This window comes from Mercenaria mercenaria, chromosome 11, assembly GCF_021730395.1.
Source record: "Mercenaria mercenaria strain notata chromosome 11, MADL_Memer_1, whole genome shotgun sequence".
Lineage (NCBI taxonomy): Eukaryota > Metazoa > Mollusca > Bivalvia > Venerida > Veneridae > Mercenaria > Mercenaria mercenaria.
Window position 1 is genome coordinate 30,311,304 of NC_069371.1, and position 72,089 is coordinate 30,383,392.

Consider the following 72,089-nt stretch of genomic DNA (forward strand, 5'->3'; position numbering starts at 1 on the left):
CCGATAAAGCGTACGTGACTTTTTGTACAGGCAAATTTAAGATTAGTTATTGGTCATATCAAATTTTATATGTAATTGATCCTATCGATCCCTCGACGGTACATGCGATATACCGAATGAGACATATACTATCGAATTAAAAATGCGTATTTCCGGCACGTGCACAGAGCGTCTGACTTTGGAGTTTTTCGAAAAATACGCTTTTTCCTTGTGCCTAATAAGCGTCCATATAACATGTCCGAAGCGCAACGTCTTTCACATCAGTACAAATATGGATATATGGTATATACACGTAGTGTGCAGTTGTAAATAAAAGCACCTAGTGAGCACAGTTCATGAAATTAAATACCTCTCTCCGGAGATAGCGCCTTTCCCTGTAATAAAATACATTATGGGCAGTGTCCTTGTGTAAGTATTCATCTGGACTTTAAATATAATATTTAAAATAACTAGCTCATAGCATGATAGTTTAAAGAAAAACTTCCGAAATCAAAATAAAACATAAAAATAATTTTTAAAAAATCATGTGATGAATCAAATGTTAAAGATGGATAACTTTTTAGCACCTAAGAATTCTTACTTTTAGTATTTTATTCGTTAGGAAAATGTGTACACGGACTTTTTATTTCATTATAGAAAATCAAACCACTATCGGAATATTCTTTGGAATGATTATTTATAATGACCAACAACTGTCAGAAGGACATCGCGCGATGCTCGACTATTTGAAAATGTTAAATCTAGTTTTGTTTTATGCAAGGGATCTGAAAAAGCGTGATTTAAAATTGTGTTTAGATGTGGGTAATTGAGTTTATTGACTTACTTTTGGTGTCCTGGAGCTGATAAAGCCATGGCCAGTGTGAGTCTGTGTATTAAAATCGTCGAAGCGTAGCTGGAATAAACATATATCTGATACAAAATAAAACATGTACCAACTGAAATCATCCGATTTTCAACAAAATGTCTTTGATATGCAGGTGTTTGCATTGATTGTTACATCTTTTTGTATTTTTAAATCGTTTTGATCATGAAAGATAACCGAGTAAAAAGGCGAACATGTCACGTAGTTCCTTATTTGGAAGTGCCTTTTGATATATTCATTTAAATGTATTGACTTATCTGATAAAGAAGCAATAATGGTACAATTTGAAGCTAATGAATATCGTATATTTTAAACTGATTGAATATATCGTGAATGTTATCTGTACTATAAATAGATAATTCAAGATAACATGAAAGAATCAGATATGAATTGAACGATAATACGGCTTTCTACAGGACTCCATCCGACGAAAACATTTTTACATTCTTTATTACTGTTATTTATTCTTTACGAAATGTAGCCTCATTGGATCAGTTTGATATTGTTCACTGCTTCCTTATAGGCGCTTTAAATATAATCATTGAAATTTTGGAATATTTGCGCCTTTGTAAGTAATATTTTTTGTTATTTTGTTTTATTTTCACAATTGTTTTCATTGTAATTTTATACATCATATCATTTATTTTGATATACATTTCATCGCTCTTTAAGACACCATGACTGAAAATAAAAAATTGATACAGCAAACGAATTAGTGAACAATATCCACTTTAATTATTTGAACACACATGAAAGTTTATGCTTTGCTAAAATACAGGAAAAACGTATTCAAAAATGAACTCTCAAGCTTTAATACTATGCCCCGGATAATCAGAGAGTTTTGTTATTAGCGAAAATGTCAGTGTTGTATAAAAACGCAAACATTTGGATTTTCCGGGCATAAATAGCTGCAATAATCTGAATTTCAAGTATTGGTACTCAAACCGACATACTTGAAAGAGTTTATATAATTAACCATTAGCCCGCTGGCGGCAAGTGATTCTGTTTTTGCGACCATGGTCTGCACTGGTCGCTAGTCAATCTGTAAATTTGCATTGAATACACCTTCAGATAACATATGGTACTACCTAAATTGAATGAAAGACCAGTCCATTTTAGAAATTTAGCAGGGTAAAGGTTAATAGCCACCACAAGCATGATGAATCATTTCCCAATAAGTTAGTTCAATAAACATTGCTGTGAGTTTACTCTGTTTACAGAATGACCCAATAGCACAACTTTGTGGTCTTTCCAGCGATGTCAAAGACAACTCCTTTCATCAGATTTATTCTCTTCATTCTACAGGTATGCCAACATTACACTTAAAAATTCTAACTGGTTATTTTTAAGTTTTAAATATATATTTTAGATCATACATTTTTCAATACAATTTCCATCGTAATTTGTTTAAAATCAGTTATTACTGAGAAAAACTTAGCAAGTTACTAAACTATTGGAGCATTTTGAAATGCTAAATTTTGAAATTACCTACCGTTTACATAAAGTAAGTTTGAAATTTCAGTTGATGTACCACAAAAACTGCATGTGAAGTAATGTTTATCTATGCTGAAAGTGCTCTATTAACTAGTGAGAAAACTATTGTTTAATGTTGTAAACAGATCAATTTTATAGCTGTTGATATGCATTTTAAAATTAGGGATGTCAGTGTTGGGGCATTTGTTATTAAATTACTAGTTGTGTATTAAATCTTCTAAACTGTTAACCGAATAAATTGTGCTGTATCCGGATGACTATTTTACCTCGACAACGCTAATACTGAGTATTCGGACCTCGTTATTACTCAGGCTGTCTGCCGTTCTTATCGTACCTGACATTTTTAATATAGGTTCAAAACATTTTATTTTAATTTCTTTTACTCCTGCACAGTATTTCAAGAAGACTGACGAATAGGAAGGAGTACTGAAAACTTGAAATATTTGTTGATTAATAGGAGAGCTTATTAATTTCAATATATTTACAAAGCTTGTTTTAGTGAGAATTGAAAACGGTATTCGTTTTATTATTTATATTGCATATTGCCGTGACAAAAGTGTTTAATGTAACTAACATATTTACGAAATTGTTTAATTTATCAGAAATAAACGCGATCGTCCGAAAATATAAAATGACATCTTTTTAAAATTTTAGATCATTTACCTCCTGCAAATTACTCTAAATGCATTCAAAGCATCTGTCGTTTTGTAATTAACATGAATATAGAATGTTAAATTTGGTAAAGTTCTTTTCCGCTCGGTAACGGTATTTCAAGACGGATCAAACGAATATATTTCTAATGTGTCATATTCTATTTAATTACCACTTGAAATATATAAATTGCAAAAGCTTACACACAACTGAAAGTGTGCATGCATGTATAAAGTAAAATATTTCGTACGCAACTGGCCCGTCTCTGTATCTTTAACTTACATTTTCTCTTGTCATAATGTTATTTTGGGGACGTTTTAAAAAGCAATCCCCATGTGAGTAAATCAATTAGAAATTTTGCAAAGTGTATATTATGCGAATGTAGTGAATATATTGAAGGGACATGCGTCACAATGTATCTCAAACTATTCAACTATTATATATATTTTAGAAGGTACTTTGTGAATGATAGAAAACATTATAACTAATGCACAGTGTGGTTTTGGGAGTTCCAGGAATTATTAGAACTTGTCTATGTGTAGTTTGTGATATGTGGAAAAACTTCTCTAGTGAATGTAGCTGTGGTGAACTAAAACTGTCCAATTAAGGGATACGATAACATGCATCATAAACAAATACATACGTTGCTATTTGTTCTTAAAATCAAATTATGATGAGACAGACTCCTTCAGTTCTAAGCACAAATAAGTCAATTTTCCGCATTGAAAATGCTATTTCTAACATCTTTATTTCATTGCATCTTTAAGTTTTCAGTTGAATTGTCAGGAATATGAAAGAACCAACAGTCATCATGCATTTTATCAAAATGGCTTTGTAAATAAGCACACTAGAGACATTCTCTTGAGATTTTATCTCTTCTTTTGTTGGCAGGTATATTTGACGATTGTCCAATCTGTAAAGAGAAATAACACCGAAGAAATTAACGAAATTAGCAACAGCGTGTGTCGAGATCGTCTAGGTTATTTTAACACAAAAGATTTCAAACTATCGACTTGCTCTTTGTGTTATTTTTACCTCGTGGTGGAGAATCCAGAGTTTGTACTAAACAGAGAGATTTCAGTGAAACAATTTCACACTGAGCCGTTTCTGCTTCTTAGAAATACTTCGAACACCGAAAGAAATCTTGAAATTCACCCTGCGTTTGACAATCAGACATCAATTAACATTGTTTGTGATACACTTGATGACGTCACATGTAACGGCTGGGTCACTTGCTGTAGAGGAGCATGGGATTGCTGTCAGAAACAGATAAACCGGAAACTACCAACAGATGACGGACAATACTGTCCTCAGACATTTGACGGCTGGGACTGTTGGGATGGTACTCCTTCAAACCAAACTGTTACACAGTCATGTCCAACATTCTTGTCTCCAGCGGAAGGTATTTCTTACGTTAATAGTTATATAAGATCGTTTTATTCAAACTTGTATCTGTCGAGTACTCACAAATATTCGAAGAGAAAACAATGCACGTTTTATTCACTAAACTTCCTGTTCTGTCTTGTTTGACGTTTCCTGACTGAGCCAGTTTGATACTTGATGTAAATGGAAACAAGAGCACCGCCTTGCGGGTGCTGACGCTCATCTGATTTTTTTTTGTGTAATAGAAATATTGGCCTACCCATGATTTTCTAAGTCTAAAAAGGGCCATCATTCTTGCAAAAAGCAGGATAGAGTTATGTTTCTTGATGTTCAGTGTCCACTTATGATGGTGAAAAACTGTTGCAAGTTTTAAAGCAATAGCTTTGATAGTTTATGAGAAAAGTTGACTTAAACATAATACTCAACCAAGAAAATGATTTTCTAAGTCCAAAAGGGTAATAATTATTGCAAAAAGCAGGATGGAGTTATGTTGCTTGCTGTACAATGTCAGCTTATGATGGTGAACAAGTGTTGCAAGTTTCAAAGCAATAGCTTTGATAGTTTAAGAGAAAAAGTTGACCTAAACATAAAACTTAACCAAGAAATCTGATATTTTCTAAGTCCAAAAAGGGCCATAAATCTTGCAAAAAGCAGGATGGAGTTATGTCTCTTGCTGTACAGGGTCTGCTTATGATGGTGAACAAGTGTTGCAAGTTTTAAAGCAATAGCTTTGACAGTTTAGGAGAAAAGCTGACCTAAACATAAAACTTAACCAAGAAAACTGATTTTCTAAGTCCAAAAGGGGCAATAATTCTTGCAAAAAGCAAGATGGAGTTATGTTTCTTGATGTACAGGGTCTGCTTATGATGGTGAACAAGTATTCCAAGTTTCAAAGCAATAGCTTTGATAGTTTAGGAGAAAAGTTGACCTAAACATAAAACTTAACCAAGAAATCTGATATTTTCTAAGTACAAAAGGGGCCATAAATCTTGCAAAAATCAAGATGGAGTTATGTTTCTTGCTATACAGGGTCAGCTTATGATGGTGAACAAGTATTCCAAGTTTCAAAGCAATAGCTTTGATAGTTTAGGAGAAAAGCTGACCTAAACATAAAACTTAACCAGGCAACGCCGACGCCGACGCCGACGCCGACGCCGACAACCGCTCAAGTGATGACAATAACTCATCATTTTTTTTTCAAAAAATCAGATGAGCTAAAAACAAACAAAGTTTCATATATCTATCTATTATTCGTTACTTTTGCACCCGTCTTTCGCGCGTTATTGAAAGGGATGTTTGCCATGATAAGTGAACGGAAAATATCAAGACACTACTGGGAAAGTTCCTAGTAGATAGTGAGGACGTGAAGTAAAAGCAGATAAGATGTTAAATGTAAAATAAAGTAGAAATAAGAGAAACTGAAGGCGTTTAAACATCCCGTACTGACCTAAATTTTAATTCTGAAGACAGACAGTTCGAAAGAGTCAAGCTATCATAACATAAAATTAATCTAATTTGTCAAAACACAAAAAAAAACATTGGCAAACTGTAAAGTTTAATTTAATAGATGTTTATGTATTTTGTGTCAATTTATTCAAATGATTAAAAATAATTTATAGTAAATTTATTAATGAAAGACGGTAATGTTTGCAATTTCAGGGGCCAGGAGTTCGAAAACGTGTGGTGTCAATGGCAAGTGGCAGACGGATTCCAACACTGACCTAGAATATACTGTGTATGACGACTGTTCCAGCAGGGACAAGAAACAGGTGCCTTTGGTCTTCCGAAGGGAATGACATAATTGACAAACTAAGAGTGTTTCAGATCACATTGTATACACACTAATGCACACGCATGACACTGAAACACCTATATTACTTAGGCGTTTCTTCGCATGGAAATTTACCAGAAATCAGCGACAATATGTTGAATCTTTCTTACTTGGATATAAACGAAAATCTACGAGAAATCTCCTTTGAAACTGAAGGAAACATAGAATATCGTATTATTCCTTTTGTATTTCAGGTTTTCAGAGTGCCAATTATTGTCGGTATGGTGCTTAACGTAGCAGGGATGGTACTGCTCATCCCATCTATAACAATATTTCTAATTTACAGGTGAGGATTAATTGTTTGCTTGTTGATGTGGCTTTTTGTACGTTTTTTGTCACAGATATTTAATTGTACAGACATATTTAGTGTCACTATTGTTTTATCACTATTTCAACATTTGCAACAGACAAGGGGCCTCCGAAAATTTGTTTTCTAACTAAACACTGGAGTAGGAAACAATGATCACCTACGTTACTCACACAAAGTATAGCTTTTTGTACTGTCTTTGTTTAAACTAAAAAACAACAGAACTTATTATCGTGTTATATAACATTTAAAAATGTCAAGCTAAATTTTAAACATTTATGCTCGACTCTTTTGTATTTGTTACCTTTATTAGATGAATTGTCGAATTCCTCAAAAATCTTCCTAGTCAGAACTTTGTCAGCACTCATCCTGACGTCTCTTTACAGGAACCTCCGCAGACAGCATCGTATTAAAATCCATTTGAACTTTTTTCTGTCTATTCTCTTGGCAAGTGTTTTCTGTTTGATATGGGATGTTGTTGTCCGTCTGGACAGGCTGGCAAATGAAAGGGAAGAATCATTTCTTCTTAAACAACAGGTAAGAATGCGATTTGTTCCTTATGGTAGTTCTATACTTCTCTTTCCAACTTAAGTTATTTTACGAAAAAATGCAATGTTAAGCTACGAATGATAAAACTGAATTAGAACTTCGTTGTTGTCATGATGTCATTTCTATTCGTGGACGTTTGTTTAAATACATGTATGCTATTGTAAAAATAGTCCTACAAAAAGTATTTCGTTTCTTTGTTCTATAATTTATAAAATACGGTGTGCAAGAAAAATATTCTACCACTGGTAGTAGATACAGATGGGAATATCCAGCTCTCGGGCAGAGCCTCGTTACCACCAGAACAGTTACCCGAGAGCCGGATATTTCCATCTTCATCTACAACCAATGACAGATCACTATAATCAACATACAACACATATATCAACTGGAATACAAAGTACGGGTTTCGTTTATGATTTTACCTTATTTCAGTTGTGCTTGATTGTTGAATGACGTCAAGACATCTTTTTAATAGTAATATTCTTGCAACTTGTCGTCATTATAAAATTAATAAAAATGTATAGACGTTCCGTCAGAATTGAAACCTTTACTCTGTCTTTTTTTGTACAGAGCCTGTGTAAATGTCTGCACGTGTTACACAGATTTGCTCGCGCCAGCATATTTTTCTGGATGTCTTGTGAAGGGTTCTTCCTACATAGACTTCTTGTCAACGCGTTTTCACCACCGAAACACTTTTTGGGGTACCTAATATACGCATGGGGTAACATTATACTTTCTCTATTTAATAGACTTTTAAATTGTACATACAGTTTTAAAATTACGCCGGGGTAAATAATGAAAATGAGTGTTAGTATAAAATAAAAAAATGGTACCAAATGAACGGTTAGGCAAAAAGTGTTATAGTGATCAGGGGGAGGCAAAATTGAACTGCCGAAGCAGGCCGGTTGCGTTACTAGCAATTATTTCAGAACCTCAAACTAATTTCAACATAAAGTTTTATTGATGATATATAATCTTTAGATACTTATGCAATACAGGAAAAAAAGATACACGTGTTTGGTGTTTGCCCGCTATTAACTTATATGCGATGTTTTTTTGAAATATGTATGTATAAATTTGGTTAGAACTTCTGCTATAATGTTCTGAATTTTGACACCCCAACGCTCTATTGTAAATATGGTAAAATACTTAACATAGCCTACGAGGTTTGGTAGAAGTCTCAAAAATATCTTCTTTTTTTCTGATAATCAAAACAAACATTTACGCTTTAGTATATCAATATAGCATATGGTACACAGTAACGGTCACAGTACATATATACGTTAAATCTACTTCAAAGTTTCAGATGCAATATCACAAAAATGTGCCATGATATTTATTTTTTGTGTTTCATTTCCACACCAAAATGTTTATGTTAGAATAAGTTCAACCCCAAAAGCTTAACTGCCCAGCCTTAAGGAGTTTCTAGTGAAAGACTTTTCCACTGTTCTGTAGATATGGAGAATAATGAGTGCATGTATTTGTAATAGTAAGTGGTCGAAGGGATTAGTATAAAGGACAGTCTGTTGTAACTGCGGGGCTCCTTAGTTTTGAGGTGCATAGGGAAACAAACTTCATTTGGGAGACCAATAGTAACCAGTTCATTTGCGATTTAATAGATTAGGAATATATGCGCTGAAGATTTGCTCTTGTATATTATTTATATAATACTAGATGTGCGGTGAAAGTCAGAGATAGTCCCGATCATTCTTATACTGAATTTATAACACCCTTTTCATGATAAACACGTTCAGATGTGCTTTATATATAAACTAAGCCACTCACGGGAGGGAAATTCATACTCTACCACATCAGATACAGAGCGATCTGACCAGATGGACAGAGCGATATAAAGCCTAAATAATAGTGAGAGAGAAATTTTATGTACAGGCGTGTCCGGCTCTCTATGATTTGACAGTCTGGTCCTTAAACGTGCTCAATGTAACACTTAGGTACACGCAAAGTCATCTTTCCTTGGAAGAACCAGTACTGGCCTGGTATTTGATCCATTTGGCTTTTGTTATTATTGGGAATAAACTTCGGAGCCATATTCCAGCTGGGGTCTGACCAGGGTTTGGAAAGCCACGGACTTAAGGAATGTTGCGTTAACATTTATGTTTCTACGAATGAATGTAAATTATGAAAGTGGCTATATTTCGTTTCGAATGATGAAACTGACTATAGTTTATTGTATATTATGAAAAGACTATATGTCAATATAAAGAACGAAAAGAACTATAAAACAATGTAAATAATGAACAGTAGCGTATTTACATCACTTTTCTTATCAACAAGAATCTGCTTTAGTGTTTTTGTTTATTTAGTCACATGTAATGCAAAATTAATACATTTTATCTTATTACAGTATAATAACAAATAATTACGAATATATGATTAAAGGTGTTCCGATTATTCTGTGCTGCGTGTATGCTGTAATAAGGAAACAGATAGCCGACGACAGGTTTGTTTCCTATTATAAATAAGTTCAAAGGACAGCTTGCATTGGAAGAAGTATGTATATTCCTTATAAATTCAAACACAAAAGCTAGTTTTTTAAAAGCGCCGAGAAACCTTACTGAAGTATAAACATTGAATGAAACAAACATTATAGATTTCCCTTTGAACCTCTTTACTGTTGTATCTTGTTATTCCAGAATACTTCTTACATTTAGACAATTATATAGTCAAATTGGTGGTAGGATGGGGGACTTGCGTGGCCGAGTGGTTAAGGTCACTGACTTCAAATCACATGCCCCTCACCGATGTGGGTTCGAGCCTCACTCAATTTGGAAGGTCGATTGTTTTACCCAGGTGACCCCCCGCGATGAAATAGTGCATGGAGAGGCACCTGTTGTCTTCCTCCACCATAAAAGCTGGAAAGTCGCCATATGACCAAAATTATGTCGGTGCGACGTTAAACACAACAAAAATATATATTACTAGTAAAACAATATAGTAAAATAAAATAATATCATCATTTAAATGTGTTTGAATACAGAAATTATAACACAGGTCGCTAGTTACGCATAACAATGCATATTCTTTAAATATGTTACCCGAATAACAACCATTATTCATGTTAAATTTTACCAAAAGCTGTCTGCAGCAGACAACAAATCTCGCCGCAAAAGATGAATATGTAACAAAAGCACATTCTTAATGAAAAGATGGCGGATGGTGGTTCTTGGTAAGAAGCAATACCAAGAACCCAATAAAGTGAAATTAAAATACAGATATACTGGGGGTGTCGTGTGGGGATGGATATGGTAGGAGGCGTAATTTGGGCGGAGGATGCTGGGTTGTTATACCCGTTTAACTTTATGTTTTATGTATATCTTTTTTGTCAAACATAGTCGGTTTAAAGCTCAAAAGAGCTTATGTTGTATTGTTATGTGTCTTACCAATTTCAAATGAAACAAGTGTTATTTTGTATACCGTCATTTTACTAACAACGTCAATATGTGTAGGCGAGCTAGGTACAAGAATTTCACGTTTGTAATGTGATTTGTAGGTTTGATAAGTTGATGTCAATTTTCTGAGGGCAAACTGGCCCATTATGAACACGTTGAAACAATTATCAAATTTTATATGATAGTTATGTATTGTGCTTTCAGTTTATGTTGGATTTTGCCTTTGGAAGGTGAAAAAATAGCATTAGACTGGATCCTAGTATATACACCGACAATCGCTTGTATTTCGGTAAGTTCTACTTTTATTTACTTGTCGATCGGCCTCTAATCCATTTTCTCATGCAGACATGTAAATAAAACCGCTGCCCCACAATCCGATTCATGTTAGCCCTGTTCAATCCACCATACGGTGGTTCTGTTTGGCCAAACAGAGATCAATGATATCTTGAATACTTTAGTTTTAATTACTTATTTCAGATAAACGTTCTATTCTTATTCAACATTTTGAAACTGCTGGTGAGAAAAGCAACCAAGCACCCCAACGAGCCAAGCAATTTCAGGTAAATATCGCAAACATCTGAACAAATATGTGTTTATCAAAAAAGGATTACTTATCTTTGTAAGTATACTTTAAATGAAAACAACAATATGTCATAATCGGATGTAAAATGATTTAACTAAGTAGAATATTTTCCATTTTAATTAATATAAATATGGATATTTTAAAAAGACGAAAGTCAAACCGGAAAAGCCACATTCAAAGAACGCAGCCGCCCAAAAAAATACTTCACGTAGAAAAAAGGTACGTATAAATGTATACAAGTGCACAGCGGTAGAGCATATGCATTCGTAAAAACATATGAAAGTATCGAACGTACATGAATAAGGGACACAGCAGAGCACTGCCTTGGAATTGTATGGCAAAACCACCACTGGTGATCATGTTCCTATATTATCGGACAGTGTAAGTAAAATTACTGCTTGCCCAGGTGGATCTGTTACACACGTAACGTTTCGTTTACCACAAAAACACATATTTGATCACAAATATGCTCATGTAAATATATGAAACTCGGTAAACATTTGTAATGAATGATTGTGCAGAAGCCAGAGCACCAAAAGAAACAAAGAAGCAGAACAGGGGACATTTATCAAACCAATTAATCACTTGGGGGTGCATTTAAAAGTTAATTATCATGGTGTCTCCCACCTGTCGAGACATCGCAAAATCCAGGAGGAAAACGTAATGACCAACTCTAAAAGAGCTGAACACTTAACATGCAGTGTGTCTCAGAACAATATGGTCGTAACCTCAAAGTTTGAAAATTATTGATGAATGAGCATAGTACGATGAGAAAATGTTTTACTGTAAAGGTACCTTCAGTCATCGTTTGCCGCTTAATTAATTCATTGCTACTTGTCTGTTTCTTTCAGAAAGATTTTAAAAGCAACATTTATTTTGGTACCTCTGTTTGGTATACACCAGTTCTGTCTTATATATAGACCCAGCCCCGATGCAGGTGTTGGGTATGATGTCTATGAAATCGTCAGTGCAATTTTCCTTAACTCTCAGGTAAAGTGTTCTATATTGCGGTACCTTTCATCTACCAGTAAAGACCATCTACAACTCTAGTGTTTCATTATTCATAAACCACAATGGAACTTCTTGCAAATCAATGAATCACGCTGGCGAGCAATTCTTGGATAATTTGCAAGAAGTCCCAATGCGGATTATACCCGTATTAACGCACAAAAATAACATTCAGTTCTTATATATACATTTTAACAGTAGCTTGCTACAAAATGAAGTGGTTTGCTTTCCATGAGTACCAGAAAATCAAAAAATATAGAAGGTCGATCTTTTCAGTATCTAAATATTACAGCCAAAAGACCCGCTTACGTTCAATTGTAATTCTTCTTCCGATTAAGATATAGTTCCTGGTTTATAATTGAAAATAAAAACCATATAATCGAGTCAATTCTTTTTTGTATCGTGAGAAAAAAATGGTCTAGCTAATCGTTTTGAAATTTTGGTGTCAAATTCTGAACGAATTTATCGAACAACGCTATTTTGCTCACGTTTTTCTCGCGGAAAGAACAGTCATGTATATCGTAACACCAATTTTCTGTATAGGAAAATGAACGCTTTTATCTTTCCATAAGAAATATATAGTGAATATTAATATCAACGATTGTGTTTTCCATTCTTCAAGACATTTACCAACCATTTAACTTTCTTTAAGCACATTTAGTCTTTCTATAGTTCAGTAGCATAGTTTTTACTGTGACATTATTAGATACATTTCACTGTTATATATTTCAATAATTTAAACATGGTTTTCTATCATTTCAGGGTATTGTAGTCAGCCTTTTGTTCTGTTATTTCAATAAAGAGGTGGGTTAAAGATTTGTGTGAAAATGTAATATATTCTGTTCGGACGTGCTCCGAATAGAATAAGCAAAACACCTTCATAGTTAGATGCATAATGACTAGCAAGTCGTCGTCTTCTTACAGAACGTTCTTTTGACAGAATCCATTTATAATTATAACAACTTCAAAACACAATCTTTTGTCAGCTCAAAAATACAATGATCTGATTCAGCTACAACACTAACTTTAGTTAACCCTTCTTAATCAATCTCAGTCAAATACTACTTCTGTTAAAGTCATGAACAGCGAAATGTTTGAAACTTTTGCGTTATCCTTTGTATTAAAAGTGTAAACCAGAGTTAAAATCAATTTTAACCGACTTGTAAATGTACTAAATCATACAATTGTAATAATAAACATATATCGTTTGCAGGTGCAGTCTAGTGTGAAGATCAGTTTTAAAAGGTTGGGCAGAAGGTACTCGCACAGACGGTCAAGCGACGGACGAAAACTCTCAATGTCTGTATCTAATACTTCCCGTCGAACATCGGTGTCAAGCATACAAACTGGTGGAATAGCAACACTGTACGGACATGGGAGCGCCAAAAATAAACCGTTTAATGAAAATGGCATAAAGTTGTATGGAAAAGAAAACGCAAAAGAAGCAGAGTTAAATTCATCCGAAGATAATTCAAAGGTCAGGGACAGTGACAACAAATGTCAACCCGGGGTAACACACATTGCATTATACAGCAATGGTTACACTAATGGAGGTTATTTACCGGAAGAAACATTTCAAGAATCTGTCAGGCTTTAATTCAAGCATCTCTCAAAGCCTTTGTAATGTATACATTTACAGTGGCTTGGTAGCATACATGTATCAGTGTATGAATACATTCTTTTCAAATTCCACGATGTATTTTTTTTATATCTTCTGTAAACAGTAAAATATATTATACAACGGTCGTAAAAGGTCATGCCAATGGATGAACATCAAAATTTCATAATTTTTCAAACGGAGTTAAATGGCGTGAGTAACGCTTATAAGTGTTTTGTACGTACTTCATTGACTGCAAGAATACATTAACAGATAAAAATAATCCGAAAACATACGGAATCACTTTGAAACATTATTCTATTGCAATTACTTACTAATGAATGCATTAACAATCTGGAGGTGTGCAGCTTTAAGCGAAGTCATGTTTTGTTTTATAGTAGACCAGATAACATAAATGCTTACACAATTTTTGTATGGCCTTATCATTATGTAACACTCGTCTACATACTGAGATTATTTAGGAATGTACAAGGCCTTTGAAATGTACAAAGTCGCTTACAGTGGACGTTAACCTCTTTTGTGATATGAAACTAAGCTCAAGAGCGTCTTAACTCTCCCTTTTCTGTTTGAAACATACAATTATCTGGTTTCTGACCATTTGAATATAGACTGCCATACTGATTATGTTGATGATTTGCACTCAATGATAAAACACGGAAATTCATTTTTCTTATCGTTATAGTTTTATTATAGACAACTTCAAAACAGCGGTACAAGTAGAAGTAAGAAATTCTTTTTAATTTATGATTATAAGATCTCTCAAATTAAGAAATAATAAATATGTGCCTATATTTTATCAGTTAATAAAATATGGGCAGGAGTTCGGATGCGTAATAATTAAATCACGAGTGCGTAGCACGAGTGATTTAATATTCGCATCCGAACGACTGCCCATATTTTATTAACTGATAAAATTATTGGAACATATTTATTATTTCGATTCTAACCACGCAAATTCTTCGCATTTTACAGCACTACATTTTAGCGCGATATGTCATTCGGCTGGCCATATGCTATTATAAAAACCTCCCCACGAATGGAAAGCGTGCATCAAACTGAATTTTCCGATATTCAATAAGTTTTAATTAAATTATTAAGTAGTTATTGCCGAGAAAATGTTATTTTTAATAACATCTAAGGTCGGATATAGAAATCAGAGGTAAATACTTAATTCAGAGTTTATATATGCTGTTTCTAAAAATAGTACACGTCACCTACATGATGGCACTGAAACATACATGCTAGGACATTGCGGCGGCATATAAACACGTAAACACTTGAGTCTGGAAGATTGGAACATGAATTATGATTTATTTACTGTCAAAGTAGAATCTAGTTGACATCTGTGGTGCCTACAACGCAGAAATTGTAAACTATACACACGACCAGACATAGATGCACTGGTGTTGAAGTTGAAACTTACCGGGCTGAAACATTTTCTTACGGTAAAAATATAAACAAATAAATTCATCAGTTAGAAATAGTTTGTTTCAGAAAATTTGATGTACTTTTTATTACTACTAGCACTGAAAAAGTCGAATAGCCTATTTAGTACGTATTAATATTATACTGTATATAATGGAAGTACAATCGTAGGGCGGAATGGAAGAGCTATATTTTATCGTAGATTCATGTATAGGCGATTTCGCTATATGTTTATATAGCAGCTGCTGCGAATCGTGTTAGAATTTAAAATAAAAGACAAAATATCATATATTATTGAATTTAAGGTAGTGGGCAGAAATGTCCTTTTGATTACGTTTTCTCCGTACGCCATTTCGGTATTCTGTGGTATAAACGGAGCCAGCTACTAGTATGAACTACGTAAGCGTCCGAAAAATGCCGAAACTCCATGAACAATTCGTAATCGCCCGGATATAAACGATTGTCATTACATGTACCTAAGTAAAGGTTTTTAATCGTATTTTATTTGCTCTTTACATATTTACAATAACAGAACATATACACAGCATAAAGAAGTAAAGCTAAAAGGGCTTGACAACAAGTTCTTACAACATTAATGAATGCCCTCCTAACAAAAAAAAACATATAAAAGTTGATCGGCTGACAAATAACCTAAAGGAGCAAAATACAATGTTAATGAGCAATATTTATGTTTTGGTTGTTTTAAGACCTTATAAGAAAGAAGAAAATAGCTCAAACAGATTGAAGAAGTTGATTCCAGTTTCCATAAGGATAAAGAACAAATTTTATAGTCACGAGGGATGTAATTAAGGACTAATAATGATACACATGCAATCACTATTCAAAACGATCAGTATGTTTTATATAATTTTGAACTTTGATAAATAGTTCATCATTTTCTTCTGGTAACAGTACATATTTTCCTAATAACAAACAGTCCAAGTTCAAAGGATGAAAATGTTGTGTCAACCTAAATAGATTTATGCGTTGTTCGCTAAAAGTTGGACATTGAAAAAGGTAATGCTCAGCATCTTCTCATGCGGCTCCACAGTGACATGTTGAATTTTCACGAGGATGATTTAGGAAAAGGTCATTGTTTAAGTTACTGCAATTGTTTCTTATTCTTGCATAATATACTGAATAACCTCTTTCACCAACAAGATATTATGAAGGAATCGGCGGTGGTTGAAATGTTTCTTTAATCTGTTTTTGAAAATACTTAGTGATGGTGAATTCCGAATTTGTTCCATAAGGAAATTGAAGATAGTATAAATGAATTTGAGTATATCTGGGTTCTCCTAGCAATGATAATATAATCTTCACTATTACATAGATTGTAAGGTACATTTTCTGTAACAATATTTGGAAAAAATCTATTTAAGTAATCTGGTAATAGACCATTGTGTCCTTTAAAAATTGTAATTAGTTTTTTAATTGTTCTCTTATCAGAAAGTGACACCCATCTTATTTCAAAAAGAAGTTTATTGATGGAAACTGATTTGGTTAAACCTGTAACTAATCTTGCAGCTTCATACTGAAGTTTTTCTAGTGAAAGTTTTTCATATTCAGTGCAGCCATCTCAAACGACAGATGCATATTCTAAAATAGGTCTCATGTAAGACAAATAGATTTGGTTTAATGAAACTCTTTTTAACTTAAATTTAAGTGTCCTCAATAAGTACCTTAGAAGCTGATGCAGAAATATTATTTATGTGTTCGTGCCATTTGTAATCCTGACTTAAAGTTAATCCAAGGTGTTTATGATATTAGACGTAATTTAATCTTATGTCATTAAAATATGATTCTAATTTTCTAAAGGACCCTAAGGAAAAGAACATAACTTCAGGTTTTGGGAGATTTAACTGAACTAACCACTGTTCTGCCCACTTATTTATCTGTCTTAAATCGTTATTTAACGTAGTTGCAATATATTCGATGTTGCTTGAAGTAACAGCAAAGGAGCTATCGTCAGGAAAAAAGTCGCGTAACACTTAAAATATTTTCTGCGATATCATTTACATAGATTAAGGAAAGTAAAGGGCCTAACACTGAGCCTTGCAGAACTCCAGCTTTTATAAACTTTGATTGTGAAAAACTAGGATGGATAAAACTTTTTTGATTTCTTAATGTTAAATAATCAGATAACCAGGACCATAAGTCTCCTTCAAAATCATATTGTTCAATTTTAAATGAAAGACCTTTGTGTCACACCCTATCGAACGTTTTTGATATATCACAGAAGATCATGCAAGTTTGGATTTTATTATCTAGTTCATATGTTACTTGGTTGTACATGTCTATAAGTTGATATAGTTGATCTACCCTCTAAAAATCCTGATTGGTTATTATAGATTAGGTTGTTAAAGTGTAAATAGTTATAAATATGTTTATATACAACACGTTCCATCACTTTACCCACGCAACTTATCAAAGAAATAGGTATGTAATTTGAGGGTAAGTTTCTATCCCCCTTTTTAAAAAGTGGCAATACATTAGCAGATTTCTAAATGTCTGTATATATACCTTCATTTAGGGATCTGCTAAATAATAAACATAAAGTTTACACACTGTTTTTGCTGTTTCCTTTAACATTTTATGACATTTCATCTGGACCGTTAGCTTTATTAGTGTTTAGAGAATGTAGAATATCCGATATTTCTACTTCGGTTATAACAATATTTTCTATCAAATTATCGGTTTTCCTTACATTAGGAGGAAGGGTTGATTCTGAATCAACAATATTTGATATTGAAACAATATAATCATTTAAATAATTTGCTATTTCTAAATCTGAAAAAGAATAATTGTCATTTTCACTTTTTAACGGAGGTATGCTTTCACATTTATCACTATTATTTTTATCAACATTTTTACCATTTTCCAATATTGCCTCTGGTTACTTGTATTGAGATCACAAATATTTGATTCTAAATTGTTGAAAAAGAATTCCTTTGCATGTTTCTTTAAGTTATTTACTTTGTTGTGTGGTTTTTAAAAGTTTTCCAATCAGATTCGCGTTTAGTACGAATAGATTTTGATTTTTGGCGGTCTCTCTTTCGCGAATAATGACGTATTTCACTGTCATACCAAGGCAGATCTTTTGATCGAATTGTTACAAAAGATGTAGGTATACATTGTTTAATAAGCTCTTAAAAAGTCGAAGTAAACGTTGAACTGGCATTATGTAAGGAACCTAGTAATAGAAAGGACCAGTCAGTATTAATTATAAGTTCGTTTAGTTTATTGAAATCTGCACACTTATAGTTCCAAACCCTACGTTTATATGGTGCTGAACATTTTAGTGAAATTTCAATATGGACGTATGTTCCAAAATGATCACTAATATCATTAATAGTTGGAAATACACCTGACTTGCAATTTATAATTTCATCCGAGAATGCTATGGGATCAATAGTAGACGAAGAGTTTGAGACGCGAGTAGGTTCTTTTATGATGACATATTATTAATCATCAATACATCCTTAAATTTATGAATACTATCGTTTAATTTATCTTCATTGATGTCTCCTAATAGTATGAATTTTGTCGATATCTCAAATGCCTTTTCTAAACAGAATTCTAATTTGTTCCAAAATTCTGCAGAGTTTTTGGGGGCACGATAAACTCTCCCTATTAAGTGTTGACTACTGCTGTCCTTAATAGCCATCCATAGTGACTCGGGTAGATAAATTTCAAGTAAATTCAATCTAACAGATATTAATTTTGATGAAATATAAGCAATATAACCTCCTGAATGTGCAGTATTATCTTTTCTGTACATTTCGTATTCTTGAACAGTTAACGATTCATCTGTAATAATATAACTTAAATGAGTCTCAGTGAAACATAAGACATCAAAATCTTGTAAAACGTCTTTAACAAAGTCTAATTTATGCCTAATACTTCTTATATTTTGATAGAAAATAGATAGACATTGATTTTGGTTGTAATCAGGCCCTGGGTTTAGTTCAACATCTCCTGAAAGTAGAAAGAGATAGATAACAATCAATAGATATATTTTATTATCAAAGATAGCTTTAGAAATAAATACATGATATAATAAACAAACGTTATTTTTGTTCTGATATCTTAACTTGGGATAAAGCTGCAATTAGTTATTATGACTACAAGAAACAGTAAGAAATATTCTAATAAACCAAAATCAAGTTAATAAACTCTATCAATACTCTAATAAATGTATGTATTGGTAGACTCATATGCAGACGTTTATGTTTTTGTTCCCTCTGAATACAGTTATAAAAGGACCCTATAGCTGCTCTGTATGCATTTACATCATTACCCATGTAAATATACATTTGGACAATAATGCAAATACAGAATAGCAACAGCAGAACAACTAGACTTGTTCCATCCAAGTATAAACCGGTATCATAATAGAAAGATTGAAAAAGAAAACAGTCAAATCTAAAAGAAAACAGAAAAGGAAAGAATTGGTCTAAATATAATACCGATACCATGTTGGGCTTTAAGAGCAACAGTTGGAAAATAATCAAAATTTCATATCAAAATCTACGATCTGCATATCTTTAGAGAAAACATACAACAAGACAAAACACGAACAACACAATATGCACCATTTTAATAGTTTAAGCTAATCAAAATGGGAGATTAATCATTCAATAACTAATCAAATAATAGTTGGGTTATTTCCCCTTGACCGAACTAATATAAACAAACGATAATTCTGAAGATGAAGTTTTATCAATATAAATTATTTGTCTTTAGATAAATAATAGATAATAAATAGTTTTTCAAAGTGTAAGAATACTAAAAACCAAAAAAATGATCTAAACTGGTCAAAACAAAAGAAAAGCTACGATATACACTATATTTACATTTTAGTACGTGTAATACCAACACACGTACACGTACACGTTAAGAAATATAAATATCACTTTAGCTCAGTTTCAAACGGTTTCATAAAGCAACTGCATTTATTAAAGGTAACACATGAAATTCCGCAGAAAAGCTAATTAATACTAAATTGAATCATGTAATAGATTATATCCAATAATATGAAATTTAAATATGAAACACTATTCATGTATATATACTAAATGAAATCGAATTTAGCCATAATACAATATTCATGTATATGTATACATATATCTATATGTGCGTATTTTATTTTGTATATTAGTTTTAAGTCGAGCACAGTGACTATTTACAATTAACGTATATCTTAAAATATATGTATTGAACGGAATTACGTAATGACTCATTTGAATCTTCAAAAAAAGTGCTTTAGTATTGTTTTTTAATCCAAAGAAAGGTAAAGAATACTTGTTACATCTAAAAATAAGGAAAATATGTTTTGTTAACTTTCCAATCATAAAGCCGAAAGCAGTTAGTGAAATGGAATTACATGGATACAAAAATAGATTGATACACTTAAATACAGTTATGCATCTTTGGCGGGGGCTTCTGCGTGTTCTGTATGCTACATATGTGTTAAACTAAACCAAAATAAAATATTTGAGTGAGCGCACTTGATTTGACGTGTATGTATGCGCATGTGCGAGCGCTCTCACATGTTTACTAGTACTTGCGTGTGTGAGCGTGCGTTCGTGCGCGTGTACGTTGGCGCGCTTGCATGGTCATGCATACAAGTGTGTGTGTTTGCGTGTACAAGCGCGTTTGTATGTGTGCGTGCCTGTGTACAATCCTGTACGAATGAGTGCATGTGCACTAATAAATAAAATAGATACAAAAATCTGAAAACTTAACTGGAATACATCTGAGTAAAGGTCAATATAGAGACGGAGTAATAATAACGTGGCAAAATTAAGTTCATTGGTTTATTAAGATTACTTCAAAGCAATTGTTGCAGAAGAAGCTCCAATGCAATAGACAATATATTTTCGTAAATTTCGTTGTATTGACGTAAATTCTTTCAAACAGTTTAATTTCGTGTCTACCTCTACATGGCTAAGAATATTAATATAAGATGATGAACTTTCTTCATAATCGACCTAAAATAAATGAGTATAAACTAAGAGTTGTGTAATCGAAAAAGTCTCACTTGTATTATTAAATTAAAAAGTAAGAGTAGACTCCGTGCAAGCACTGAGCACAGCAAACACAGTTAGAGCCGCACATCGCAGAGTAGGTCAACCACTATAGAACTAGTGGAATAGAAATATACAGAAGACCGATTGCGATATAAAAATGGGGTGAAAAGGGGAGGGAAATGTGGGGTATATAAAAAGAGAGTCGGACATAAAAAGGGTGATATGGAGTGAATGGAAGTAGGACCACTAAAATTCAAGACAATATATATAACTATATATAACATATAAAACGACAACGGACAAAAAAAGCAAGTTTGGAATAGGAGGACCGCATTGAAACGGTCAATAATCATTGTAAATGAAACTGTTGCGGACGGAGTTTAACACGTTTAGGGTATGCCAACCTCACACTTGCCTATTTTCAATTAGTAAGACGAGACATTGTAAATAAAATAATCTCCAGTTGAGATTATCTCCAAAACAAGTGACAAAATAACAGATTGTGTAATTTTAGATATATAAATAAGGCGTATCTGATGCATTAGAACACCGGCGTATCCAGTAAGTTGTACGAAGTCAGAGTACCAAGCATTTAAGTGCACGACTATGCATGTTGCAAGGCAACTTCCGTTTTCGTAGGATTAAGGAGAAAAGCATCAAAGAGTCTCATACTCATTGCACCATCAGCGACTAACTGTGAATGGGCCATTCACCAGACATGCATAGTGACTGTGCATTACGATTTCCGTAGTTTGTCCTCTTTTGATAAATTTAAAATTTGAGCATTTCCATACATAACCGACAGAGTATGTGGATATGTACTACTTTTAAAGAAGGTAAATATGTACACAAAGCGTGCAATACGATATTTATCCGGTGTGAAAGGTGACAGCTTTGACCAATGAAAATAAGTTTATTTAGAAAATATTGCTTAGATAGAACGATAATAACATTATAATACTGTTCTTCAAAATGGTACACCTTTGTAGAGAAGCAAAAGCTAGAATACGAGTATATTTGTATTACGATAATATATTTTAATAAGAGTTTTCAAAATTCAGATAGGAAGATATTCAGATATTACGTTAACTTAGCAATTCGATGCCGTGTACATTTTATTTATTCATCAGACCAGTTCAGCAGAAGCTTATTAAGATAAACATATTTAATTACACGAGCGAGTCCATACATGATCTGATGTCAACTGAAATATACATTTCGTGTGTTCTAGATGATTTCAGGTCTAGTGTATATACTCGCCTTTCTACTGGTGACGTCTTTGGGAGCATTTGGCGTAGACTTGGGTGAGAGGTTTATTTTTGGCGGATTAGGACAAGGAATCACAGGTATATCTTACACGTTATGAGTTTTCCAAATACATAATTTTATGAATACTGCTAAATTTCACTTTATTTAATATTAATACGATCGGTTACCCTTTTACACTTATCTCCGAAGTCGTACGGTGTCCCAGTACACTTACGCCCGATGCCTATGGATCATGACAGCAGACGAACCCTAATTTGACGCAGGCATGTATTTAATCAATTTCTTATTACATGATGCACTAATTTAAAATGATATTACTTGTTGTCTGGTTACTCTAATGGAGCCAAAAGTTATTGTACCAACCACTGAGTGTCGTAAGGACAGCGTTGAATGTTTTAACAAATCTATTACAGAAAATGGTCAAACGACGCTTTCCCCGAAGTCAACAGACACATCCAGTCTGAACTGCAGTAATATAACAGACTCGACTACCCCGAGCCTTGACAGAGCGAAATGTGTTCTAGAGTCTTTTCCTCTCATAGATGGGTAAACTTATCTATAATGAAAAAAATGATAATACTAAAGAACGAATTAAGATGAAGTGTACGCACTTTTTGCAACAGCTTGACAAACAGAAAACTGTCAACAAAATGAAAAAGACTTTTTTAATTCTTTATATCATAAAGGGCCCTACCTTATGATTCGTTTTAAATTCCTCATATCTCATGGAAGTCCACAAAATGTGATATTGCCGCAAAAACTTATTTCCATGTATGCAATATTTGTTTTGTTAATATCTTAAACGTAAATGTAATATTACGATGACATAATCTATACCTTATCTTTTTTATTGTAGATGAATAGTAAGTATAGGTCGGTTGACTGTTAAAATATCTAAAGAATTATCTAGTATTGATTTTATCAAACACTTAGCACACTGCTCTTTTTCCGGTGTAGTCATGAAATAAAGACTATAATACTTCGTATATTATGATATCGGTAAATCACTAAGATTATTGGCCTCAGTAAGTATAAGTATTACTATTGTCAGGTCCTAAACCCTAGCCTGGGAAGCTGTTGATAATATTCGTGCTTTGTCAAAGAAAACATACCTAATATCTATGCATTAAAGATCCCACTTAATGTTAATTGGCATTCATCGAGTTTCTGATATTAATCTGCGGGTAGAGAAAAGTTAGAAATTCAGACTGGATTCCCAGGCTACGTAAACCCCTTTAGCTTACACTAATAGTTTCATTAACATTGTAAAATATCGTGTTAGATAGATTATTCATTTTTTGATATACTGGAATTTTTGTACCTTGAATCTGTAAAGATGTTACCTTGATGTTTGCGCAGATGGTCGTTTTGAATGATAAAATCATATTCTAAGATAACTAAATTGTAGTTGCAAATGGTTAACATAAGGTGCAAACATTTTCAGACATAACGACCTTGCGGAAAGATATCGTGACTTTGCAAACAATACAGTGTATAACGTTGACTTACGTTCCGACCTCAGACTATCATGGGATCAAATCGAGGCTCAGACTGACATTCCTCGACTGAGAGCAGGAAAACTTGGTGGACAGGTAATGTCAGCTTACATTAATGAAGGAAGCCATCCAGCTGGCTTACAGAAGGTCGGTGGTTCTACCCAGGTGCCCGCTCATGATGGAATAATGCACGGAGGGGCACTTGGGGTCTTCCTCCACCATCAAAGCTGGAAAGTCGCCATATGACCTAAAATTGTGTCGGTGCGACGTTAAACCCAACCAAAAAAAAATACATTAATGATGCAGGGCTTTTTTAGTTACGTAACGGACTGGAACCAACTTTTGATTTAATGAGCCGCGTATTGAGAAAACCAACATAGTGCGTTTGCGACAGTCTGGTCAGGATCCATGTTATTCGCTAATGGTTTCTCTCATTGCAATAGGCTTTGAAAGCGAACAGCATGGATCCAGACCAGACTGCGTGGACGCGCAGGCTGGTCTGGATCCATGCTGGTCGCAAACGCACTACGTTGTTTTTCTCATGACGCGGCTCAAATAACGAAACCTCTGGAAATCAGATGCTAGTGATATGATGATGAACCACACCGTCAACGAATCATGTTTAATTAGCCAATGACGCCATCATTGGCAAATTTTGTCTGTCTAATACTTCGCAGAAACGTACATCACTTCTGGTAAAATTGCCTTTTGTCACTAATGATGTTCATGTATAACAATTCTTGGACACTGCGTTCAAAATAACAAACGTTGAATTGCTACAATATAGCCTTTTATTTTATGCTTATTGGTGAAATACTGGAAAATACCAGTGAGATATAAATCGATATCACTCACAGTGCCGAACTTCTTTTTTTCCAGATAAATTATCTCCCTTGAAATATATTCTTTAATTACCTCCCTTTGCTGCCTTTAAAATTACTGGATTATACTAATACTCAAGCCATACAGTGATACACGAGTCATGAACTGCTAGACAATCCTATATAGAACAGGCTAGCTATAATTAAATCTGCAAAAGAAATAATGTTACCTAAATGTCAGCATGGTTGCCATTTATGTATATATATCTGTGTATTTCCTCTACTGTTTTTTCCATTGGTTCACTATCGTGTGGTAGATTTTACTGGCGACAGCACATTTAGTTGGTTGTTGTCTTAGTTAATTATCACAAGACATCAACTCAACCTTACGTAATATGCCAGCATTTTCGTCGAAGTTCTTTCCCACTCCAAGCCAAGCCAGTTGTGTTCCAACTTCCATTTGTTATGCTATGCAGCTCCTAGATCAATATTTCCTAGCTATTTCTATTGAATCCATGATGATATTTTATTCTGCAGTTTGATTTTCCAAGGACTTACGCATATTCCACAGTTGTTTAGATTTTTCGTGTCGTTTTTTTTTAATATGACCTTCAGCGTGTGTTTGGTAATCAAAGCAAGCTTCCGGTTATTCAACGAACTGACGGATTGACACGAAAAGTTTTAAATATGCCTCTACTTAACTACCGGCATTTGTCAATGTCTCTGTTAGCCGCGGACTGTGTATTTTTTACACAAAATATTTAAATGCAGTTTTTGTTTTTAAAAACAAAATGGCGTCGTGTTGGTTTAATGAACCTAATCACCAATATTCGATATTAATGTGCCTAAGTGTCCATGGTAATTTAGCGGATGTATCATATGTAACACGGTAACTTAAATAAATCCGAATTCCGTCATGAAATATTGGATTTATATGAACATTTATGTACGTAATAAACAGAAAATTCGGTGATCTTCACAAACTAGCATTTGTTTTTGAACTTCTGATTTTCGTCATCATTACTCATGATTTATATAATTGATAAACGCGGAAAATTTGATTGGTTCCAAACACTCGGCAAAATGCATTAGTACAATGGAAAATGTTTATTTTTCGGCTACTTGGAACTGTTTATACACTTTTCTACCAAAAGGAACTATGGTACTACAAACAAGTGCAACAATACTACTTTGCACTCCATAATTTGATTTTAAATAACATATGATAATATACAGTATTATTACCTAAAATCTTGATTGCAATATGTGTGGGAACTTAACAAACTGATACTAGGCTCTTGTCGTCGAGCAGTGACCCAGCTACTCTGAGGCTCACCAAAACTGCTGCCTCGCTTCGCTTTTTCAAGAAACAGTAGCAAACTCATGAGAGCACATATTCAATGACCAAAATTAAAAAAGAAAACGCCTGTCATAAAGGTACAGACTATTTCAAATATATACTTATTAATATTACATATGTTTTGTATTTGTGTTCAGTTTTGGTCTTGTTGGGTCGATTGCGGAAGTCAGTATAAAGATGTTGTGCGCATGACCATGGATCAGCTTGACGTCATAAAAAAATTCATTCGCAGATACCCGGATGTATTCAAATTTGTTTCCACTGCTCAGGGTTTGTGCCGTAAAATTTTAACTACGAAATAGTTTTATTTTCTTTTTTAGACGTTTAGTTCAAGACTAAATTTGTATATCTGTATTGCAAATCATCTGTTACTTTATAAATGTAGAATAAAATTGTATGCATACCAAGGTAGTATATACACAATAACACGAGCGTTTTGTGATACTAATCGAATAACATACTTCATAGAGAAAACGTGCGTATTCTTTTTTATTCGTCTTATATATTGTTCTTATATATAAACAATAAGGTGTTCTCGATGCGTTTTCGGAAGGGAAAATTGCCAGCCTGATTGGGCTTGAAGGTGGTCACAGTCTAGACAGCAGCCTCGGTGTGCTCCGGATGTATTATGAACTTGGGGTTCGTTATATGACAGTTACACACAGTTGTAATACACCATGGTTTGTATATTGTATATATGCATGTAAGTTCCAAATAATTTTAATGAAAACAGTAAACTATGGTTTTATTTTAAATGATATGTGAGGGTGTAATATGTCACATATATTTACTCAGTATAGTAGCTTTACAAGTTTTTTGCGTAACAGGAGGTTTTACATTCTCCCGCTTATACAAAATACGAAAATACACTCATAATGTTAACACATTTGCATGCATTTGTAAGTAAAAGTAAGCACCAAAAAGCAGTAAAATAGCTTTTCTCAACTTATTGCAGTATTACGCTATCATATGCCCCCAGTCCTCTTCGAAGAAGGATGGGTATATTGCTTTGCTGATGTCGGCCGGTCGATCGGTCTGACTGTGCAGACCAATCGTTTTCCGGATGATAGCTCAAGACCGCTTTGGCATAGGATCATAAAAGTTGATAGGGAGGTTGGCCATGACCAACAGATCACTCCTTACGATTTTGAAAATCAGTAGATCAAGGTCACAGTGACCCCGAACGGTTAAACGGTTTCCGTACGATAACTTGAGAACGCTTGGGCCTAGGATCTCGAAACATAAAAGAAAGGTTGATCGTGACCAGCCGATGACCTCTATTAACTTAGAGATCGGTAGGTCAAAGGTAAAAGTCACAGTGTCATGGAACATTTAAACCGTTTTTGGACGATAACTTGAAAAATAGAATAGATTCCAGACAACACAACAATGTTTTGACTTAGGATCTTCAAACTTTACATGGAGTATGGGCATGACCAGTAGATGACCGCTATTGGTTATGAGGTCAGTAGGTCAAGGTCACATTGACCCAGAACAGTAGAACGTTTTTTGTCAGATAACTAGAGAATGCTTTGGTCTAAGATCACATTTGATACGAAAGTCACTATTGACTGGTAAATGACCCATAATTATTGATTTGAGGTCAGTACGTCAAACGTCCAATGCACAGTGACCAAATAATTTCTGTTCCTTGTGCAGTTACTGAATGCATCAATGTGGCATTTCGTGTTCTACGAGCTCTTGTTCCTTCTAAAATCAGCATTAAATATGCATAAATTGTACAAATTAATACAACTCCAATTTTGTATATTAACCCAACAGAATTTTCGATTTCTATAAGAAAGACATTTTTGAAATGCTTCTTAATATCGCCTCGATTTTCACAGGAGCTAGCTTAATTTCTTTGTTTATGAAAATAATGGCCTTAACGTGCAAAATGCAATAAATGATTTTTTTTAACTTAAAGGGCAGACAACTGGCATGTGGATGAGATTGGATACAATGGAACAAAAGTTGACGGGTTAACCGACTTTGGCAAGGTAAATTTGCAGTCTTTGCAATACATGCCGCGTTTTTTCTGTCTATATGTTTCAATACTTGAATACCATTTATTGTAGTTTTGTTTAAGGAAAGTGCAAACTATAAAGAAGATGCAACAATTCTTTAAGTGATAAGCACAACACATGCACAATCGATTTAATGTCCTATCTGAAAGATTGATAAAAATTCTAATTTGAGAAAATTATTATAAGCACAATTATGCTTAATATGTTAACTTAAAAAATACATACATGTCAGTTGTTTATTCTTCTTTTATATTTAACACAGAAGGATCGTGTGGAAAAGGTTGCTGACTAACAAATCCCTTGTCATTCACCTCTTTGATATGTTTGTTTGTTTTTTGGTTTTTCAACAGTATTTCAATTATTAAACGGCGGGCATTTAACCGTACCAGCGTTCCTGGATTCTGTACCAGTACAAACTTGTTCTCCGCAAGTAACTGCCAACTTCCCCACATGAATCAGAGGCTGAGGACGAATGGTTTCAGACACAATGTCTTTCATCAAATCGTCATGTAGAACATGCACCTCGTCCGAGGATCCCGACCCAGCGATCCGTAGATCTGCGCTCTCCCTATTGCTGTTGGGCTAGGCGGGCGGGCTTTCGCTTCTTTGAGGTCGAGCATGGCTCGAGACTTCATGTTAGGAGAGCCATCGAAGTGTCTACTGAAATACTCGCCTGTGCATGTAATAATGACTGAATGGACACCTTGGGTCTTCTTACACCATAAAACAATGCAATATGACCTGCATAATGTCGGTATGACATAACACCAATAAACAAATATTTTCTCTACTTTTTTTTCTTCTACAGAAAGTGATCCAGGAGATGAACAGACTAGGTATGATAGTAGATCTTGCACATGTTTCCAAGAAAACAATGTCTGATGTCCTCAGTCTGACAGTAGCTCCAGTGATCTTCAGTCACTCCTCAGCTTTCAGACTTTGTAATCACTTCAGGAACGTACAAGACGATATTCTCTTTAGAACGGTATGTAGGAGCGATAACTCGTAATTACTGTATGACATTAGATCGTTGCAACAATGTGTATGTTAACCCTTACCGTGCTAAATTTCTATAATGAACTTGTCCATCTTTCAAGTTCGATATTACCATTAACTGTTAAAAGGGGTGAATACCAAAAAGATACTGACTGAATGGCGAACAGTGCCGATCATGGTCCATAGTTTGTGCTACTGACTGGTCTATAATTCAACATTAAATTTAGTTGCGCTAAAGTCATATCTTGAAGAATGATTTTTCAAAATTTATTTTTGGTGTCATGTAATAAAGCACTTATTAGTTAAATGGATTGCCGGTGAATATTTGATACTATTGACTGGCAAACCATTCAAAAAAAAAGAGTATAATATTATAGCATTAGAACATTTTTCCAAACCGGTGTAGTTCGAGAAACCATGATCATATTAAACACAATAAGAATCTCTTGTTGTCAACTAAAGAGTTATTGTCCGGTTATTATTTCACCTGAAACATACTCTAAAGTAATGGCTGTACAATGAGCAAAGCCAACAAAAAGAACTTAATATAAGAAAATATATCAATGAGATAAGGGCGACAAGTAACATGTTGAAAGGCATAGGGAAGCCTTTTTGCACATGCTATGTTCTTTGATCTGAAAGCCACGTAAAAAGCTCCGATTAAGAACGAGAATGACGGAAAAATACTCAACCATATGTAACCGCATAGCAGAAGCTAACTCAAGACTAGATGAAGTTGTTTAGTTTCCTTCACAGTCTAGCTTATAGAAACTGCTAACGTTACTTATTAATGGGATTACACGTGTATGTATTATTTTGTCTTACAGAAAGCAAATGGTGGGGTAGTGATGGTGAACTTTTATGACAAATTCGTCGTTTGTCCTCCAAATAACAAGCCAGACACTACATTGTCCGATGTAGCAGGTTATATAGATATTTGTTCTTTTAATTTACAACTAGGAGGAGTGTTCGAAAAACAAATTCGGTCATGTATAAAAGTTCGCAGTAAACTCGGTTGTTCTTTGAAAGAGCTTTTTGCCGAAATAACCCGTGTTTATGGGTCTAGTAAGGTGTCTAATGAGACGGTTCGCAGGTGGAAAAAGAAATCTGACTGTGGTGTAGAGTTTGTTGAAAATGCCCCCAAATCAGGTCGGCCAAAGACAGCAACGTGTGACCAAAATGTTTTGAAAATCGAGAAATTCTTCAAAATGATGCTCGTTATACTGTACGCGATATTCCACGCATTGTTGGTATTTCACTATCAACAGTTCATTTTATTTTAAAGACAATCTCGAAAGTTAGAAAGTGTTCTGCTAGGAGGGTACCGCATCTTTTGACTGACAATCAAAATGGCTACGTGTTGAAACTGCCAAACAATTGCTAAAAATGTTCCCAAAATACGACAAAAAGGTTTTTGCAAATGTTGTTACAGGTCATGAAACCTGGGTGCATTATTTTGAACATGTCAGAATGGTTGGAAACAAAATATGGGCCACCAAACTTGGCCAAAGGCCAATAATTGCAAAACGCACTTTGAGTTCAAAGAAAGTTTCGTATGCCATATTCTTCTCCAGCGAAGGTATAGCAGTACAGATTCCAGTAAAAAAGAGTAGAAGTGTGACTGGTATGTACTACCGTGTCGTCACAGGTTTCAAGCATGTTCGACTGTTGCATGACAATGCTCCAGCGCACACTTCTAGTACAGTAATACAGTTTTTGAAGTTGGAGAGAGTTACTGTACTACCAAATCCACCTTATTCCCCAGATCTGACGCCATGCGACTTCTTTCTGTTTCCCAAACTGAAAAAAAACTTCCTTTCTGGTCGTAGATATCGACCGCGACCAGCTCTCGGTTCTGCTGTCCATCAGTACCTCCGTAGTATACCAAAATCAGCCTACCGTGACGCTTTCCGGACCCATAGACTAAAATTATGCATTTCTCACCACGAGGAATATTTTGAGGGTATGAAATGACAACATGCACGTTTCAGTTTTCAAGGTTTCAGACCACAATACACAATACTTTTCGAACACTCCTCGTATAATTGTTTTTCCACTTTCTACGCTAATTCAGCAAAGGAAAAGCCGTGCCGTGCAGTAAATAGTAACTTAACAGTTCAAATGTATTTTAACCCTTAGCCTGCTGGCGGCGATTGGTTTTGCCTTTGCGACCAGTGCAGACCAAGATCAGCCTGCACATCCGTGCAGGCTGATCATGGTCTGCACTGTTCGCTATTCAGTCAGTAAATTTTCAGTAAACACCCCTTCGAATACTAAATGGTACTGCCCAAACTGAATGATGGAACAGTCCATTATAGAAATTTAGCGGCTAAGGGTTAAATGAAAAGTCTTCTATCGTAGACACATGCTTACAGGAAGACCTGAATAATCGCAGTAAAGCCTTACAATGTATTTATAATAAAAATGAAAGTCATGAAAATTAATGTGAATTACTTTCTGAACTGTTTCAACCCAGGAACCGCTGTTCACCTAACGTACCATCCCCAGGTGAATTTGGGCCTTTTCTTGAAAGATGTTACATGACTTTAGCTGTATACGGTGTACCTTTATAAGTTTGCTTATTGATATGGAGGAAGGGACTTCGATGGTTTCTATTGACATTGCAGATCACATCGATTATATAAAGAATCTGATTGGTGTAGATCATGTAGGGATTGGTGCAGACTTTAATGGAATCCCAAGGTAAATAAATAGACGGCTATAAAATGAATCCAACGATGTAGATATCATAGGAATCTACATATTAAACTTTAAATGAATTCAAAAAATCTGTCTATATAAAGGACCAAATTATACTGTTTTATGCAGATAAACTATATAGTAATTAACTTAATGTTGTTGCTCTCTCGGGTCATTAGGAACCGTGGAAAGCATTAGATGATATTTTATATAAAAGACATCCGCTTAAACCTTTGCTTGGAGGTGAGGGGAGCGGAGCGTAAGTTCTCTTTCTTTTCTTTTGATGCTCTCCGCGCCTGGCCGATTTGATTAAAGTGTTCTTGCAATTTCATAGCACGTCAAAAGGTTTAGAAGATGTTTCAAAGTATCCAGATTTGTTTGCTGAACTTATAAGAAGGGGATGGAGTGACCTTGACCTTCAGAAACTCGCCGGCAGAAATGTTCTCAGGGTGTTTAAATCAGTGGAAGCGGTAAGATGTTTGCCATTACAGTTAGACCAAACTTATCTGAGTACTGATAAAAGTTCTTGTCATCAAAATAAATACACTATTTGTTCGTTGGCTAAAGTAAGTATATTAGTACATGTATATTGCTTTTTTAAGCACACATACAACTAGTAATAAGCCGGCTCGGGTTTGTTAATAAATTTGGGATGGGGATGACCCGGTTTTCAATACGTAGGTATAACATTTAAATGGTGACTACGTTTTTAAGGGAAACAACTTATATTGGATTTTTCTTTTACAAAATGCGGGAAAGATAAATGCTATTGTGACTTTATACCAATAGCAATGATATGTAAAGTAATTAATTTCCTTTCAATATTTAACTCTTTTGGGTAGATATTGCACACGAAAAAATTATATAGGACTGTCCTTACTTATACTTGTAGTTAAAATCGTGATTACATTTATGATAAATTTTATTTGTACGAGCATATGTTGGATGAACAAAGCCTCTAATAAAGATTTTAACAAAAATACGTACCATGAAAGCTATTAGCTGAGAGGTTCACTCTCGGAAACAGTCAACGTCAACTTCCCTTGCAAATCAAAAAACAAACAGACAAAACATACTAGAAGTCAAAGACATGACTTTCAGGTTTGGGTTATGGAAGACGACTCGCACGTTTTACTGTCGTTCTGATATTATTTTTAAGTAATGATAGATTTATAGGTAGAATCATTCTTACTGTTAATAGAAATGGTGAAATACTGTACGTGTGATGCGAGAATTGCGAGAATGTACTGTTTCAGAGGTAATAATATACAAATGTTAGAGTATAATTCACTAAGGACATGGGATATGACTAAACATAATGATGTTATCTTATGATTTATTACATGTTATGTTTTGTCAAATGCTGAATTCATGAATATTGAATAACTCTGATATTTGTTGCATATAAAATAAATAGAAAAAGTAGCCGGCTTGTTCTGTTCGTACAAACATACCTGTTGTTGTTTTATTCAGAGGTACGTGTAGACAAGAAATGTTTTATTCTTGGGATGAAAAAATAAGAGGTGTTGCCATTTTCTTACATTTTTTCTCATTTTTCTTCTAAAAGCTAGTTTTCATATTCAGGAGTACCCAATTACAGGAATAATAACTAAAAAGCTCAGAATTTATTGTCTATATCTATACTATATTTACGTTTCAAGATTAAGCTGTTTAGAATACAGTGTTTGTTGGGGAAAAACGATTTTAGGCATAATTTTTACTATTTTGAACAAGCCTTAGCTTCCCCTTATAATTAAAAATGCAGCCGTATGAAGTTCATTTTGTAAACCCTTCACTATTTACTGAACAAAATAGCTAACCCGCCATCTGTCATTATGCCAGTTTCTTAAAATTACTTTAAAGCACTTGAAAATTTTAGTGTACACTTAGAGAATTATTCATTGTATTGTTGTTAAGATGTCAAACGTTCAACAAAATCAAATTATATCCTCAAATAAATTTATTCAGTTAAAACTTCAACCAACCCATCTAAATAATAAGCTAAAATGTCTACAGTTTACAAACTAGCGAAAACGCTACGTGGTAAGAAAATGAAATAACGCCCTTGTCGTGCCCTACCTAAAACAAATTCATTATCTGTGTGATATTTATCCCTATTTTAGTGAAACTAACGATTTGAACGCCTCTGTTTTATAAATGTTTATAAACTTTTATGTGTATTTTGAGACTTCTTACGAATGGGATGATGTAGTTAAAGGAATAAAATTATATCTTTGCATCTTTGGCATTTTTGAAATTTTAATATCTTATTAACAGTATTGCGTTCTAAATGCATGCTATATTTCATGTGTATTTTCACTTATTTTTAAGATCATGTCAAAATAGCAAATGACGGGTAAGCTATTTTATTCAATACATAAGTAAAAACCACTAGCACACACATGTGAAGTAAGTTAGTAAGGAGCATTGAAATTAGTTTTAATAATTGATAAACGATTCTTGTTACTTTACAGGTGCGTGAAGGTCTAGCATACATGCCTCCTATTGAAGATCATATTCCTCCTGAGCAGTACGTGGACAGTACATGTAGAACTGACATTTAAGATTGATATCTCTTGTATTTTGTTCGGGATCGACTCTCTGAATAAAATGGAAATGATATATTTTGTGTGCTATTTATAATAACATTTGTCAGAATTTCCGTGAATGAGCATTTCTGTGTAAAAATATGTTTAGTTCCAGACTCTCAATAGCGCCGCGATTTGTCCTCGCGACCCACCACCATCAGATTACTTCTCCTGGACGATGTGAAGGCTATAAAATTATTATTGGGATGCAAGAAAAAAAATACGCATCCCCGAAAGTCGAAAATATGTCCGCGCTATGGTCCATTTGGTGGAAAGCAAGAGCGCATGGCTGTGGAATTCTGCCAGAAAGAGAACAGTTTTCCATCGTACTTATGCTTTAACTGATTTTGTGACATAAAAAAATAAATAGAGTTTTGCGCATTTTCGATTTCCTCTCAAAATCTGGTGTCGTGAAACTGATGTTTAACCTCTTTTTGTTGAACAAAGGACAGTTATGTTAATACATTACATTCGACTTGCAGTTCAGTTCGTCTGTCTAGCCAACAAAATGTTGCTTATATCTCAAAAAGCATTTGACACAGGGGTATAAACGTACATCTGGGATTCATGGGGTATTTCAGCCAGTAAGACCAAGTTTTGACCCTTCCCTAAGTAATAAGTATGCAAAGGGCACCTTAAAGTCTGTGTTGTACTTAGATCTCAAAAATATTTAATCTGTTTATATTTAGCATGTGAAATTGTTCACCTGAGGATTTGTTTGGGGTTTCACACAGTAAGATTGGACGACATGTATGGTCTTTAACTTAAATAAACTATGTCAAAAAGGCTTAAATTCTTGTGTCACGCATGTACCTTTGGTCTTGAGTCATGAAACTTTATAGGAATGGATGCGAAGTTGTACACCTGAGGTTTCAACTGGAATTTAAAACCTTCAAAGATTGTATTGACATTTTTAAGTTATTTTATTTTCTTGAACTTTTATCTCTTGATATTGTTTCGTAGTATGGATGCGAAGTTGTACACCTGAGGTTTCAACTGGAATTTAAAACCTTCAAAGATTGTATTGACATTTTTAAGTTATTTTATTTTCTTGAACTTTTATCTCTTGATATTGTTTCGTAGTATCACTACTTCTTAACCCTACCATCAACTCCTCCCACTCAGCCTCCTCGCAAATGTATCCCTTCCCCGATCCACAACCAACCCCATTTGTGATTTTTACTCTTTCAAATATTTACTCTTTAGAAAACTTCGGCACGGGAGAAATAACATTAGATAATCTCACTGTATATACAGTAGAACCCATGTTCGACGACTTTGGGACCGAGCTTTTTGTCCGGTTTAGATGGGTTTAGCATATTGTCAAAAGTGAAACTATTCATTCGAGACAGAGGTCTAGACATTTTTACTTATCCAGACATTAAATTATAATAAAGATGAAAGAATCGTGTGCCATTAATAAATTTAGCTGGTAAGGTACTCTATGATAAAAAAAATATATAACTTTAATTGAACTTAATTAAGGACTTAATGCACATAAGAAACGCTTAAGCACACACAGCATAAAGCAGCATATTTGTTTTCCGTGAAGTTCAAAAATCTTCCTGATTTAAACAGTATGTGCAAAACCGAAGACGACTTGAGGAAATTATTGCTTTGAAAAAAGACAAACTACACATTTGCAATGAAAAATGGAATAAATTTATTTAAACCAGATTTGAACATGTTTTCCTATGCACTTTATCTCACAAAAAAACTCTATTTCTTCTCTCTTTCAACTGTATCCTTCAACCTCTTAGTACACTTTCTCCCTTTTCCATTAAAATTTCTCTATAAAAACACAAAAGTAATGTGAGAAAGGTAATTGTTACATATATATTGTTAGGCCGTCCAACTGATCTAAACACGATTAGTAACATTAGACTTATACATGTATATTTTTGATCGCATAGAACCAGAAGTTACATCAACGATTTCGACGCACGTATTTTATGTCAGACCTAAAACACGGTATTAATCGATAGCCCTACCTGTTCTTGATCAATCTATATCGGTGATTCGCTTGGAATACTTTTATTTAGAAAGATATGCGAGAAATACTTCGCTTATATCGGTCTTTCGCTCCGCGACATTTGTTTACTTCCGGTTGCTCCGGTGTCACCGTACGTTTTATGTAACGTCATTTTTGATTGGATAGTAGCTATCTCCACGTACGTCACGTACCATTCACGTACCGTTATCGTATGCGGAGCTGTGCTAAAACTATAAAAGGCCTGTTTTTCGGCTCCTCATTGGTCAATCTTTCCTCCACCCTGAAGACAGTAACCCCTATGTTAAATGCATAAAAAGCGGCTCCACAAATATTAATTTACCCTGACATAAGCATACTGTATAAGAGTCATAGAACAGTAACTTCTGGAGATATGTGGAATTTATGAATACTTTGTAAACTACTGAATATTTTATACTGGAACTACTGGAACTTTATATCTGAATAAAAGATGTGTGACTGAACACTGATTTTGCCTCTTTGCTAGAGATATAGATACATAGTCATCACTTTTTATCCGAACCCAACTCAACAACTGTTCCCGGTCCTAGGCAGGAGTGCCGGCGCAACAATATTAATTCACTGTTATATGTTTCTATATAAGTTTGGAAATGCTATGTACTTGTATTACTTGTTTTATATACTTTTGTGGAACAAAAATGGGGGGGGGGGAACAAAAGACCTTCCTGATTATGTCGGCGTTTGATTATTTACCGATAAACAATATATGATAATAGACAAACCTATCAAATATATTAATACTATCGTAATTACATTAATTTCACAAATTTAATTGTTTTTCATACATTTTAGCTGTCCAAATTTAAATTCGATGGTTCTATTTAAAGTGGCGCCGCGTAAAGCAGCTTTGTCTAACATTCACTGCCTTGACACTAGCTCCTTAAATCAGCGACTTGCACTTTAGCAAGATTTTTTTTGCGTGCAATTATTTAGTATAAAAATATCATGACCGGTTTGCAGGTGTATTATGATATAGTTTTATAGCATTATTTTTGCAACAGTCGTCCGGTATCCGACAAAAGGTGTATCCGGTTTTCATGGGTCAAATACATAAGAGAATATTCGAAACGTCCGGTTTGGAGAGGGATCCGATTTGAACGGGCTGGTTTGGAGGGGTTCTACTGTACTTGAACATCTCACTATTTACATTTTATACATTCAACGATTATGGTTTATAATATCACTGCTTAATTCATAATATGAATGACGGACGTACAATAGTCCTAAAAGCTCATCATGAGTATTTCTCAGGTGAACTAATAAGAAAAGGTCTCATTACGAGTACAGAATAAAACAACTGGGAGAAAAAATGTAATTTCTCTCTCACAGAAACCGTGTTGCCTTCAGTTCCATCCGCATTTATAAATCTTATCATATAGTCAATTATGAATCTTAAAATAAGGTTAAATTGATATATTGTCAAGGATGTATCTTCAAAAGAGGTTGTCTATTGATATAAATATATATATATATATATATATATATATATATATATGTTTGTATTAAATATAATCAAAAAATCGGAAGCAAATGATGCAAGCAAAAATGATAGCAGATTCCGCTCGACTCGCCTGATACATCACACTATCTTCCTCTCCCAATCCCTCTCCTCACACCTACCCTCATTCCTTGCTATAACATCCACTTAAGTAGATACATGTATCTTTTATTTGAAGAGTAACAGTGAGCGGACTCAAAAGGTCCAGAAATAGAAACAACATTCAGTTCAAAAACAAGTGCTAAAACAAACACCTGTGCCGAAGGGAGCAATTTCTATTCAAAGATCTTCTTTGCATATATTTTGGGCTGGTTATTTCAACTTTGGGGGTTAAACTAATTCCAATATAATCTTTTTGATGTGAAATACGTAGTATGCAAGGAAATGAAACACAAAACAAAAACGCCTTCAAAAATATTATGACACATTTTTCAGATATTTCATCTGGAATCCTGAAGTAACGTCTACATCTAATACTTAATAATGTGGCTGTTACTGTGGACCATATGCTGTATTGTTCCTCTACTGGTAAACTGACACTTACTGGTATAGTGGACGCAACTTGACCCAGATGGTGACCTTTGCATTATAATACATAATGAGGCACAACCTATTATTGAAAAGGAGTGTACGTAAAACACGGGCTGCACGAGAAAAGGAAATATAAATTTGTGTAAATATGTATTAGTGTATTGGAAAGTTTTAACTGCTCAAATAAAAGTATATATACTTTGATACTGCACTGTATACAAACTAATTCCATATAAATGTACACGGCTGCCCTAAGCTCCCTTGATTTCTATAATGAAATAAGCGATATGAAATAAGCGATATGAACCATTTTTGTCATAAATCGTTAGGGTGTCAAAATTCAGAACATATGTGTCAAAATTCAGAACAGAATTTCTAACAAATATTTCTAAAACAGACTCGTCGGCACTGGAGTTTAAAGTTTTAAACACCAAAAGTGTATTTCAACGTCAGAAACAAGAAAAAAAATATTCATAGGGGATTTGTGAAACAAAATTGTATTTGCAATGTTACTGTAGATGAATTGCTCGAAATTCATAAACAGTTAAGACTATTATTTATGCTTCTTGAACTGCTTTATTATGCAATGCATGCATGCGAATAAAGAAATGATACTAATATTTTGTTAAATTGATTTTATTGTAGATAAATTTTCAATACTTTGTAAAATTAGAATCTAAAGGAAGCTGTCCTTAAGTATTACCTTATTTTCAGAGTTTGGCTTGGAATTTTTTTTTGAGGACTTTTTACTGTATTGTATACTTAACTAAAGATTATATTATAAATTAGCAATAAAACTTCATGTTGGAATTAGTTTGAGGTTCGAACATTTTGTCTAGTAATATAATCGGCCTATATCCGATTAAATGAAATATGAAATCAGTGTAAAATGTGAGCATAATATGCCAATTCAGAACAACACAAAAATAAAATTACGTATAAAATAGACTGACCATTGATATTTTGCTTCCATATAACAACTTCTTCAATAAATGTATCCTTGAAGACCATTACGGACTTCATTCATTCTGAATGCATGAAGAATTATAAAACAGTTTCTAAATCAGATCGTAAAATATCCAAAGTACATTTGATCCACTTCTTATTGTGAAATAAATCCCATGAATTTTGTGTATTGAGAAAATTTCTTATAAAACCAACAAACAATGCGATTACGTTCATCATTTTAATATATATATGTAGTAACAAAATGGCTCGACATTCTACCCTTGGGCTGCGGACTGTACGCTGAAAAGAAACAAACAGAAAAATTGCTGAAACATATGGAATATATAATTCAAATACAATACGACTGCAAAATCTTGGAATGTAAAATATCAGATTACTGAACATTATCATTCTTTGCAATTTTACAATAATGCCACAGCTATTTGTCTGACATGTATACAGTAAATGACATTTAAAACCTTTTACAATAATACTTATTCAAATATGTTATTTGTAATATGCTTTTTAGACCTTTGGTATAATAATCATGTCAAATAATTGTACCCATCAACATTAGAAGATAATAGAAAATCTTTTTGAATCTGATTTCAGTTATTTCCAAAATACCTTTAAAGCTTTAGAAGGCGTTAGTAAAGCTTGTATTTTGGGATTCAAGTTGTCCGTGAATAAATATGAGCCTGTTTGGTGGATCAATGCAATTGCAATGATATGTGAATATATATAAAATAAAAGATTAACAAAACTATACAATCTTACGCTTTGCATGCACTTCCACAGAGGAATGGACCGGCGGCTCCGGCAATTTTGTTGCACTCCTGTTCGCAAAGGGCTTCTGTGGCGTCGGCACCGACAATTCCCCTCAGCTGTGCTATCACTGTTCAAAGATGTTTAAAATGTTTGAAGATACCCATTTACAGATTCGGTGTAAACTTTGAATATTTTCAAATATTTATAGTTTTGATCAAACAGAAGTCATAGATGAAGAACAATTTAAAATATTGCAATTTTTGTTATCATTTGGCGGTGCTATATGGCCGTAAAATCACCCCCTTGATTTAGAATGCTTATTTGAGACAACAGAAAAAGAATAAATACCGTTGATAATTTTTACTGAATATTAAGTGCTTTCATTTTTTTTCAAAAACTGTACTTCTTTAAGTACAACATGATCTAACCTTCTTAACACATCAAGTTGTCCCAATATCAAACGTTATCCTAGTATTATTTTCGATTTAGTTAAACAATTCTTTTCGCATGGCGATATTTCATCTCACCGAAATCATAGATTACTTTTCATCAGCGCAACATTTTGCTAGCGTACAGTAACCAAACTCAAGGAGTTGAATTGATGTCGTGTTCGACTTTTGAAAAGGAAATTAAACAGACTGCATGAAAAAGATACTGCTTCTTCACATTATGACTAGTTAGCCAAACAATGATTTACCATCTTCTAGACCTTTCGATGAATAGTCTACGCAAATGCGACCGTCAGAACAGTTATGAAATATCAAGTAAAACATGCTAAAACATGTTTAAACACTTTCTAAGTACATACACAATCGCAGGCTAAAACACATGCTCAAGAAATTCTCGATATATGTTCAAACACTTGTTCAACACACATTGCTCAAACACATAAACACTTACAGTCATCTAAAGAAATCTGGAAGCTTCCGAAGATGAATCTTTTATCCTCAATGCTGGCACAATAGACCAGTGGCAATAATACAAGCAGACACAGGACGAATTTCATTTTGACGCCGGTTTTCTGCAAGGAAACCCAGTGAAAAAAAAATTTTTTTTTTTTCGACGATAAAGCATTACTAGGTATTCATTTGTAATTTCCGAAAGCTTTAGAATACAAATACACAGACTCTGAATTATATTTATACCATCAAAAGTTATCTTTTATATAAGATTCATCCAAAGACAGTAAAACCATGCTTACTTTTAAAATTTACATATTTATAAAGAAAATGATAATTCCTGCACTTTAGAAAGATCCAATATAGTACTTGTGATACCTTAGAAAGAGATTTTTATACATATACCTTTCAATTTCTTCCCAAGGAAACTTTTATTAAACTCATTTTTCTTCTTCTTTATATATAGCCGATAAGGATAGGTTATTACTCCGAATTATGTAATTGTGGACAAATCGTGTAGCACAAATGGTCAGTTAAAGGTCATATCTTGTGACCATTCTGTTACAGTAATAAGACACGTTGAGAAATATAAATACATACACTTTTTATTGAGATTTTTTATTACTTAATTATTTTACATATTTTAACATATAGCTGATAGGCCAGGTCATTCAAATATGATAAAAGATTTAGTGTCACTAAATTCTGAAATTTGTTCCCATTAAATAAAGAAGTTTTATGTTGTTTGCGTTTCTTTCCTCTTTCTCCTTCCCCCCCCCCCCCCCTATCGTCACGCCCTACCTCATTATTTACCCTTGCATTTGCGCTCCCTTGCTTTGTCATCCCCTCCCCTTTTACTATGTAAATTATCGTGCTCACCTTAATTTTGGCTACCGGAATCCTAAGGCGGTGTCCGACTGTTGTTGTTGTTTTTTCCTGCTTATGTGTGTGCGTTTGTTTGCTTGTGCATCTGTGTGTCTTGGGCGGTGCCCTACAGTGTTGTTATATCTTACTTGTCAGTTTATCTATGTAAGTTAGTTGTGTGTGTTTGTGCGTGCGTGCGTGCGTGTGTGTGTATTTTGTACGTGAGTGTCTGCGCTGCTGTGGTTTACGTTGTAGGGTAACTGTGATTAAAGAACGTAGCATTCCCTTTTTAATATTCATCCTTGTTCCACTTTCCCCTTCAACGCCCCCCCCCCCCCCACCCCCTGTTGATTTTTGAAGCAACCCGTCTATAATGTTTTACCGTTACAGATTCTTTTTGTTGTGGGCCTACAATTCTGAATGTAAACGAATGCATGGCCCAAAGGATATGGCGTTGGCTTAACAAACTTGCTTTTCGAGGTTCGAGCCTTGGAAAGATCACATCTTTTTAAATGTTTTAATCGTTTGTTTCAATAAACATTGCACGAGAAAATTGCACGGAAGAACTTGACGCTTAAGATGGCGCATGTGAAAGTCTTTATTACGGAGAGTTTGCAAACAGTTTCATCTTCATATTGGTCAAGGTGTATTGACCATGTGCTGTTAGTTGAACAGAAATACTGGGAGTTAGATATTGCTATAGACGATCTTCCAGCACGGTTATCATCGAGCTTAACTCGGATTCCGATACATCACCTGACTCAGAGACTGACACAGCTGAAGTGTCGTCAACAGACACAGCAAGTGAAGTTGAAATTATGCGACATGAATTAAATTTAAATAAAAGTAGCAAAATATATCAAAAATATAGAAACAATGAAAAAAAATCAAACATTATTATTAAAATATATAAAATGGTTTTTAAAAAGAGTCTTCAAAGATTCTTGACTAAAATAAAATAAAAATAATGTATACTAGAGAAAAATACAGTCGTAATCTGGGCTTGAACTCGCACCTCAAGGTTTGTAATTACGCTCTACCAATTGCGCCAACGATATAATCAAGTTCATGGTAAACAAAACAAACATATCAGCTTATTTGCTAGTACTCTATAGAGATTTTTCAGCCAGGTATGGACCGAATATCGATATAACCCAATTGAAAAAGTGTATCATTCCGTCACGGCTCAAAACACGCGGACGAACTATACAGGAAATGACATTGACATAATAAACAAGTGAAAGCAATGCATGGATTTTTGTGCAAATCCATTTAGAATTTTTAGTTTGTTTATCGTTTACAAAAAGCAAAACTTCTATATTCTATTTTTGCTTTAAATAGCTTTAAATAAAAAGTTGAATAGTATTAGGATGGACACTTTGCTTAATTGAAACAAAATAGTTGTGAACATTTTAATTTGGTAAAAATATCAAAACAATCGATTTCTATCTAAAAGAAATGCAAATGTAATTAAAAAAAAAGAGATGCCAGCGACGGAAAGCAGATAAAGTGCAGCTTTGGGTAGTAAGGCCACAAATGATTACAATATGCAGAATTCTTATACAAGTTTAAGCGTTCTAGAAACACGCATTAAATTAAATGACGATTACCCCAGGGATGAACATAGTGCAAGCGCAGAGTAGAGTAAGGGTCCGTGGCCAGAATGAACCTAAAGTCGAAAAATATCTTAACACTTCAGACAAAAGCATGGATACCATTGCTTTATATGACTGTTTTTTATTATGAAATGAGCTGATATAGTTAATACAGAAAACAAGTTGTTCAGTGAAAGAAAAATACAGAATGTGCATTTTTTGTTACAAGTTTAGTTTATCCAATATATTGTCATTTACATAGCAATTTAAATATTTTATGACCTATGTAGCGCATGTACGTTAAAAGAAGTAAAGAAAATTCCGTTTAAACAATTGGAAGAGGACTTTTAGACTTAGTGTCAGAGTCTATTGGTGTTGAGACACGTATTTCCGCAGTCTGTGGCCGTGTTGAATGTAGAAAATTGACTCCGAAGGTGTTAAACTAATCTACAATGCAAGAGACGGACTATTTAGATTTGCGCCGGTGTGTTTTTGCCGGCCATACACTTAACGAATCTTATAAGTGTGTATGTATAAATGGGGTCATATCTCCGTCATTATTGGCCAGATCATGCTGACATTTTCAACAAATACAGATGACATGCATGTTATGATAATCCGTTTATTTCATTTGATAGAAAACAAAAATTTAACAAACATGAACGAAAAATATAACTGAGTGAAAAAATTCAATGTCAAAAATTTTTATTGTCAAACCAGACCGACAAACGGCGTTACTTTAGTATTGCGTATGTCCACCGCCACTGTTGATAACAGCCTGACATCGACGTCGCATGGACGTGACGTACCGTTGCACGTAATTTTGAGGAAGTTTCGCCCACTCTTAAACAATTTACGCTTTTAGCCTGTCAATATTTTGGGGTATAGCGTCGCGCAACCTGTAAATGATACGGACATCACAACATTAAAAATCAAGACATATCAATGCAAATTTGATTTTATTTTTATGGATGTATTCGATATAAAATAATTTTATGTGACTTTCAATTAGTCTGATACAAACAATGAGAACAAATTAAAATTATGACGTACCTCTGCTTGCTGCACGCCGGTGTAACGTTGTAAACTGACCCCCATAGAATAATGACCCCCGGTCATTATTTTATATAAAATAATGACCCCTTTTCTATAAAATACTGACACCCCTTATAAAATAATGACCCCCCGATTTTATCTATAAAATATTGACCCCCCCCCCCCCACCTAACCTATTACTAACATACTCTTTATCGGTTCAAGTCACTGCTTATATTTGTTGTTGTTGTTGTTGTTGTTTCTGCTGCTGCTGCGTCTAAAGCTGACACAACAGCAGTATATCTTAGAGGCCCCGCTAAGAAATAAGCGTGCATCTAAATTATGTGTCAGTCACACTACACCATATAACGTTAACGGACGCCAAACGTATAGAAAAATTGCAACAGAAAGAATGAATATGAATGATATATTTTGTGTGTAATTTATAACAACATTGGTCAGAATTTCCGTGAATGAGCATTTCTGTGTAAAAATATGTTTAGTTCCAGACTCTTAATAGGGCCGCGGTTGGTCCTCGCGACTCACCACCATCAGATTACTTCTTCTGGACGCTGTGAAGGCTGTAAAATATATTATTGGGATGCAAGAAAAAAACACGCATCCCCGAGAGTCGAAAATATGTCCGCGCTAGGGTACATTTGCTGGAAAGCAAGGACTTCGCAGGCCATTGAATGTACCAGCGCATGGCTGTGGAATAGGCCAGAAAGAGAATAGTCATCCATCAAAAGTACTTATGCTTCACTGCTTTTGTGATATAAAAAATGGATCGAGTTTTGGGCATTTTGGATTTCCTCTCAAAATCTGGTGTCGTGAAACCAATCTTTAACCTCTTTTCTTTGTAAAAAGGAAGTTCTGGTAATACATTCAGGTGACTATGAGGCCAATTTTGACTATTGCAATAATGATATGCAAAAACTATGCGACTATTCTATTGCAGGTTACTATTGCATACATGCAATGTTATCGCCATCTATTATACAATAAGCACCAACTGGCATTGTTACACAGTGTAAGAGACGCACTTTTAATTGGCGTAACACACATTGAATTTTGTATAATGAAATGCAGAATATCAACTTAAATATTTCTTCTTCCGCTTTGACATAGTAACAATAACCTATGCAAGTATACTCAAACGATCGCCAATTTGCGAATTACACAAAGATGAAAAAGACAATTTGTTGTGTACAAATAAAAATGGCCACCGAACAGTTTTCTGTATAATAAAGTAGCCTTCTTTCCAATGTCCATACACATTTTCTCATCTAAGATTACAGGTTATTTAAATATATTAATCACATTTCTAAGAACAAAAAATAACCTCCCAGAAGTCCTAGGATAAATTCCGTGAGGGTAATTATGTAATGGAGCTAAACTTCGAGCGCAATGAAGCTGGCTCTGTCTTGGTTTATATATTTCTGTATACAAATATTCAAAACTATCACTATCGTTGTTGAAGAATATCGCATTGTTATTGGATCTACTTTCATATGCATGCTATCGGACACTAGTACCAATCAACTGTTTCGATGTATCGTTACACCCCTATACATTACATTCGATTTGCAGTTAAGTCCGTCTGTCTGTCCAACAAAGTTTGTGTTGCTTATATTTCAAAAAGCATTTGACATAGGGGTATAAACTTACATCTGGGATTCATGGGGTATTTCAGCCAGTACGACCAACTTATGGCCCTGGTTTAAGTAATAAATATGCAAAGGACACCTTAAAGTTTGTGTTGTACTTAGATCTCAAACGTATTTGATCTGTTTATATTTAGCACGTAAAATTGTTCACCTGAGGATTTGTTTGGGGTTTCATACAGTAAGATTGGACGACATGTATGGTCCTTAACTTAAATAAACTATGTCAAAAGGCTTTAATTTTTGTGTCAAGCCTTTGGCCTTGAGTCATGAAACTATAGGAATGGATGCGAAGTTGCACACCTGAGGTTTCAACTGGAATTTAAACCTTCCCAGGGCCCCGAAATTAAAGATTGTATTGACATTTTTAAGTTATTTTATTTTCTTGAACTTTTATCTCTTGATATTGTTTCGTAGTATCATCACTTCTTAACCCTACCATCAACTCCTCCCACTCAGCCTCCTCGCAAATGTATTCCTTCCCCGATCCACAACCAAACCCATTTGTGATTTTTACTCTTTCAAATATTTACTCTTTAGAAAACTTCGGCACGAGTGAAATAACATTAGATAATCTCACTGTGTATACAGTAGAACCCATCTAAAGCGGACGACTTTGGGACCAAGCTTTTCATAAATGTTATCAAATAGTCAATTATGAATCTTAAAATAAGATTAAATTGATATAGTGTCAAGATGTACCTTCATATGAGGTTGTCTATTGATATATGTGTATATATATGTATGTCTTAAATGTAATTAAAGACTTGAAAAAAAATCAGAAGCATATGGTGCAACAAAAATGATAGCAGATTCCGTTTGACCCGCCTGATCCATTACACCATCTTCCCCATCCCAACCTCTCTCTTTACACCCCACCCTCATTTATTGCTATACCATCCGCTTAAGTAGATGTCTTTTATTTGAACAGTAACAATTAATGGACTCTATGATCCGAAAAGGTCCAGACATAGTCACAACAGTCAGTCCAAAATCAAGTACTAAAACAAACACCAGCGCCGAAGGGAGCAATTTCTATTCAAAGACCTTCTTTGCGCATCCGATTAAAAGAAATATGAAATCGGTGTAAAATATGAGCATAATAGGCCAATTCAGAACAGCACAAAAATTAAGTTACGTATAAAATATGTTTTATCTCCATATAACAACTCTTCAAAAAATTGACACTTGAAGACCATTGCGTACTTCATACATTCTGAATAGATGAAGAATTATAAAACAAGAACTGTTTCTTATGGTGGCATATTTCTGCCAACCACATATTCCCTTATTTATCTAGATCTTTTTCGTAAAAATGTCACTTCTTCAGTTATTATCCGGCAAGTGATAAAACTGCGTGTTATCCACATTAGTATCCTAAAAGAACAAAATTGCCTGTTGGTGCCCATTACTGCCACCCACATATTCACTTACGTTCACTAGGTATCTTGATTTTTGTCAGTCAGTTATGATTGGCAATATCCCGTTATCGTCCCCTGTCATTACGGAATGAATGAAAATACATAAAGGGGCTTAATAAATATATGCAAATCTATCATTCCTTCTGAATGTTATAAATCATATCTATAAGTTAAAACCATTAGGGGTGGTGGTTGGGGACGAGATGGATATACACTCATTCATTCCGTATAGGGAATGAAATGTCTAACAGTAAATCGCCAATTTGAGTACGAATATTAAATGAATATCAAGAAAACTTTCACAATAACCATTTATTTATGTGTATATGTGGATGGCAGAAATGGGCATTAACAGGAAGTTTTGTCCTGTTAACATAATTATCTGGATAACACGCAATTTTGCCACTTGCTATATAATAACTGGATATGTGACATTTTAGAGAAAACTGTCTACATAAATAAGTAGTGGATATGTGGTTGGCAGAAAGATGCCACCATAGTTTCTAAATCAGATCGTAAAATCCAAAGTACATTTTATCGCCCTTCTTATTGTAATTAAAATACCATGCACATATGTGTATTGAGAAAATTTCTTATAAAACCAACAAACAATGCAGTTACGTTCATCATTTTAATATCTATATATAGTAACAAAATGGCTCGACATTCTACCCTTGGGCTGCGGACTGTACGCTGAAAAGAAACAAACAGAAACAATTGCTGAAACATATGGAATAAATCATTCAAATACATAACGACTGAAAAACCTTGGAAGGCAAAAATGTCAGATTACTGAAAATTTTCATTCTTTGCATTATTATAATAATTCCAGGACTATTTGTCTGACAGGTATACAGTAAATGTCATTTACATCCTGTTAAAATAATACTTATTCAAATATATTTTTGGTAATATGAGGTTTAGACCTTTTGTGCTCAGTGTACCCATAAACATTAGAAAACAGAATAGAAAATCTTTTTAAGTCGATTTCAGTTATTTCCAAAATACCTTTAAAGCTTTAGAAGGCGTCTGTAAAGCTTGCATTATGGTATTCAAGTTGTTCGTGAATAAATGTGATCCTCTTTAATGGATCAATGAAATTGCAAAGATATGTAAATATATAAAAAATATAAGATTAACAAAACTAAGCAAACTTACGCCTTGCATGCACTTCCACAGAGGAATGGACCAGCGGCTCCGGCAATTTTGTTGCACTCCTGTTCGCAAAGGGCTTCTGTGGCGTCGGCACCGACAATTCCCCTCAGCTGGGCAATCACTGTTTAAAGATGTTTTAAATGTTTGAAGATACCCATTTACAGATTAGGTGAAAACTTTGAATATCTTCAAATATTTATAGTTTTGAATCAAACAGAAGTCGTAGATGAAGAACAATTTAAAATATTGCAATTTTTGTTATGATTTGGCGGTGCTATATGGCCGTAAAATCACCCTTGATTTATCATGATTATTTGAGACAAAAGAAAAAGAATAAATACCGTTGATAATTTCTACTAAATATTAAGAACTTTCATTTTTTTTTTCAAAAACTGTACTTTTTAAGTACAACATGATCTAACTTTCTTAACACATCATGTTGTTCCAATATCAAGCGTTATCCTAGTATTATTTTCGATTTAGTTAAACAATTCTTTTCGCATGGCGATATTTCATCTCATCGAAGTCATAGGTTACTTTTCATCAACGCAACATTTTGCTAGCGTACAGTAACCAAACTCAAGGAGTTGAATTGATGTCGTGTTCGACTTTTGAAAAGGAAATTAAACAGACTGCATGAAAAAGATACTGCTTCTTCACATTACGACTAGTTAGCCAAACAATGATTTGCCATCTTCTAGACCTTTCGATGAGTAACCTACGCAAATGCGACCATCAAAACAGTTATGAAATATCAAGTAAAACATGCTAAAACATGTTTAAACACATTCTAAGTACATGCTCAATCGCAGGCTAAAACACATGCTCAAGAAATTTTCGATATATGTTCAAATACTTGTTCAACACACATTGCTCAAACACATAAACACTTACAGTCATCTAAAGAAATCTGGAAGCTTCCGAAGATGAATCTTTTATCCTCAATGCTGGCACAATAGACCAGTGGCAACAATACAAGCAGACACAAGACGAATTTCATTTTGACGCCGGTTTTCTGCAAGGAACCCAAGTGAAAAAAATGTTGTTTTTTTCAACGATAAAGCATTACTAGTTATTCATTTGTAATTTCCGAAAGCTTTAGAATACAAATCCACAGACTCTGAATTATTTTTATACCATAAAAGGTTATATTTTATCTAAGATTCATCCAAAGACAGTAAAATACTGCTTACTTTTAAAACTTCTCCGTTTGCCGTTTACATATTTATAAAGAATATGATAATTCCTGCACTTTAGAAAGATCCAGTATAGTACTTGTGATACCTTAGAAAGAGATTTTAATTCATATACCTTTCAATTTCTTCCCAAGGAAAATTTATTAAACTCATTTTTCTTCTTCTTTATATATAGCCGATAAGGATAGGTTATTACTCCGAGTTATGTAATTGTGGACAAATCGTGTAGCACAAGTGGTCAGTTAAAGGTCATATCTTGTGACCATTCTGTTACATTAATAAGACACGTTGAGAAATATAAATACATACACTTTTCATTGAGATTTTTTCATATTTTAACATATAGCTGATAGGCCAGGTCATTCAAATATGATAAAAATTTAGTGTCACTAAATTCTGAAATCTGTTCCCATTAAATAAAGAAGTTTTATGTTGTTTACGCTTCTTTCCTCTTTCTCCTCACTCCCCTTACCGTCACGCCCTCCCTCATTATTTCCCCTTGCATTTGCGCTCCCTTGCTTTGGCATCCCCTCCCCTTTTACTATGTAAATTATCGTGCCCACCTTAATTTTGGCTACTGGAATCCTAAGGCGGTGTCCGACTGTTGTTGTTGTTTTTTCCTGCTTGTGTGTGTACGTTTGTTTGCTTGTGCATCTGTGTGTCTTGGGCGGTGCCCTACAGTGTTGTTATATCTTACTTGTCTGTTTATCAATGTAAGTTAGTTGTGTGTGTGTGCGTCCGTGCGTGCGTGCGTGTGTGTTTCTTTTATACGTGAGTGTCTGCGCTGCTGTGATTTACGTTGTAGAGTAAAATGTTTTACCGTTACAGATTCTTTTTGTTGTGGGCCTACAATTCTGAATGTAAACGAATGCATGGCCCAAAGGATATGGCGTTGGCTTAACAAACTTGCTTTTCGATGTTCGAGCCTTGGTAAGATCACATCTTTTTAATTTTTTTAATCGTTTGCTTCAATAAACATTGCACGAGAAAGTTGCACGTAAGAACTTGACGCATAGGATGGCGCATGTGAAAGACCTTATTACGGAGAGTTTGCACAGTTTCATCTTCATATTGGTCTAGATGTATTGACCATGTACTGAACAGAAATACCGGGAGTTAGATATTGCTATAGACGATCTTCCAGCACAGTTATCATCGAGCTTAACTCGGATTCCGATACATCATCTGACTCAGACTGACACAGCTGAAGTGTCGTCAACAGACACAGCAAGTGAAGTTGAAATTATGCGACATGAATTAAATTTAAATAAAAGTAGCAAAATATATCAAACATATAGAAACAATGAAAAAAATCAAACATTATTATTAAAATATATATAAAATACAGTCGTAGTCTGGGCTTGAACTCGCACCTCAAGGTTTGTAATCATTACGCTCTACCAATTGCGCCAACGATATAATCAAGTTCATGGTAAAAAAACCACACATATCAACTTACACTATAGAGATTTTTCAGCCAGGTATGGACCGAATATCGATATAACCCAACTGAAAAAGTGTATCATTCCGTCACGGCTCAAAACATGCGGTCGAATTATACAGGAAATGACATTGAGATAATAAACAAGTGAAAGCAATGCATGGATTTTTGTGCAAATCCATTTAGAATTTTTAGTTTGTTTATCGTTTACAAAAAAGAAAAACTTCTATATTCTATTTTTGCTTTAAATAGCCTTAAATAGGAAGTTGAATAGTATTAGGATGGACACTTCGCTTATTTGAAACAAAATAGTTGTGAACATTTTAATTTGGTAAAAATATCAAAACAATCGATTTCTATCTAAAAGAAAGGCAACTGTAATAAAAAAGAGAGGCCAGCGACGGAAAGCAAATAAAGTGCAGCTTTGGGTAGTAAGGCCACAAATGATTACAATATGCAGAACTCTTAAACAAGTTTAAGCGTTCTAGAAACACGCATTAAATTAAATGACGATTACCCCAGGGATGAACATAGTGCAAGCGCAGAGCAGAGTAAGGGTCCGTGGCCAAAATGAACCTAAAGTCGAAAAATATCTTAACACTTCAGACAAAAGCATGGATACCATTGCTTTATATGGCTGTTTTTTATTATGAAATGAACTGATATAGTTAATACAGAAAACAAATTGTTCAGTGAAAGAAAAATACAGAATGTGCATTTTTTGTTACAACTTTAGTTTATCCTGTATATTGTCATTTACATAGCAATTTAAATATATATTTTATGACCTATGTAGCGCATGTACGTTAAAAGAAGTAAAGAAAATTCCGTTTAAACAATTGGAAGAGGACTTTTAGACTTAGTGTCAGAGTCTATTGGTGTTGAGACACGTATTTCCGCAGTCTGTGGTCGTGTTGAATGTTGAAAATTGACTCCGAAGGTGTTAAACTAATCTACAATGCAAGAGATGGACTATTTAGATTTGCACCGGTGTGTTTTTGCCGGCCATACACTTAACTAATCTTATAATTGTGTATGTATAAGTGGGGTCATATCTCCGTCATAATTGGCCAGATCATGCTGACATTTTCAACAAATACAGATGACATGCATGTTATGATAATCCGTTTATTTCATTTGATAGAAAACAAAATTTTAACAAACAGGAACGAAAAATATAACTGAGTGAAAAAAGTCAATGTCAGAATTTTTCATTATCAAACCAGACCGACAAACGTCGTTACTTTAGTATCGCGTATGTCCACCGCCACTGTTGATAACAGCCTGACATCGTCGTCGCATGGACGTGACGTACCGTTGCACGTAATTTTGAGGAAGATTCGCCCACTCTTGAACATTTCCGCTCTTTTAATATTTTTGTATACTGCACTTAATGACCAACACAATTAATTCACTATCGTAATTATTGTTTGATTCTTTGTGACTCATACTGAACAACTAATAAACATTAAAATAGTGTACTGCTGCGCCCCGTACGTTAATTGCAGAATACCGTCATTTTATATAAAAATGACCTTCTAAATGAGCCCCTTAAAATCCCCCATTCCTAAACCCCCCCCCCCCCCCCCCACCACCTAACCTATTACTAACATACTCTTTATCAGTTCAAGTCACTGCTTATATTTGTTGTTGTTGTTGTTGTTTCTGCTGCTGCTGCGTCTAAAGCTGACACAACAGCAGTATATCTTAGAGGCCCCGCTAAGAAATAAGCGTGCATCTAAATTATGTGTCAGTCACACTACACCGTATAACGTTAACGGACGCCAAACGTATAGAAAAATTGCAACAGAAAGAATGAATATGAATGATATATTTTGTGTGTAATTTATAACAACATTCGTCAGAATTTCCGTGAATGAGCATTTCTGTGTAAAAATATTTTTAGTTCCAGACTCTTTATAGGGCCGCGGTTTGTCCTCGCGACTCACCACCATCAGATTACTTCTTCTGGACGCTGTGAAGGCTGTAAAATATATTATTGGGATGCAAGAAAAAAACACGCATCCCCGAGAGTCGAAAATATGTCCGCGCTAGGGTCCATTTGCTGGAAAGCAAGGACTTCGCAAGCCATTGAATGTACCAGCGCATGGCTGTGGAATTAGGCCAGAAAGAGAATAGTCATCCATCAAAAGTACTTATGCTTCACTGCTTTTGTGATATAAAAAATGGATCGAGTTTTGGGCATTTTGGATTTCCTCTCAAAATCTGGTGTCGTGAAACCAATCTTTAACCTCTTTTCTTTGTAAAAAGGAAGTTCTGGTAATACATTACATTCGATTTGCAGTTAAGTCCGTCTGTCTGTCCAACAAAGTTTGTGTTGCTTATATTTCAAAAAGCATTTGACATAGGGGTATAAACTTACATCTGGGATTCATGGGGTATTTCAGCCAGTACGACCAACTTATGGCCCTGGTTTAAGTAATAGATATGCAAAGGGCACCTTAAAGTTTGTGTTGTACTTAGATCTCAAACGTATTTGATCTGTTTATATTTAGCACGTAAAATTGTTCACCTGAGGATTTGTTTGGGGTTTCACACAGTAAGATTGGACGACATGTATGGTCCTTAACTTAAATAAACTATGTCAAAAGGCTTTAATTTTTGTGTCAAGCCTTTGGCCTTGTGTCATGAAACTATAGGAATGGATGCGAAGTTGCACACCTGAGGTTTCAACTGGAATTTAAACCTTCCCCGGTCCCCGAAATTAAAGATTGTATTGACATTTTTAAGTTATTTTATTTTCTTGAACTTTTATCTCTCGATATTGTTTCGTAGTATCACTACTTCTTAACCCTGCCATCCCACTCAGCCTCCTCGCAAATATCCCTTCCCCGATCCACAACCAAACCCATTAGTGATTTTTACTCTTTCAAATATTTGCTCTTTAGAAAACTTCGGCACGAGTGAAATAACATTAGATAATCTCACTGTGTATACAGTAGAACCCATCTAAAGCGGACGACTTTGGGACCAAGCTTTTCATAAATGTTATCAAATAGTAAATTATGAATCTTAAAATAAGATTAAATTGATATAGTGTCAAGATGTACCTTCATATGAGGTTGTCTACTGATATATGTGTATATATATGTATGTCTTAAATGTAATTAAAGACTTGAAAAAAAAATCAGAAGCATATGGTGCAACAAAAATGATAGCAGATTCCGTTTGACCCGCCTGATCCATTACACAATCTTCCCCATCCCAACCTCTCTCTTTACACCCCTCCCCTCATTTATTGCTATACCATCCGCTTAAGTAGATGTCTTTTATTTGAACAGTAACAATTAATGGACTCTATGATCCGAAAAGGTCCAGACATAGTAATAACAGTCAGTCCAAAAACAAGTTCTAAAACAAACACCAGCGCCGAAGGGAGCAATTTCTATTCAAAGACCTTCTTTGCGCATCCGATTAAAAGAAATATGAAATCGGTGTAAAATATGAGTATAATAGGCCAATTCAGAACAGCACAAAAATTAAGTTACGTATAAAATATGCTTTTTCTCCATATAACAACTCTTCAATAAATTGACACTTGAAGACCATTGCGTACTTCATACATTCTGAATAGATGAAGAATTATAAAACAAAAACTGATTCTTATGGTGGCATATTTCTGCCAACCACATATCCACTTATTTATCTAGATTTTTTTCGTAAAAATGTCACTTCTTCAGTTATTATCTGGCAAGTGATAAAACTGCATGTTATCCACATAAGTATCCTAAAAGAACAAAACTGCCTGTTGATGCCCATTACTGCCACCCACATATTCACTTACGTTAACTAGGTATCTTGTTTTTTGTCAGTTAGTCAGTTATGATTGGCAATATCCCGTAATCGTCCCCTGTCATTACGGAATGAATGAAAATATATAAAGGGGCTTAATAGATATGCAAATCTATCATTCCTTCTGAATGTTATAAATCATATCTATAAGTTAAAACCATTAGAGGTGGTGGATGGGGACGAAATGGATATACACTCATTCATTCCGTATAGGGAACGAAAAGTCTAACCGTTAATCGCCAATTTGGGTACGAATATTAAGTGGATATCAAGAAAACTTTCACAATAACCACTTATTTATGTGAATATGTAGATGGCAGAAGTGGGCACTAACAGGCAGTTTTGTCCTGTTAACATAATTATCTGGATAACCCGCAATTTTGCCACTTGCCATATAATAACTGAATATGTGACATTTTAGAGAAGACTGTGTACATAAATAAGTAGTGGATATGTGGCTGGCAGAAATATGCCACCATAGGTTCTAAATCAGATCGTAAAATCCAAAGTACATTTTATCACCCTTCTTATTGTAATTAAAATCCCATGCACATATGTGTATTGAGAAAATTTCTTATAAAACCAACAAACAATGCAGTTACGTTCATCATTTTAATATCTATATATAGTAATAAAATGGCTCGACATTCTACCCTTGGGCTGCGGACTGTACGCTGAAAAGAAACAAACAGAAACAATTGCTGAAACATATGGAATAAATCATTCAAATACATAACGACTGAAAAACCTTGGAAGGCAAAAATGTCAGATTACTGAAAATTTTCATTCTTTGCATTATTATAATAATTTCAGGACTATTTGTTTGACATGTATACAGTAAATGTCATTTACATCCTGTTAAAATAATACTTATTCAAATATATTATTGGTAATATGAGGTTTAGACCTTTTGTGCTCAGTGTACCCATAAACATTAGAAAACAGAATAGAAAATCTTTTTAAGTCGATTTCAGTTATTTCCAAAATACCTTTAAAGCTTTAGAAGGCGTCTGTAAAGCTTGCATTATGGTATTCAAGTTGTCCGTGAATAAATGTGACCCTCTTTAATGGATCAATGAAATTGCAAAGATATGTAAATATATAAAAAATGTAAGATTAAGAAAACTAAGCAAACTTACGCCTTGCATGCACTTCCACAGAGGAATGGACCGGCGGCTCCGGCAATTTTGTTGCACTCCTGTTCGCAAAGGGCTTCTGTGGCGTCGGCACCGACAATTCCCCTCAGCTGGGCAATCACTGCTTAAAGATGTTTCAAATGTTTGAAGATACCCATTTACAGATTAGGTGAAAACTTTGAATATCTTCAAATATTTATAGTTTTGAATCAAACAGAAGTCGTAGATGAAGAACAATTTAAAATATTGCAATTTTTGTTATGATTTGGCGGTGCTATATGGCCGTAAAATCACCCTTGATTTATCATGATTATTTGAGACAAAAAAAAAAAGAATAAATACCGTTGATAATTTCTACTAAATATTAAGAACTTTCATTTTTTTTTTCAAAAACTGTACTTTTTTAAGTACAACATGATCTAACTTTCTTAACACATCATGTTGTTCCAATATCAAGCGTTATCCTAGTATTATTTTCGATTTAGTTAAACAATTCTTTTCGCATGGCGATATTTCATCTCATCGAAGTCATAGGTTACTTTTCATCAACGCAACATTTTGCTAGCGTACAGTTACCAAACTCGAGGAGTTAAATTGATGTCGTGTTCGACTTCTGAAAAGGAAATTAAACAGACTGCATGAAAAAGATACTGCTTCTTCACATTACGACTAGTTAGCCAAACATTGATTTGCCATCTTCTAGACCTTTCGATGAGTAACCTACGCAATTGCGACCGTCAGAACAGTTATGAAATATCAAGTAAAACATGCTAAAACATGCTAAAACATGTTTAAACACATTCTAAGTACATGCTCAATCGCAGGTTAAAACACATGCTCAAGAAATTCTCGATATATGTTCAAATACTTGTTCAACACACATTGCTCAAACACATAAACACTTACAGTCATCTAAAGAAATCTGGAAGCTTCCGAAGATGAATCTTTTATCCTCAATGCTGGCACAATAGACCAGTGGCAATAATACAAGCAGACACAGGACGAATTTCATTTTGACGCCGGTTTTCTGCAAGGAACCCAAGTGAAAAAATGGTTTTTTTCAACGATAAAGCATTACTAGTTATTCATTTGTAATTTCCGAAAGCTTTAGAATACAAATCCACAGACTCTGAATTATATTTATACCATAAAAGGTTATATTTTATCTAAGATTCATCCAAAGACAGTAAAATACTGCTTACTTTTAAAACTTCTCCGTTTGCCGTTTACATATTTATAAAGAATATGATAATTCCTGCACTTTAGAAAGATCCAATATAGTACTTGTGATACCTGAGAAAGAGATTTTAATTCATATACCTTTCAATTTCTTCCCAAGGAAACTTTTATTAAACTCATTTTTCTTCTTCTTTATATATAGCCGATAAGGATAGGTTATTACTCCGAGTTATGTAATTGTGGACAAATCGTGTAGCACAAATGGTCAGTTAAAGGTCATAACTTGTGACCATTCTGTTACATTAATAAGACACGTTGAGAAATATAAATACATACACTTTTCATGAGATTTTATTACTTAATTATATTAGTTTACATATTTTAACACATAGCTGATAGGCCAGGCCATTCAAATATGATAAAAATTTAGTGTCACTAAATTCTGAAATCTGTTCCCATTAAATAAAGAAGTTTTATGTTGTTTACGTTTCTTTCCTCTTTTTCCTCACTCCCCCTATCGTCACGCCCTCCCTCATCATTTCCCCTTATATTTGCGCTCCCTTGCTTTGGCATCCCCTCCCCTTTTACTATGAGTAAGTTATCGTGTCCACCTTAATTTTGGCTACCGGAATCCTAAGGCGGTGCCCGACTGTTGTTTTTTCCTGCGTATGTGTGTGCGTTTGTGTGCTTGTGCATCTGTGTGTCTTGGGCGGTGCCCTACAGTGTTGTTATATCTTACTTGTCTGTTTATCTATGTAAGTTAGTTGTGTACGTGCGTGCGTGTGTGTGTGTGTCTTTTGTACATGAGTGTCTGCGCTGCTGTGGTTTATGTTGTAGGGTAACTGTGATTAAGGAACGTAGCATTCCCTTTTTAATATTCATCCTTGTTCCACTTTCCCCTTTAACCGCCCCCCCCCCCCCCCCCCCCCACACACACACATTCCTCCCCCACACCACCACCTTTTTCTACACCCCCCCCCCCACCCCACACCCCTTCCTCCCCCTTTTTCAATAATTTTGCATAAAATCAATATATACCTGTTGGATTTTTGAAGCAACCCGTCCAAAATGCTTTTCCGTTACAGATTCTTTTTGTTGTCGGCCTACTTTGCAAATGCGTGACTCTGAGGCTGTGTTTGTGGTGCTCTATGCTTCCGAGAAATCTACCCTTACCTATTATCTTTTAAAAAGCTTTTCAATTTAACGTATTGTAGCAGTTGTATTTCTATCACACCTCAACGTCCAGACGTCAAAAAAAGGGATTATTGTTAATAAAAGTTAATCTTTCAAGATTATTACCTATGAGACGGGGGCGAGGCTTCGTCACTCTGGTCCATAGCCTAATTCTGTATAATTCTGTCATTTTAATTTATGTCTGTATTTACTTTTTAACAAAAACTACAGTGTGCTCCACTATAAATGCCCTTTTTTTGCAAACTCGGTATACAGATACAGAACGGAGTTTTATGGCACTTGAATTACTAATAGTATCCATGATAATAAGTGCAAACATACGATACTCCTAGTAATTATTCAGTTATCTCCTCATTTTATCCCCCGCCGAAGGCTGAGGGATATAGTTTTGGCGTTATCCGTCCGTCTTTCCGAGCCTACATTTGCATACTTAGGTGACTATAGGAACAATAGGTAACTGTATTTTTTCTTTGCTGTCATTCTTCCGTAAGTTTTTATGTGGCTATTTTTTCTTTTTACGTGGCTAAGAGAGCAATAGGGTGAACAAAAGAGTGGCAACTTAAATACCAATTTGTAGGAACGTCCGTCCGTCCGTCCGGAGCCATAAATAGGAAATTGTTTAGAATATTTAATTAAAACTTTATATACATGTTCACTTTTATATGGAAATGCGGCCCGTCAAGTTTCAGTCAAATTGTCCACGTAACACCAAGTTAAGGCCCTTAGAAGTTTCTAGTGTTAAACTTGTAACATGTTTGACCTAGAACTATGAGACTTAAACTAAATTTAGATCACCATAATGTGGTAGTGCACACTCAATTTTGTCAGCATCTCTTTAGTAACTTCAGAGTTATTGCCTTATAATTGTTTAAAAAATCCACATATTTGTACATAACAAACTAACCAATTGTAGAATTTCATTAAACTTCTTTTATTTTTTTTCCATGAACATTTACTATCAACATGTGAAGTTGTATACCCACACCCGGTCACCCACAGGATATATTGGGGAGCACAGATCAGATCAGTGTACTGATCGCTCCTGTTTCCTTAAACATGATTAACGTGACCTGTTATCATTTTTATTCACTTAAAATATTACAATGTTTTGGACCTGGGAATTTGTTTTGAATTAATTCTGTCATTACATTACTAATGAGATTAAATATGTATGTAATTGGTTTTTTTTTACTAGAATGGAACTGAAGACTGTTTTGACCTCTTTTTAATTCTAGTCAAATTTGCTTCAGTATTGAGACCAATTCTGTTAGCAATTTATAGAAGATTAAAACTGAATTTTACGAGATTAAAACTGTAGGACATTTTGCATGTTACTGGTAGTTTGGCAGTAGTAAAAAAAGATAGAACATTCATAAATTCTCTTTGTATTGTAATTACTAAATAAAAGAAATATTTTCTAAATTAAAAAAAAATCAACATAAATCTAGAGGCGTACACGTTTTAAAGTATTACTAGTAATTCAAATGTTATTTCGAAAACTTTATGATACTAATCATAGACTTATAACACCAGTTAAGATTGTTTAGATTTATTTTTCATCCAAAAGCAGTGAGAGTGCTGTTTATTTTCACAAAACTTCTTTCTGTCTGTCTTCTGTTTGCATATTTAATTTGATATTATAAGCTACAATCCTGTTACAATTATAGAACACACAAAGAAAACACTTACTTAAAGGTATAACTGTTAAAAACTTTTAAGTATTCTTTAAACAGTATGCGTTCCTGTGTACACAGTGCTTGGGTTTTACCCTCAATCACTAATATTTGAACTGATTTTAGAAACGCATTGACGTGTTTTTGTTAGTAAAATAGCGTTTTGAATCTTAAAAGAAATGCAAAAATACAGAGTTATCTCCCCTTAATATTCTCAAATTACGCAAGAGCTTTTGTTTTGCAGGCCCGATTTTTCTAATCCGCAAGACATTGTACTTTCATAACATGTATAGAAACAGACTATAGCATGACCGAACAGGTAAATCCATTTTTTCATGCTTTGGCTCCCCGGCTAAATGGTACAGGAAATGACATTGAGATAATCAACAAGTTAAAGCAAGGCATGGATTTTCGTGCAAAACCATTTACTATAGAATTTTGAGTTTCTTTATCGTTTACAAAAAGCAACACTTCTATATTCTCTTTTGCTTTAAATAGAAAATTGAATAGTTTTCGGATGGACACTTTGATAATTGAAACAAAATAGTTGTGAACATTCTAATTTGGTATAAATATCAAAACAATCGATTTCTTTCTAAAAGAAATGCAAATATAATATAAAAAAAAAGAGATACCAGGAACGGAAAGTAAAGAAAATGCAGTTTTGCCGCAAATGAATACAATATGTTGAATTCTTAGACATGTTTTCTAGAAACGCGCATTAATGACAATTACCCAGGGATGAACATAGTGGAAGCGCATAGTAGGGTAAGGGTTCATGGCCAAAATGAACATAAAGTCGAGAAATATCTCAGATAGAAGCAAGGATACCATTGATTCTTATGGCTGCTTTTTGTTGTTTAAAATAAATTATATAGTAAATATACAAAACAAGTTATTCAGTGAAAGAAAATACACAGAATGTGCAATTTCTGTTACATGTTCAGTTTATCCAATAAATTGTCATTTACCTGTATATCTAAATATATATTTTATGACCTATGTAGAGCATGTACGTTAAAAGAGGTTAAGAAAATTTCGTTTGAGTAATTGGAAGAGAACTTTGTGATAGAGTATATTGGTGCTGAGACACATATTTCCGCAGTCTTTAGTCGTGTTTAATGTAGAAAATTGTTAACTAATCTAAAACGCAACAGGCGGAATATTTAGGCGAGGGAATAGTGATATTGTAGGGTTATAGGGTTAATTGCAAAGTATTTATATACTGTTTTGATGAATCAAGAAACAAACGTAAACATTGATATAGAGTTAGTAAGATGAGTTAGTCAGAAGTGCTGTTGCAGCTATAAGAATAGAGACGGGTAGATATGAAAGATTACATATGCCCAGTTTGCACAGATAAAGATGAGAATGAGATGCATGCCCAGTTTGCATAGATAAAGTAGAGAATGAGATTCATGCCCAGTTTGCATAGATAAAGTTGAGAATGAGACATATACCCATTTTGCATAGATACAGTTGAGAATGAGACGTATACCCAGTTTGCATAGATAAAGTTGAGAATGAGACGTATACCCAGTTTACATAGATACAGTTGAGAATGAGATGCATTTAATTATAATTGAGAATGATATGATGACCTCCAAAATGAGCTTCTTTTAAAAGGCTAATGAGGTCGACGACAGTTTTACGAATATGTCTGAAAAAGAAAAGTTTATTTTCATTTATACGTGTAAGCAATCGGCTAGTAGTACTGTCAAAATCGAATTTTAATTAATAGTAGACAAAATGACTTTATCTGTAGATAAGAATGTATTCTGTATGATATACCCTTTTTGACGATTATAGTTGATGTGAAGGATGTGTGTCTTAATATATATCTGAGTATTAAAGCTCTGTTTTAATTATTGCATTTTTAAATATTTTAAAACTGAAGTATTTTAAGTAATTTCCAATAGGAGTTATTGACCTCCAATTGAAATTCATACACCACAAGTGGTATGATTACCACTGTTCATGTCTGTCTTTAATGTAGATATGTATTTATGTTAGATATGTGTTTATGTTTAATTAGTCTGTATTTCTTTATTACCGTCAGCAAGTGATATTCTAACAATAGTCTGAATGAATGTAACTGATGCCATTCGTGTGGTTATGTTTTCAAAGATGTGACTAAACCTATACAATAAAATCTGTAAAGTAGATCCCTCGGAAGCAGCGAGAACAAGGCAAACAGTGAAAATTGCAGACTCAGTTTAATTGAGTCTGTTCATGAGCAGTAATCGTAAATGCAACACTGCCCACGCCCTCTAGCACCGGCTTAAGCAGTATTCAATCTTCAAATCTAAATGAGTTGAAATCAATGATCCCGAAGGACCAGAAAATATAGCAACACTGAGATGACGTCAGGGCGACTTTTTACAAGTCTCTTTTATTCAGTAATTGAATGACAATGTGAATTTTAAAAATTGATTTAAAATTTATATCTTTTATGTAATATTCTATGTACTAAAGTGAAAGTTTATGAAATGTTATCAATTTGTCATGAAATTAAATTCATGGGTTGCTTCAGTTTTTGGTTTACATATTTCAATACCAACTTCATATAGTTCACCATAAACACTGACCCTAACTCTTACCCTGCTAAATTTCTATAATGAACTTGTCCATCTTTCAATTTGGACAGTACCATTAACTGTTAAAAGGGATGCATACCAAAAAAGTACTGACTGAATGGCTGATAGTGTTAATCGTGATCAGTCTGCACGGATGTGAAGGCTGGTCTTGATCTACACTGGTCACAAAGGCAGAATAAGTAGTGCCCAGCATGATAAGGGCTAATAATTGCTGAGGTATATATTGAAGTAGATATATGTAAAATGTTCGTTCAAAGAAAATGATTCTAGGAACTGTCTTGAGTCAAGAGTTTAAATCTCAGCCGGAAGTTTTAAAAACTTGAAATTAGTTCAATATTCCTTCACTTGCACATTTCAAATTTGGATGTTTTTTGGTCAAAGACATCTATATTTAATTCCATATTGGCCACGTTTATATTCATGGTAATGACATAGCGCGAAAACAAACGCTGTTTCAAGCGCTGTCCAATGTTGACTTGGCAATAAATTTTGTTCCTACCGAAGCGTGAAAGTTCCAAATACGTTATTACTCAAAAACTTTACGTTCAGAAGATATATACATTCCACACATTATCGAAATTCATCATTTATACCACCACAGAAGATAAATTTTCTCCATTTTAAACGTGTATTGATCCTCCAAAATGTTCCAAGTCTTAACCAAACAGCATACTGAGTACAGAAAAAAGTATAAATCAAAGTGGCAACATATGTCGAAAATTCTGATTCTTTGCAGATTATTGTTCTTCATGTGTTTTTCGTTGTTGTTATTAATGTAGAGATAATGCTTACAATGTAAAATCTGTGAAAAGATCCTTTGAAAGCATAGAACATAACCAAGCAGCATAATGGCAAGGTCGATTTGATTGAGTCTGTTCATGCGTGATAATGAAACGTGAAACACCGCTCACGCTCCCTAGCTCCGGCTGAAGCAGAATTCTAATACTAAGACTAAAATAAAGGTTACTCAAAATTTTAATTATCTAAACGTATTCTGAATGTGCAATTATTTACAAATGTGCCATCTAATCGATTTCCACTGTATTTTATATCACTTGTCGGCTCATGCGAAATTTTGGCAGTATGCATTATATTGCCAGATCTATGCACTGTTGCAGTTCTACAAATCAAATGTTTTTTAGTGTCGAAATTGTGGAAAACAAGTATATGTTCCTAACGCAATGTCTTAAGCATTTAGGATGATTTTCATTTCGAACATTATGTATGAACTTGTAAACCCAGTCTATACTAGAGCCGAAACGGTAATCATACAAACATATGTCATTCTAATGACCAATTATTCTTGTCTGTATTTGACCATATCGCAATTGGTACCTGCTCAAAATTGCTGTTTCCAGAATTTGTTTAAGCTAACCTCCTGACTATCATTTGTAAAAGGGGTATTTTTCAACTTTTGAAAATAAATGAGCGGTGGTCTAGTGGATAAGGTGTCGGCCGCTCAATCCAAGGGTCGCGGGTTTGATCCCCGCTGGGGTCACGGCCATGACTTCTCACATGACACCAGTACTGGTGTTTCCAGGAAGCGGACTCGAGAGTGGTTCCAATAAGCTTGAAGCTTTCATCACAATCGAGCTAAACAAATTAATTAGTATAAACTAAATATCAAGTATAATAATCTTGCAATGCCGGTGGAATAATACAATCTGTGACAAGATCCTTTGGAAGCATGGAACGAAAACACGCAATATAACAGCAGACTCGGTTTGGCTGAGTCTATTCATGAGAGGTGATGAAAAGTGTCCCCTAGCACCGGTGTAAAATTGACCCCATAGGTCCTTTTGCAACGTTGAGAATTGACCCCGCCAACATTTTAACATTAAATTTTGATAACAAAGATGGTTGAAAACTGATCAGTCATTAAAATTTGATCAATCATGTGGTCATTTTAACGATTAGTTAAATTTAGGTTAAACGTCCAAGAACGTCTGTTTGTAGAAGAGAAACACACTGGAATGAACCAGAAACTGACGAAGGCTTGCTGGATAGCTTCTTTAAAAATAACTTCGCAAGGCCGAGCCAGGGCTCAAACTGACGATTTTTCGAGGTAGGCGAGAACATCTATATGTTGTGCAGGGAACTGTTAACGAAAGTTTGCCACAATGAATTTCGACAGGTGGGCGGGGTGTGGTCGGACTTCGTCAGACACATAGAGACTTCCGCACAGGAAGTATCTTTTAAGATCATAACAAAATATTTATAAGGGATATCTCTGTAAACTATAGTGGCAGAAAGCAGCCATTGTAAGTAATGATGTGAAATATGTCATGTTTCAATTAAGTAAAGTAAATATAGAATGTTGTAGCGAAAGGTTGCTTTTTCCAGAAGATGGGATCCATTACCTTCAAGGTGTCTGGTGATGTGTCATTTTCAATGTGATTTAAGAGTCTTATATATACATCTGTAAAATCCAGAGTGAATCGGGAGGGCGGATTCCATGACCCATCCCCTCTCAGCCTGGGCTTTCCGTGTCAGCTAGACATACATGGAGTATGTTTTGATAAAGATCAAATTCACGTCTGCTTCTAACAATTAATTTTACTTGTTATCAATACAATGATACAGCAACGATGTTTCAGATCATATCTTACTGATTAATGTAATTATCATTAAGCTGGGCACCTTTAATACCCATGCTTTTCACATGCAATGACCATACATTTCATTCAGTGGAAAGTAGGACACTTTATGTCTTTAAGCAGTGATAGTCCGTAACATGTACAAGTTTTGGCTGTACGATTTCCACAATATATAATTCTGACAGTTTCAGAATGTGTGCAATACTATCTCATTTCACCTAGTCTTAAGCTGTGAATGGTTTGACTTGATCCAAAAATAATATATTAGGCATTCCTATCAGTTAGTGTTTTAGCTTCGGTCATATAAAGTTGGTGTAACGTTATATCTAGACCCCGTCCGTAATTTACATAGGGGTCATTTTACAACGTTGAAAACTGACTTTCTGAGTCATTTCAATGTTACACAACCATTACAGGAAAGACCATAAAACATAAACAACCAGGTCAGTTCTGCGACTCGAACCGACGGCCCAAAATCGTTGAGAGCTTTTTAATTTAACGTTGACATAATTATTACTCGACTGTATTTGATCAGATTTCATTACCATTTTGTGTCGATTCGCCGTAAAACCCAAATCACCCAGACATCCCGTCCATACATTATGGTCACCAATTTTGTATATAGACGATAATATGCATCTAAAGATGTGTAGCTGGGTTTCAAAATTTCTATATCTGCAGAGTTATGGCCGATGAATTGGCAGATAATTAGACGTATTATTAGCTTGTGGCGCGCTCGAATGTACAACTAAACGTTTTTATTACTTACAGTCCTGAAAAACAATACAGAAATGTTAATCTTTGATCTGTATGGTAATAGGCAAATTGCGTAAGGTTTTCAACGTTAAAATATGACCTGACTATAGTTGATCAGTTTTTAACGAAGGTCATTTTTTCACGCGTAGTTTGATCATTAACTCACGGGCGGGGTCAATTTTCAACGTTGAAAATTGATCAGTCATCCGTTGAAAGGACCCAGTGCTTCAATTTTCAACGGGGACACTATTTAATGTTTCGCAAGCTTAATTAAACGGAATTCTTTTATAGAGTTTTTTACTCCGTGATCCCAAAGGACCAAAACAATATAACAACACTGAACATATCAATGACAACACACATATCAGTGACGGACAGACAGACAACACCTCTGTGTATCTTTGGCGTGATATTTTTCTAAAGTTAAAACAACGTAAGGCAGACATTGTTAATGAGAGGACGGGCGGAACTGTGCACACAGTCTTGGCAGGATGGGTGGAATTGTGTGCGCAGTCTTGGGGAGGACGGGCGGAATTGTGCACTCAGTCTGGGGAAAAACAGAGACTCTTATACTTTTGTTTTTATTTTTTAATGTAATTAATTCAGAAATACATTCTGTTTCCTGTCAGCTTTCCATTACTATCCGCTTGCTTGCTGAATTGCTGCTATCACCCTAGAAATAAAAATATTTTATTGTGTCGCTGTAAAAGAATGTGTACACATTATATTGAGAATACATAGAAATTGTGTGAAACCTGAGCAAACGAATGAGAATAAAAATACATAAAGCTCAGTATATTCTTTTTACGTCAGTTTCCACGTATTAACCGGATATGCGAAGAAAGAACATGAAAATTACGCATGCAAAACTATCAACAGAGGAAAACTGTGAGTGGCTTATACATCACATAAATATTGTTTGTTGACTTGTTTGTTTTTGTTGTTGTTGTTTTTTTTGGGGGGTGGGGGGGGTTATTGTTGTTTTTTAATATTTAATCTATATCGTTCTTAGGCATGTGTCAGTTGAAAATAAATGATATTTATCGCTTAATTAGTTTAAACATCCAGTCCGTCAACCAGAGATTGACATTTTTTACTAACTTATTGGTTTATTTTTCCAGGTTACGCAGTACCTTTTAGGTCTTTTCATAAATTAAAGCATTTAGCTGGCAAATACGATGTCTGCTAATGATTATCTTCAGGTTTTCTTTTTAAAAGAACAATAGGTCATAGGTCACTAATTGCCCTTTTAATGGATTAAGTTATTATTTTCATTTCACTGCGCTCCGTTACTACATTGGATGTTCAATAAATGATCTATAACCAGTTAAAAAAGCTAGGAATTTACGACAAACGTGATAAAAAAAAACAGATCTGCAACAGGTGACTGAATGTTTTGATTGAGCAACAATAAAAGCTCTGATATGGCACAAACTTACTCGTGGCAAAGGGTTGAGCAGCCGCTTGAAAAGAAGCCGGCGTACTTGCCGCACTGGTGTACGCACTCTGCCTGCGTAGCGTCCGCCCCAAGAATAGACATCAACGTCTGTTTCACTGCGGAAAGATAATAATTAAAGTAAGTTTTGACATTCATTTTTTCATTTGCAAGTTTAAACAACAACAACAAAAATATAAAAATGAAAATACTTTCACATTTCTTTATTATATGCATTCTTATTATTTCCCCCATTTTCTGATATGCAAACAATATACAGAGAGAGAGAGAGAGGGAGGGAGAGAGGGGGGGGGGAGGAGAGAGAGAGTTTGCGTTTCGCTGGAAAAGAATAATCAAGTTTTAATGAACCACTACACGGATAATGCATTGAAAAGATAAAATGATAAATTTATTGATTTCTCTCCTTTAGTAGTCTAGTACTCCAAATATCTAGATAACGTGTTGTGACGTACCGGTATCCATGACGAATCTTTTGTTATCAACACTGGCACAGTAAACCAGGGGCAGCAGAACCAGCAGACACAGCAAGAATTTCATTTTGATGTAGATTCTCTGTAAATGTTTTCAAAAGTGTCTTTATAAATCTTAACTTTTACAAGTATTTTGCAAGTTATTTACATTATCTATAAAAAAAATGCTAATTGCTTAATGCCAAAACTCGATGCTTAGTGCCAAAAACTTGATTTAAATTGCGAAATACTTAGTAATTAATGCCAAAATACCACCAATAATTATGTACTGCGGTTTTTTCGTTAATTAATTGAAATGTTGCAGGGAAATATATTTGATATTTTCACAAATATATTTTACACTGTTAAGAAACTTTCAAATGGATAGATTTAGTCAAAACATGAAATAAAAAGAAAATTTGTTTGTCTTACATTAAAGATCAAAATACCTTACACTCGCGAACACTATACTTTACATTTTCACTCGTGTAAATATTGCATCGTGAAAGATATTTCAATCTAACATTGTAAGTTTATGTTAAAGTATGTATGCTGAATGCTAAATAGTAAATTTAACAGTTAGTCAAATAATCACTTAGTTTATACATAATTTATTTTAGGTCGATTGTGAAGGAAGTTCTACAACTTATATTAATCACTCTCGACACCTCATTCCTGATGGAATCCATCGCCACGAGGGCATGAGAGAAGAGGCCAGTTTCCCTTTTAATGATGAGCGCCAAGTAAGGGAGCTACTGGTACCATTTTTTACGTCTTTGGTATGACGCGGCCGGGGATCGAACCCACTACCTCCCGCACTCGAAGCGGACGCTCTACCACTAGGCTATCGAGGCGGTGTCACTTATACACTAATCACTAATCACTAATAAGGCGGTAATCACTTATTAGGTTGTATGTAATTCTGAATTGTCTAAGTGTATTGTTTCTCTGTAGATGGTAACTAATTGAACATACGTAATAAGCCTATGTATACCACATATATCAAAATCTGCTGTTAAAGTTGTACACATGGCATAATATATCAACTGCACTTATTTGTTACTGCGGAAGAATATTTGAAACTTTTTAAAATGATCTAGTATAATAGCAGTCTTCCGTATGGCCCCGTGTACGGGTACATTACGCATAACACACAAAAACTGATAATAATTGTAATTGGATTTTCTTTATCTTGCACTAGTTTCAGATTAAGATACATTTTAAAACTTATATTACAGCCAGCTCTTGCAATGTGAACAGGGCGTGAGGTTATTAAACTAAACTTTAAGACGAGCTTCTGATTGTTTGATTCTGTCAATTTTGAAATCTACCATTGGAAGCCTGCATTCTGAAAATGTTCTGCAATCGCAGTTTTTCAGGCTAAAGCTAAATAAATTGTTCAAGACAAAAATAAGATACATTTACATGTCAGTATGTATGTATGTATGTATGTATGTATGTATGTATGTACTTGTATCGTGATATTGACTGCGAGTTTATTTGATTTAAACTTTCTAAAACTGACACACGTTAATCTACATTTTTTTTACTTTTGGGTTTAATGCCGTTTTTTTTTTCAACAGTATTTCAGTTATGTAACAGCTGGCAGTTAACCTCTGAAAGAAGTTTATTTAATGTAGTTATTTAAATTCCAGTAAATGCAATTTAAATATTTTTCCTCATTTCCACATTGTTATCTTTTAATTTCTATTATTTTTTTTCCCCATTTTAAAAAGGATATTTAATCATGTTCAGTTACTTTTATTAATAGAAAACATTGTGAATGAAAGTTGTAATATTTTTAACTCACGTTTACTTAAATGAGATTCCAGATATCACAGATGAATGTTTCTTTGTGAATGAAGTAAAACACAGAAAATGTCCATCAACCACACACGCGAGTGAAGTAAAAGTTTCTTCAATCATACACGCGAATGAAGTAATACACAGAAAGTTTCCTTCAACTATACACGCGAGTGAAGTAAAACACGGAAAAGTTTCTTCAGTCATACACGCCAATGAAGTAAAACACAGAAAATTCCTTTCAACCATACACGCGAGTGAAATAAAACAGAAAACTTCAACCATACACGCGAGTGAAGTAAAACACAGAAGTTTCCTTCAATCATACACGCGAGCTAAGTAAAACACAGAAAATTTTCTTCAACCATACACGCGAGTGAAGTAAAACACAGAACATTTCCTTCAACCATACACGCGAGTGAAGTAAAACACGGACAATTTTCTTTAACCCGCCATACACGCAAGTGAAGTAAAACACAGAAAATTTCCTTCACCCATACACGCGAGTGAAGTAAAACACAGAAAATTTTCTTCAACCATACACGCGAATGAAGTAAAACACACAAAAAATATCCTTCAACAATACACCCGAATGAAGTAAAACACCTTCCTTCAACAATACACGCGGTTAACGCAGCTGAGAGTTTTTCGATACATTGTAAAAGAAAATACAAGTAATTTTTCAAATAAATACTAATTAATTTTGTTTTAACTTTCTTATCTATAATACCAGCACATGAATGTGCTTTCTTGATTTAAAAAAAAAACTTAACTTACGTCTGGATACGTGTTCTTTTTTAAATCATAAATACTTGAAACATTAATTTATAGTAAATCTTTAAAAACTAAAATTTCAGTTTTATAATTCCGATTACAAACAAATTTCCAAACTGAAAATCAAGCATATCTTAGAAACTGCATATTCAGAATACATAGTAATAAACAACAGTCTATCCGTTAAAAATATTAAAAAAAAAAAAAAAGAGTGAAGCTAAACAATTACAGTACCTTCAAGAATGGCGAAGTGGTGCCAAACAATCGTTTGCCAAGAGATTATATACTGTTGGAGAGCGTGCGTGTCATACATAAAAATATTCAGGCCACTTAGATAAGACTCAGTTCATAAAATATAGGTTGGTAAAATATAGGCTGATTATAAATTTGAGCCGTGCCATGGGAAAACCAACATAGTGGGTATGCGACCAGCATGGATCCAGACCAGCCTGCACATCCGCGCAGTCTGGTCAGGATCCATGCTGTTCGCTAACAGTTTCTCCAATTCCAATAGGCTTTGAAAGCGAATAGCATGGCTCCTGACCAGATGCGCAGGCTGGTCTGGATCCATGCTAGTCGCAAACCCACTATGTTGGTTTTCTTATGGCACGGCTCAATAAACTTCTACTTTAAAAAAATATATATACTGCTTCATTTCTTATTTACAGAGAGTATAACCAAATATCATTCTTTTTGAAGCAAATAAATATATTATTGTAACTCATACCATTTAGTATCAAAATCACTTTAATTTAGTTCAATATGAAACGCTTTCGTGCTCACTCGAAAGAAGATGTTCAAAAAAAGAGAGTGAAATATACTCCAGATAATACATTAAAAATGAACAAAATGGCTGCAGAAACATTAAGGATTTACCTTAAAGAAAAAGATATGAATGTAAATTTTGAGAGCTATTCTACAGAAGAACTAGCTGATGTTCTGTCAACATTTTACTTAGATGCCAGAACAAAAAAAAGGTGAATTGTACAAGACAGGTACCTTGGAAAACATAAGGCACAGCCTAAACAGGTATCTTAAAGCACCCCCAGTGTCAAGAGATATAGATATCATTACCGGAAATGAATTCAATAAAGCCAATGAGTCGTACAAAACTGCACTCCGTGAACTTAAAGTTCACGGAAAAGGTTCTACCGACCACTACGCGCTGATACCAAATGTCGATTTAACACGGTTATATATGAGTG

The 72,089-nt window shown here is 34.4% G+C and overlaps 2 protein-coding genes across 3 annotated transcripts; both read left to right on the top strand.

Moving 5' to 3' along the window:
* The first annotated feature begins 1,286 nt into the window (after positions 1 to 1,286).
* On the top strand, positions 1,287 to 14,168 carry LOC123530856 (calcitonin gene-related peptide type 1 receptor-like). Its single transcript, XM_053517057.1, has 13 exons — positions 1,287 to 1,430; positions 2,083 to 2,167; positions 3,899 to 4,409; positions 6,050 to 6,159; positions 6,416 to 6,507; positions 6,915 to 7,065; positions 7,648 to 7,798; positions 9,478 to 9,538; positions 10,692 to 10,776; positions 10,965 to 11,047; positions 11,922 to 12,060; positions 12,841 to 12,882; positions 13,292 to 14,168. The coding sequence occupies exons 2-13, from the start codon at positions 2,120 to 2,122 to the stop codon at positions 13,673 to 13,675; spliced, it is 1,857 nt and encodes a 618-aa protein (XP_053373032.1). The 5' UTR covers positions 1,287 to 1,430; positions 2,083 to 2,119; the 3' UTR covers positions 13,676 to 14,168.
* A 125-nt stretch (positions 14,169 to 14,293) lies between these two features.
* On the top strand, positions 14,294 to 34,444 carry LOC123530857 (dipeptidase 1-like). Of its 2 annotated transcripts, none has more exons than XM_053517058.1 (12): positions 14,294 to 14,418; positions 22,385 to 22,499; positions 22,836 to 22,968; positions 23,867 to 24,014; positions 26,237 to 26,369; positions 26,629 to 26,779; positions 28,027 to 28,099; positions 28,935 to 29,111; positions 29,950 to 30,046; positions 31,750 to 31,825; positions 32,157 to 32,292; positions 34,297 to 34,444. In XM_053517058.1, the coding sequence occupies exons 2-12, from the start codon at positions 22,385 to 22,387 to the stop codon at positions 34,384 to 34,386; spliced, it is 1,329 nt and encodes a 442-aa protein (XP_053373033.1). In that variant the 5' UTR covers positions 14,294 to 14,418; the 3' UTR covers positions 34,387 to 34,444. The 2 variants fall into 2 exon arrangements, with proteins under 2 accessions (XP_053373033.1, XP_053373034.1); XM_053517059.1 differs by lacking the exon at positions 14,294 to 14,418 and adding an exon at positions 14,601 to 15,141.
* Positions 34,445 to 72,089: the final 37,645 nt, after the last annotated feature.

What these genes read in the sequence shown, in the direction of transcription:
- LOC123530856 (XM_053517057.1), top strand. Translation starts at nt 2,120, where the DNA reads ATGTCAAAGACAACTCCTTTCATCAGATTTATTCTCTTCATTCTACAG. An exon ending in AAACAGATAGCCGACGACAG is followed by an intron (nt 9,539 to 10,691) that starts GTTTGTTTCCTA and finishes TTGTGCTTTCAG; the next exon opens with TTTATGTTGGATTTTGCCTT. An exon ending in TCTGTTATTTCAATAAAGAG is followed by an intron (nt 12,883 to 13,291) that starts GTGGGTTAAAGA and finishes TATCGTTTGCAG; the next exon opens with GTGCAGTCTAGTGTGAAGAT.
- LOC123530857 (XM_053517058.1), top strand. Translation starts at nt 22,385, where the DNA reads ATGATTTCAGGTCTAGTGTATATACTCGCCTTTCTACTGGTGACGTCT. An exon ending in CAGGAAAACTTGGTGGACAG is followed by an intron (nt 24,015 to 26,236) that starts GTAATGTCAGCT and finishes ATTTGTGTTCAG; the next exon opens with TTTTGGTCTTGTTGGGTCGA. An exon ending in GACTTTAATGGAATCCCAAG is followed by an intron (nt 31,826 to 32,156) that starts GTAAATAAATAG and finishes GCAATTTCATAG; the next exon opens with CACGTCAAAAGGTTTAGAAG.